The following is a 72,089-nucleotide window of genomic DNA, read 5'->3' as shown; positions in this document are numbered from 1 at the left end:
TTTATGTAATATGCTGCTGATTGTAACATTGGGGCAAAAAGTTTCTTGCACTAGATGCTGAAGAGCCAAGTTTTGAAGATTTTCTGAATGACCAGAAGTTGGGACTGTCCTTTTAGTGTCAGAGGGAGCAAGTTTCACAGTTCTACGATTAAAAAATAAAAGTTTTCATAATTACCCAACAATTAGATAAATATTAACAATACAAATTAAAAAGTATTCATATAAAATTATTTGTGATTTAATTGCCTTTCCTATATATTCCCATGAAAAACCAACACCCCACTACTTAAATATAAATTACTGACAAAAATATACAAGTTTAAATATACTGTAAAATGTAAAAATTAAATTAAATGGTTTAAAAATAAAATTATTTGTATAATTAATGATCAATCACAGTTAATTAACAATTAAAAATCAATTAACATAAATACATACCTTTTTATTTACCACCCTATTCTCCTACAAAACTTGCTAAAGCAATAATTATTTAAATTTAATAAAACAAACATACATTAAAACTACCTAATTATAATAAATAAACTAAGTATCTATTAAACTATGGACATCATTAATAAATAACATATTTCATTTACAATACAAAATTAGCATTGAAATTAGATTTATAATTTATGTTGGTTTCCGTCCATTTCCTCTACAAACCCAAAAGCCCTCTACTACATTTTAAGTACTAACTTAATTAAAAAACAATTACACTTTTTAAATTGCAAACTATTCATCTTCTAAAATTAATAGTTTAACTGATATATATGAAATGAAACAAAAATATATTTTATATAACATTTAAGTAAAGAATATTACATTAAACAATATTATTTTAAATTATATTATGCCGATAAGTAGATGGGGCAAGATCGCCGCTGACAGATCGTGGCGTTAAGTCGCAACTCTTCCTCCTCCCTCTCCGACATAGGATGATGATTTGACAGTGATGTGGTGAACCTTTGCTGACCTGGGACATCTAACTTCTGCTGGTCCAAAAGATCTTGAGGTTTCGCGATTGACAGGACACCCGGCAGTGATTTTCCTGACAAGTATTACATTTGGGCTCTTAAGGATTGCCGAACTGTTTTTTACAGTGGTGTACAGAATGCCTCCGAGCGCCACGAAGCAGCTCAAGGAGCAAAAGGAGCTGGGGAATCTCAGGAAGAGAGGCGAAGGCATGGACGTATCAGCCCTGAGCTTGGCGCAGCGCTCCACTAGTACGATATGGAGGGTGCAGATAAAGAAGCCGGGGGTTCAACGCAGGAGTACGAGTGATGCCGCAGTGGCATCTAATGCTCAGAATTCATCAATACAGAAACCCCCAAAGGAGAATGGCAAAAACAAAGAACCTACAATGCGCCAGCCTACCGTGACTGAAGCTTTTGCCGCCAAAGGTCCGGATCATAGATGCCGACACGGAGAGAGGCGAAAGTGGTAGCGGCGCCATACTCGTGGACCCTGAAACCCTGGTTGCTAAACAACGCCCAGAGACTGAGGCACAAGCTCCAGCCGGCTGCGAGCAGACGAGCAGGAATGCAGGAACTGAATGCTCTACCATGGGAAAGGATGGAGGCAGACAGAAGAAGCATACTAAATCGTATGGAGATCCTGCCATACCCTGTATAAGCAGTAATGCTGAGCTAGAGACTCAAACGGTGGGAGCTAATTTACACAGACCATGCATAACTGTGAGTACCTGGGTGAGTGACCCTCTCTTGGCATATCATGATAACGCCAATGGTATTCAGCAGCTAGGGGCCCAGGAGGGAGGGGGTGCTGGCTCACCTAAGGGGGACCGTTTCTTCTCTGTGAATGAGGACTCAAAGTCGGTTATGTCTAGTGAAGGGAGCTCGGACGTAGAAATGGATTATGGGAGCTGTTCTACAGCACAGAAAAATATGCAGAAGAAATGCAGGTCCAAAATAAAATACAATCCACCTGGGAGCCCTTCGAACCCCGCTAAAACACTGACTTGGAATTACTCAGCCACTTCGCAAATCAATCAGGATGGGGGCAATCCACTTAGCCAAGGAGGGGAGCAGGCCTCATACACCCCCCACAGCTTCAGCCTGCTTCATTGGAATTAATGTTTAAAATGTTAAAACAGATACAGAGTGAAGCAAGGATTGAGAGCCCTAGGGCCAGACAGGCAACAAAAAAGATACAAGGTTAATTGAGAAAAATGAATAAAATGTACGAAGAGGTGGTGGATAGAGTGAGCCATGTGGAAGAAAGGACAGGGAAGCTGGAGGACGATCTTGGCAGATTACAGACTTTTAAACAAGTACAACAAAAGATGTCCGAGGATGTTCAGTGGAAAACTGAAGATTTTGAAAACCGGCAACGGCGTGACAACATAAGACTGCTGGGGGTGGCGGAGGGGATTGAAGGACAGGATGTGAGGCTATTTGTTGTTAATGTACTAAAGGGTGCCTTTCCCGAGTCGCCTTCTTGGCAGTGGGAGAATGAAATGCAGAGAGTGCATTGGTTTCCTTTAACACTAAGGAAAGGGCATAGTGATGAGCAGGAGGGCAGGCCCAGGGTGATCTAGATATATGTGTGTAACTATTTGCTTAGGCAAGAAATTATTGATAAAGCAAAGCCAGAGTCTAAGCGCTCATTCAACAACGTTACATTCTTTGCCAGACCCGACTTCTGCCATGCCACTGTCGAGAGAAAGTGGAGGCTGAGACAGCTAATAGCTCCTTTCCAGGCCCTCGGCTCAGAGGCCTACCTACTCTACCCTGCTAAACTTAAGGTGGTCACAAAGGGACAGGTTAAAATGCTTTTTTCAGAAGTAAAAGCACAAGAATATATGGAGGAAATAAAAGGGCAGAAGGGTGGATGAGGTGTTCTAGATTAGGCATTGCTGGGTATACCTAGACAGGAAAATGTAGGGAGGAAATATACATTAAGGTATAATAAATGTGTAGAATAAGAAGGGGTGTAATGGACAGGGGTCCCGCACAATGAGGTATATTTTGACACAGGGGAGGGAGGAGGATGCGATAGCTGCAATCTAAGCAGCTACTCATAGGTCATGATTGACCTATTTGCCCGTGTGGGGGTAGGGGGGCTCTGGGAGGGAGGGACCCTGGGTGGTGAGGGGGGGCACATGCAGCACATACAGCACAGCTTAGCACACTTTTTAAGTCTTCTTTTTTTGTTTTTTGTTTTTTTGAAAAAAGACCTGGTATTGACAAAGAATAAATACATTTCATCCAATCATATATCTTGTCTTAAAAAACAATCGTGCTTTAGATACAAGTAGGCTTGAAACAGCAATTAAAACAGCACTAAAAAAATAGAGGAGAACACATAATTCATTATTAAGAATATACAGGGTTATATAAGGGGAGTGATACAGTCCATGATTGGTCTCCAAATAGCCTGCCCCCACTCCCTCATCACTCTACCGCTACGTAAATAGAGTGTGGGTTCGATGTGATAGATTCCCAAAAGCCTAGCCAACTACATCTGATAGGACGGGGGTGATATATCTTTCCAACCAGCAGCTAGCAACAGCTGGAGGACAGCTACAGATATAAATATAAAAGCTTAAATTTCCTTAATAAGGCCCAAATTGCTGTCAGCTCCTATTAGCAATAGGGTAGGGGATAGGTCGTTCTTAAAACCTAGCAGCCCCTCCCAAAAGTTTTCAATCTCCCCCTTAATTACAGTTAGCTTATCACAATAGTAAAACATATGTAAACGATTGGCTGGACCTTCCAAGCATCTTGGGCATTTATCGTCCTCTCTTGTCCCCCAATCAAACAGTTTGGCGAAATACAGATTGAAAAGTGTCTTATAGTATTGGGCTTTCAAGTTTGAGGACCTGAATACCCTGTTCGATAACTGCAAAGATGCATACAAATACACATCCGGATGGACCAATTTGACTGCCCAAGACCTTTCACTATTTTCCAGGTCGTCGTGCAGGCTAGAAACCAGATTACCATGGATCATTTTAATTTTAGATCCACCTTTTAACAGATAATCGATCATACTGATCTGACCTCCTGGAATGATCCGGGGTCTGATGTTCTTCAGTAGACCAGAAATTTGCAAGGACTTAAATTCCTGACTTGCTGGAATTCCACATTTTTGCTGTATCTCAAGGAAGCTCAGGAGATTATCCCCTTCATATAAGTCTCCCATTCTGTTAACCCCCTGTTGCTCCCACAGTGCCTCCATCCTATCATTGCTGATTTGTGGAAAGATAGAGTTCCAAAGGGTGTATAATAATTAATTTTAGGAATTTCTAACGTCTTTCGGATTCTTGTCCAAATTTCCCATACACTCTCAGAGACCTTATAGCGCATCTTCTTGTAATATCGCCTATTATTTTGGCGTAACAAGAGACCCAGGGCCTCTTTACCCAGCAAAAGTTCGTATCTCGATGGTATCTCTTGATTATCGTAGCGAGTGTCAGATATTTTCGTCGCTGGGTCGAATAATATCGCCATCTGACTCAACAAACAGGCCCATTGCTAAAATCTAATATTAGGCATTGCCAGCCCACCCCTTAGTTGAGGAAGTGACATGAATTTCCCCGATCGTCTAATTTTGCCATATTGCCAAAGTTTATAAAGACTGACTCAATTGTTTTTAACGTAATTTCATCAATCAGATAAGGAATTGAACGGAAAAGATACAATATCTCAGGGAGCATGGTCATTTTAAGTACATTTACTCTTCCTATATTAGAGAGGTGAAGGGCATCTATTCGCTTGAGCTCTGCATTTATTGTTTTTATCAATGGATTAAAATTAGTTCTTACAATGTCCGTGATCACAGAGCTAACCCTAACTCCCAGATAAACAGTTGAATCCTGGTATCTTTGATCTGCCCTTAAGATGTTGTTTGTACAAATTATCTGCATTTTACTTTCATTTAGAAGATACCCTGAACTCCGTCCAAAATCCTGTGCTGTACCGCAATCGCTACCATGGCTTTCTCTGGTTCTGGCGTGATGATAGCCAGATCATCTGCATAGGCTTGCAGCTTTGTTTCATAGCCCTTACAGACGGGAGAAGTGTGGCTCAATGATTAGAGCGGCAGACCCTGATGCAGAGGTCTAGCCCAGGACCAGGGTTCAATTCCCTGCCTCGGCGTGTCTTGGGCTCAAAATTCCACGGACTTGATAATTCTCGCCTCGGTGCCTATTCCATTCATGTAGTCCCACTCTGCAACTCTGGGCAATAGCTTGCTTAATCTCCACAACGGCCCCCACAACGCTAAGGATGCCTGGCCTCCACCTTGGGGGTGCCCAGGAGTGGACACCTCACAGGGGGAAAGCCAGGATGGGTTTCACAGCGGTATTCGTACAAGAGCCTTGAGACCCTTGCGGGTGAGTAGTGCGCTATACAAGTATCAATTTTTACAGACCGCTGGTTTAATTTCTAAGCAATCTAATAGGTATCGTACCAACGGATCAATATACATTGCAAAAAGAATGGGTGAACAGGGACACCCCTGACGAGTCCCTCTTGAAATACTAAATGGTTCAGAGGAGCCTCCCATTAATTGGATCCTTGCTTTTGGTTCGGAGTACATTGCCTTGATTGCTCCTATAATTTTGGGGCCAAAGCCCCGTCGGCCCAATATCCCCCACAAATAATTCCATGCAACACGATCAAAGGCCTTTTCGGCATTGAGGAGGATCATGGCCATCGGTCCCCCCGTGACAGCATGGACATCAAATAATGAAATGGCACGTCTAATACGGTCCGTAGTCCCACGACCCGGGGTGAACCCATGCTGCCACGGAGAAACCAGACGACCAATGACCCCCCCAACCTCTTGGCCAAGACCTTTGCATAGATCTTGGCGTCCAAATTTATGAGGTATATTGGGCGATAAGAGCTTGGTTTTTCTTTAGGTTGGCCCTTTTTATGGAATACTATGATATTTGTCTCTTCCCACGAGTGTGGCACCTTACCGGAAGAAACAATACCATTAAATAGGTCCAACAATATGGGAGCAATTTCAGTCTGCAGACTTTTGTATACTTCGAGGGGGATTTTATCTGGCCCTGAAGCCTTCCCTGGTGCCAGCTCCTGAAGTGCCTCTACCAGCTCTTTAATATCAATATCCTCATCTAGCCGCGTTCTATCTATCGCTGCCAACTGGGTACCATCATCCCTAAATTCAGAATCCGGGCAATCGGGTTGTATCTTCTCAGTGTATAACTTCTGATAGAAATTTCTACAAATCTTCAAAATATCTTCCGGCTCTGTATAAATCTGGGCGCCCTCTTCTATATCAGTTATTATATTCCTGTTAAAACCTTGTCTTATTCTCAGCGCTAAGAGTTTCCCTGCCTGTTCCCCTCTCATAGAGTCTACCCCTGTAGGTGTGATAATCATCTGCCGCTTTCTGTGCTATCCCCCTAGATAATTCTGCTTTTATAGCCAGGATCTTCTGCCAACTCTCAGTAGCGTCATTTCCCTGCATAATATCTTGGATGTGACGCTCTTCACTCTCCACCAGTTGAGCAGTTAATCTCTCATTATCCTGGCGCTCTTTTTTTCTAAGTCTTGCAGCATAACATATAGTTTCCCCTCTAAGGGCAGCTTTGAATGCATCCCATACACTGTTTCTGTTAGCACTATACCGATTCATATCAAAATACTCAGTTGTCCATTTCCTTAGATGTTCTATAAATAATGCATTAGCCAACAGATTTTTCTCAAAAGTACAATTACAATAAGCCCTGGGAGAGATGCCTATAACATACTGCCGAATAAGTGGGTTGTGATCAAATATAAGCTTAGGTAGTTTTTTAATCCCCACCCTATTTAATTCTGTAGAGGTTATAAAAAAGTAATCCAGTTTAGTATATTTTTTATATGGGTATGAGAAATAGGTATAACCCTCCTTATTAGGCTCCTTATTCCCCCAGACAACTACCTGCCCATGTGATGTCATCAACGAGCTCAGAGCCCGAAACACCTTGGGTTTGCGGCCACCATTAATCGTTTTGTTCGTCCAGTCAGCAGAGATATTGAGATCTCCACATAGAATTATTGGCTTTGGCCAGTTTACTAATTCTATCTCCAATGAATTAAAAACATCCGGGTCATCTTACTTTGAGCCATAAATTGTACAAACTGTGCCTCCCATTTCCAGTTCCACCAAAGCCCATCTCCCTAACCTATCCGTCAACTGGTGTCTAGCTTTAACCCCATTAGATTTTGCCAGAATTGCTGCGCCTCTGATCATTGAAGTCTGTGAAGAACAGGTCAAGAGATCGTACCCTCTAAGTCCGACTAGATGTTTTTTAGACTAGGGAAGATGGGTCTCTTGCAGGCATATCAAATCCATCTGATTTGACCTGACAAAATACCCCAGGTTTTGCCTCTTCCTCCAGTCATTCAAACCCCCTATATTTATTGTGCAGATTTTAAGCATCTTCCAATTCTAGTTAATTTCCTGCTGTTTTGCTCAACCATATCGTAATTACATCCAAACCATAGACATGGATAAAAGCATCTCTATATGACAAGCATACCAATAATTTTACTTTTTTTTGTTTTTGTTTTCCATACCCTCCCCTTTCCCCCAAGCCCCCTCCCCTCTCCATCCCCTCAACCCACCCTCCCAACCCCCTACAACCCTTTCTCTACTGAGGCGCTCAGATCTTGGTCTGGGCATGTGATGCCCACAGCAGCAGCAAGCTAAGACCACATATATTCCTTCTCTTTGATTCTCGAGCCCCTAAATCCCAATATAACCATTCCTTCATGGTACACAAGTCAACCAACACCCGTGCCCACCTGCTCAAACCCTACTCCTTGTCCCTCCCATCACTATGGCCGATAATACCCTAAAAAAAGAAAAATAGAAAGTGGAAATAAGGAATGCAGTATAACATATCAGCAAGTCAGCAAGGACCCCTAATCCCATCCGCCCCTAAAAACTCAATATTCTTTCGATGCGTCCCATTTCAAAATTAGACTTTTCCTATTTATTAAAGTCTCTAAATAGTCTTTAGCTTTAATTTCCGACAAGAAGTAACGTGTCTGTCCATTATGGACCACCTTATGATGTTTCCTAACTATCCCTTGAATCTTCCTCATCGCCACCTGGGCTTTCCTGCTATCCTGACGCTTTTCTCCCTATGGGAGAGGATAGCCTGATGTATCACTTCAAGTGTCAGTGTAGCACTGCTTGATTGTGGCTGGGAGTTATCCAATCCTTGAACTGACATAGGGGTGGTTGATGAATAGTCCCATTTAAAGTCTCTCTTTCAATGCCCCTGGTCAACGATTGCATTATATTTTTGGGCCGTCATGGGAGGGACCCTTTCATTTTCTTCCTCAAAATCAGAATCTAAGTTGCTGGTGCCTGGAGAAGAGCTGTGATCTGACCATTCCTGTCCATCTGAGAGTGAGAAAAAGCAATCGCTGGGCTCCTTATCTCCCTCAAGTATATCTTTATCAGCAACTACTACATCTGTAGCCTGAATCGTATCGCTTTTTTCTTTTTCCGTGACCAGCAGATGGGTTCCATCACTATCAACGGTTTCATTTAGCCCCAGCATTTCTTTGTCCATACTTTTCTCCACAGTCTGAGCACTTAGTTGGGTGGCCTGTGGGAGAGCCACTTCCTCTAAATTAACCCCTGAGCTATCCCCGCCATTACTGTTAGTCACTGTAATTTGGGCGCACCCCCCATCTGATGCCTGTACGTCTGTACTTGGGGCTATTTGTGTTACTGTAGTCGGGGTCCCTGGGGAATCAGGCACACTTACGCTCACCTGGTTATCCTTTCTTCTAGGTGTCCCTTTCTCTGTCTGGTTCTGCATTCACGGGTCTTTCCCACGTGTAAGCATTTCTGCTATGGATGCGGGCGGCGCTCGGCTCTTCAACGAGATCCTGCCCTTCACTCGTCTCGCCACACCAGGTGAGGGAGTCTGTCCCAGGCCGCTCGTCACCTGCTCCTGCTGCTCTGGGACCGGAGCTGCCGGGGCTGTCTTTGCTTTCCCACGAATCTTCTGTACCACGGCGGCGCCCTTCAAACCGGCAGATTTTGCAGCATTCTTCTGCGCCATTATATCTTCGAAGCGGGAGCTCTCAGCAACCAGGTGAGTCAGCTGCCACAGGTAGCGTAGGACCGCCCTCTCATTCTAGCGTCGTCCGCCACTCCACCTGCACAGCCAGGGCGTACTGCAATAACTTTGTGACCCCAGCATGGGACAGGGGGGGGATTTTTATTCATCTCAATCCGTTCAGGGATGGCTCACGACGGTTGACATTAGAGATCTCTCTCTCTCTGCTCGTTTACCAGCCCATAGCTCACTGCTGCCGCTATCGACCTTTACGTGGCCACCATCTTGCCCCCTAGAAAGGTCAGATTGACATTATTTTTAAGTCTTCTTAATGTATTGGTAGGTAAGGCAGGACAGCTCTATGATGTGTTTTAATGACTCTGCAGATTGCCTCAATTAACGTTTGTGGGCTCAATGATTGCACAAAAAGGCCACGTGTGGCTGCACTTCTGAGGTCAATGTGGTTAGATTTTGTCTGTTTACAGGAGACACACATTAAAGGGACAAAGGGATATCTCTTGGAACAGTTGAGGTTTTCGCTGCTAACACATACAAGGCAATGCTCAAAGACCCGAGGTGTGGCCATACTAGCTAAAGCAAGGAATATAATAGTTAATAGAAAGAAGGAGGTGAGATGGGTTATTTTAGATGTGACTACTAGGAGTGAGACATTCACCATAGCGTCAGTATATGGCTCGATGGAAGATGACCCAGATATTTTTGAGTTCTTGGATTTAGAATTAGCCCCATGGTCTGAACCTATCATCTGCTGTGGGGACTTTAATATCAATGGGGTTTCTGGTTTGGGGACTGAGGCTGGCCAGGTATATACTGTTCTTAAAAAATAAGATGTGCCACGCAATAGTCGATATGGCGCATCATAACTCACTAACAGACCTCTGGGCAAGGTTGTATCCTGAGGGCACTGGCAATACATTCTACTCAGCACCACATAAGATCTCTGTGAGATTGGACTACTTTTCAGTGTCAAATTCCCTAACTGCTAGATCCCAGTTGGAAAAACATCCACGTATAATTTCTGACCATAACCCTCTGGTAATTACTAATAAAATCGGGAGTGGTGCCAGCAGGGAAAATAATTGGACTTTTGAGAGGGCACTACTTAAGGACGAGGAATATATTAAATATATGAACTAATGCATTAGAGTTTTTTGGTAGATCAACAGAGGAAGCACCTTCTCTGGAATTGCATGGGATGCATTTAAATCTGGAGTACGAGGGGAGACCTTGAGCTATACGCTACATAAGCAAAAACAGGAAAAGTCGAGAGTGGAAAAAATTAATAAAAAGTTAGCTGAGGCAGAGAAAGATTTGAATGTAGCAATTGAGCAGAAAGTACCCCTGGAGCCATTCCTACTTAAAATTATTGTTGGTAAAGCCAAAGCTCTAGAGGGCATCGCAAGTAAACCAGCAGCTACCTATATGGTTGGGAAAGAAAGGTGCTACGAATTAAGCAAAAGGGTGGGGCACATCCTAGCAATCCGCACCAGGCAGAAATTGTTGACAGTGGAGAGAAAGGAGATTGTAGATGATAAAGGTAATGCTGTAACAGATCCCTGGGCAATACGGGAGGTTTTAAGACTCTTCTACTCTAGATTATATAATCAAGATCAGATAAGTGATGTTGCAGCTATACAGGGATACCTAATGGATACATCAGCTCCGGCTCTTCCTGAGGAGGAGAAGTTGGCTCTTGATTCCCTATAACTTTCGATTAGTTTGCTGCTGCACTGAAGAATCTCCCCCTGGGTAAAGCGGCTGGCCCGAACCAGATCCCGGCCGAGTTTTACTAGGTTTTCCAAGGGGTTTTAAGCAAGGACATGCAGGATACAATAGTGCAGGCACAACAGGGAGATCTTGGGGGTGCTGACATTGTAGTAATTTTGAAAAAGGGTAAGACACCTTCTGAACCTGGATCTTATAGGCCTATAACTTTGATGAACGTTGACGCAAAGATTTTCTCTAAAATTCTTTCTATGAGGTTATCCAGGGTGATTGAAGGCATTGTTAGTTCTACGTAGCATCGCTTCAAACCAGGAAAGGGCACTACACAACATGTAAGGCAAGTCTTTACCCTCTTTGATGCTGCAGAGGTCCCAGGGGACCCTATGGCCATCTTGCTACTCGACGCAGAGAAGGCGTTTGGTAGGGTTTTCTGGGACTATCTCTGGATGGTTATGAGGTGGAGTGGTATAGTTGAGGGATATATTAAAGCCATTCCGGCTTTGTATATAGATCCTACAGCCCGGTTGAGAACTAACAAAGGATTTACTGCCCGCTGTAGATAAGGAGAGGGACTAGACAAGGGTGCCCATCCTCACCGCTTTTGTTGAGCTATATATGGACCCACTACTACGCAGATTAGAATGTAACGAGAGGATCCTTCTGGTAATAATCTATGGCGGGAGTTCACGACGCTGGCCTATGCAGACGACGTTGAGATCGTCACCTCAGCCCCTGCTTTCGCTATCAAAGAGGTTGAAGCAGAAGCCCAGATATTTGGGCAGGTCTCAGGGTACAGACTTAATAGGGCTAAAACTCAGATAGTTAAAAATACTAGTGCGAGTGGTTAGTCAGCCGTTTACTTGGGGATGAATATCTCGGCAGATCTGGACAGCACTGTAGAACGGAATCTTGAGCCCTTGATCACCAAAGTGAAACGAGATCTTGATAGGATTCATAAACTTCAGCTGTCATTAGTGGGATGCACGAATGTCATAAAGATAATCATCTTGCCCAAATTTCTTTATTTGTTTAGGGCGATACCACTTTTTTTGTAGGCTAAATGGTTTTTGGCATTAGAACTAATCTTGAATAGATTTTTATGGGCACACGGCAGAACAAGAAGGGCATATCGATACATCACTCTCCCCAGGGATAGAGGAGGATGGGTGCCCCGGATTTCAGAATGTATTACTGGGCGGCGGCAATTCAGTATATGCAGGGGCTGCTGGGGGGGGGGGAGAGAGATCCCAATGTTATCTCTAGCTCTACCAATGTATATGCGACGGTACTGGGGGCAGAAGCAGGGAACTGTTTTCTTAACTGCACAGATTTCAGTTGTTACAAAAGAAAGAGGTTCAAGACAGTACAGGCTGTTTATAAAATATTGGCAGCCTTCTCAAAAAAATGTGGTCTTGGAAGATTTAATAGATATACTTGCATGTTTAAAAATACATCCCTCCCAGGGGAGATATTCGCGGACTCAGTCCTGGCTGACTGGGCGAAACAGGGGATCCTGAAAATAGGAGACATTATTGGTCCTAATGGGGTATTGCAGTTTATGGAACTACAGGCTGTTTATTTATTTATTTAAAGAGTTTTATATAGCGCTGGCAAGACCCGAAGGTATCAGAGCGCTTTACATGAGATTCAACAATGTAACAGAAAAAGATCAACAATTACAGATTACATCAAAAAATAGGCAATATATTAGGAGAGGAGAGAAAGGAGAGAGAAAAGTAGTGGAGGGGGCAGGGGAGGTGAGAAAGGGAGGATAAATGAAGAGACAGCAAGTAGAGATGAAAGGAAGTCTGTCTAAAGACCGAACGAGTAGGTGACGACCAAGGAGGGAATCCACGACCCATCCCCCCTATAGCTAAACCAGGTAGCTCCATCGGGCATCCGACAAATTAGTTCAGTCTCAAGTGGCGAGGGAAGAAGTTTCCATAAAAACAAACAGGGTGGGGACAAAGGGCAAGGACAGGTGAGGGCAAAGGACAAATGTTGGAAAGAGTAGGAGTGAAAGGGGACAAGACCGGGAGGAAGCAAGAATGAGAGACGGGGGAGGGGGGGAGACAGCCCAGAAACCGAGTGGGTAGACGATGGCACGAGGAGGTAATCAACTGCCAGTCTCCCCTAAAGCTCACCAAGTATCTCCAACGGTCGTCGGGCAGAGGGATAAACAGAGAGGATAAAAAGAAAATTGCAGAAAAACAAAGAGGAAGGGTGTGTGTGAGACAGGAAGAGAGAGAGAAACGGTCAGGGGGTAAACTAAGGCCAATCTCCTCTTTAGCTGAGCAGAGCAGCTTCACCCGGTGTTGGGCATGGTGCTCTGACTCCGCAGTCAAGATAGAGCTAAAGTGCACTCGGGACTCAGGGTTAGTCACCTTCGTTCGTGGGGGAGCCATGGTCCAGAGAATTACGGGCATCATCTTGAGGTCAGGCGTAGTCCTGCTAAGGGTTATGTCAGGAAGAACATCAGGAGGGGGAAAAACAGAGTCATCACTGGCGGCCATGTTAGGGTCCGGCATCATGGGACCCTTTTCAAACCATGAGCGTGCAGCAGTACTTTGCAGGGGGGGAGTGCTAGTCTCTCATTAGTTATTAAAAGGCAGCGCAGAAGAAGCCGCCATCCAGCTTCGCGCTGGGAAAATCACAACATGCCAGGATCGAACCGGGTGCAGGTCTGATGGACAGGACTCCATCTAATACGGTGTTTGGCATTGATAGGAAGAGCTTTTTCAAATACTTGCAGATACAGACTTTTATTCGTAATAAACATGGGGGATCGGCAGGGTTTAGTAACAACAAAGTTCTGGATGTTATTGAAAAAGGGGGGGATTGTACGATTCAAAGATTCTACTCAGAACTGGTAGCAACTAAGCCCGATGATTCGGAGAGGTTTGGTACTAAATGGTATGAGAAATTATGTATTGAGCAGAACTGGTTTCAGGACTCACTAGAATTGGGTAGGACGATTTTATGCTCGGCTGCTCTACAGGCCCAGCATTACAAAATGCTATTGAGGATAGCTCAATGGGGGGGGCGCTTCTGGTATTACTTGCCTACCCTGTGACTCTTCGGAGGCAGATATAATCCATAAATTTGCTACTTGTCCACATCTCCATACACTTAATAGAGCTATTGAATAATTTCTCGACAGTTCTCTAGGGATAAAAACTACCCTTTCACCAATTTGCATCATACTCTGGGTTAACCCAGATTTTCATGGGCCCCATGAGGAATGTTTATTTATAGCCATGTCGGTTCTCCGACTTTGTATTGCTAAGGCGTGGCTAGATAAGGCACCCCCCACGCTACAGCATTGGCTCGCCAGGCTAGAGTCTGTTGATAATTTGGAGAAGGGAATATACACTAGAAAAGTGAAAAAGGGTAGACTGCTTGGGAGACATTTTTGGGAACCTATCCAGCGGTGGAAATAGGGTCTTTGAATATGTATGTTCTTTTTTTATGATTATATGTTGACCTTCCAAATTTTTCTGTAGGAATTGAAATGTTTACTCTGTGATGGCTAAATGGGTGGGGGAAAATTGCTCACAAGGAATTGATTTTCTCTTTTTCTTTTTGTTTGTTTTTGCTGTGCTGTAACACAAACTTTTTTTATAAAAGTATTAAAAACAAAAACAAAATGTATTATATTATGCCATTAAACAATATTTTTGACTAGAATATTCTGTGACACAATATTTTTGTACCAACTGTATTCTTAACACAGTATTAATCTATCACAGTATTAAAATTACGATATTTTGTCCAAGTACTGGTGGGAATTGGCTCCTGCCTTTCTTCTTGTGCATTGACAAAGCTCCTGCCTTGCCATGTTGATCCCCGCGCCTATATATTACTTGGTACGTGAATTATTTAAAAAATAAAGCCCATCCAGTATGTCTTGAATTCAGACACTTTATAGATTAAAAATACAACAGATTTTTTAGATCTGTCCCAATCATCATCTCGGGTTTACTCCATGGCAAATAGTGCCTCCATTGTAAAAAAGCATATTTAAATGCTAACAGCTGCAAATAGTAAATTGTATAATTTCTCTCAGAGACTGAAACCGGTCTTGACAAATTGGCCAGAGGATGGAATGCTAATGTCTCTGGGCCTGTTTGAGACAAGGAGCCAGATGGCAAATGCTGAAGCGTCTGTTTCCACAATGAGGGGTAGATTAATATTTGCATGTCTCTAGATGGGAGCCTTGATTATTACTCTTTTCGGAAACTATAAGGACTCCACTTGTTCTTTTCTCCAGACTAAAGATTGCCCTTGTCTGTGGTAAAGGTGTATGGGTTAACGTCGTGTAGACATGCTTGATGCAATGACGATGATATGGCAATAGCCGTTTGCAAACCCTAAAAATATCAAATGTCTTACTAGGGGTTGGCGTGCTTTCACCTTCTTGTGATCCATAATAAAGACTTCTTTTGATATGTTAAATATCAGAAACATGACCCGATCAGTCACAAAAATATTTTTTTTCTGTTCATAGGATTCCTCTGCCATGAATGTGATGTTGATTTGAGATACTTGGCGTCGAAGAGAAGAATATCATTTAAATAAGTAATTATGAATATTTTCAGTAAGACCATAAAGATGCAATTAACTAAATGCTAAAACACTGCATTGGTGTAACCCAATCCTAATGGCATCACCGGGCATTTGTAATAGTCCTAACAAGTACTGAATGATGTTTTCAGTCCTTTCACGAACTTGAACCAGATTGTAGCCTCATATGTAGTCTAACTACCTGAAGACCCTGGCACTTTTAACCTGATCTTAAAAGAAAGAAATGAAGGCCAGAGGATAACGATTATTGATGGTAATAGCGTTCAATTCATGAAAGTTAATACATATTCCCATTTTGGCTTCTGTATAAAAAAAAGTCAGAACCACCGCAGATGATGTTGAATTTCTGATGAAATCTTTGCCTAAGTTTTCCTCTAAGTACTTCTTCAATACTTCATACTTCATCCTCCTTTACAGTTAAGCGTTAATATTTCCGTGAGAAATATGTGCAGCCTGTACCAGATCAATGGCAGTCTTATAGTTAAAGCAGATGTAAAGAGTCTGCTCACTTGTGATTGAAGACATCTATGAATTCTCCGAGCGCTCCAGGATATTTCTTTCTCCGACCATTGTATTTCTTCAGGTCGACCCCTCTTTTGACTCTCTGTATGATGACAGAAAGTATGCTGTGTGGCATTGATGGCTTTTTCGCAACACGCAATCTTCCTTGGGGTAATCAGTCATAAAACTGATGGCCGGAAGCTCACAGTTAGGCTTGCAGTTATTTTTTTCAACTATAACATTCCAAAGATAATTGTAAACTCTTGTCCACCAATTATGTCAAATATGGTTGATTGTACATATTCAGATTGAGTGGACACATATATGGTGTGAGTTTCCTTAGAAATAGCTTTTGACTTTAGTTCAGTTCCATCAACGCCTTGAATTTCTTCAGGTTGTTTCTTGGATCTTATTAGAATGTCATTCCATACGTGTAACTTAGTGCCGATAAAGCACCCTGTGATGGACAGGACCATATCCAGTTTTAAAAATGTGCCTTTATATGGATAGATGTTAGCGATCTTCGAGTTCGACTTCCACCTGTCAATTATGGACAAGATGTCATATTCCCGTCAAACCAGGATATTTCATCACTAAATGTGAAGCTCAGCTGCAGTACAATGATAGTCACTTTTTCATCTATGTTCTTTCTCCTGCCCAGGTAAAGAGCTCATGACTCCTGTTAGTTGCCTAAGTTCAGTTTCAGCTTTGGGTCTTATGGTAATATTGGACCCAAAATTCAATTGAAGTCTTGGACAACATCTTCTTCTTTCCTTATTATTAACTTTCTTGTTGGGTACCTATTTGTTTGTAGGGTTAATTCAGTCAATGCATTGGTAGTTACAGGGCAATGATAGTGTGGTCTTTGACTCATCATGTAATCCCTGCTAAAAGGGCACCACGGATGCCTCACCTTTAGACAATTCTTCAATATAGATTTGCTGGAACCGACTTTGTAAATTAATCATAATTACATTGGCATTGATAGTAGGTAGTTGATCAAGAACTCTTGTTCAAAATGAGTGATGTTAATCTATACTACTATTATAAAGGAAGAACTTTGAACCTTTGAGGCGGGTAAACTCGGGAACCACAGCGCCAATCCAAACACCTGATACATTGTTGGAATTGGCAGGGTCTGTAGATGGACATAGGCTATATAAAATAAAAAAATATACGTTATTTAAAATATTTACCTTAAAAAAAAAAGTCGTCCCTTGGAAGTAGCGCCGGCCGGCTGCGATGTGCGTGCCGACATCAGGAGCCAGGGAGGAACGGCGGACATCAGCGCGGGGAGGAGCGGCAGACAGGTGGGGAGGAGCGGCGGACAGGTGGTGAGGAGCAGCGAGGAGCAGCGGACAGGCGGGGAGGAGCGGTGAGCGGCGGCTGAGGTAGGTGAAATACAAAAGCTACCGGCGGGGAGGAGCGGTGAGCGTAGGTGAAATACAGGCAGGGAGGAGCGGTCAGCATACGTGAAATACAGGCGGGGAGGAGCGGTGAGCGTAGGTGAAATACAGTTGGGGAGGAGCGGTGAGCGTAGGTGAAATACAGGCGGGGAGGAGCGGTGAGCGTAGGTGAAATACAGGCGGGGAGGAGCGGTGAGCGTAGGTGAAATACAGGCGGGCAGGAGAGGTGAGCGTAGGTGAAATACAGGCGGGGAGGAGCGGTCGGCATAGGTGAAATACAGGTGGGGAGGAGCGGTGAGCGTAGGTGAAATACAGGCGGGGAGGAACGGTCAGCATTAAATGAAGCAAAAGAGGTAGCAAACCGTGCATTACAAAAGTGAGAATCGTGAGCCAATAACATACAAGAGCTAGCAAACGGTGCATTACATGAGGAAAAAGTGACACGTGCAGGTTACAAAAGCGTACAAACGAAACATAGAGGTATAATACTGAAATATATGAAGGAAGGCTTGGGGGGACCCACGGACATTACAAAAGTGAGTGCATTACAAAAGTGAGAATCGTACAAAAGTTAGAATCGTGAGCCAACAACATCCAAGAGGTAACAAACGGTGCATTACATGAGGAAAAAGTGGCGGGGAGGAGCGGTGAGCGTAAGTGAAATACAGACGGGGAGGAGCAGTGAGCATTAAATGAAGCAAAAGTGGTAGCAAACCGTGCATTACAAAAGTGAGTGCATTACAAAAGTGAGAATCGTGAGCCAACAAAATACAACAGCTAGCAAACGGTGCATTACATGAGCAAAATGTGACATGTGCAGGTTTCAAAAGCGTACAAAGGAAACATAGAGGTATAATACTGCAATATATAAAGGAAGGATCCGGGGGACCCACGGACAACGCCGGGGTGGGCGGGGGTCCTTAAGCATGATTGCTACCGGACAAGGTCGGGTCGGGCTGCTAGTTACCCATATAAAATCATATTTTGTTACATGGAATAACATTCATGTGCCCTCGACACAAATGTTTTTGATTGTGCTAGGAATGTTTAGAACTGGTGAAACTCCCAGGAGACCTTACCAGGTTGAGCGAGAGTGATTACTACTCCACTGCCCAAGCTCAATTCTTTACAGGGACTCTGGGAAGACCCTGCTGAATTTGGTATTCCTTGATAGGAAAACTAGTGTCCACATGGCCTATGGTGGCATTCTTAAAAGTGGTAGATATCATTTCAAAGTTCAAAGGAAAAGCTTGAGATTGTTTCTGCTGAGCAGTCTCAAGTTGGGGTTGAGTCTTTGAAATGGCTTGTGCCTTAAGACATTGTCAACTGAATCCATGGTATGAAGGATAAGTGGTCTAGTACGTGGTCAAAGTTATAGGGATACCAATGCAATGTCCACCATAATATAGCCAACAATCCTAATTCTCCACCTTTTCTAACCAGCGGCAAAAAAAAGGATATGAACCTGGAGAAAAATGGGGGAAAGGGGAAGGCATTGGAGGCATTGGTTTCAAATGGCACATAATGCAACACAGTCTTCTCAGAACCATTACTCAGATACTTTTAGAAAGACAGAGGCGCAAAATATACTGTAAGACATTTGCAATGCCAATAGATATGCCAGAATGTTATGTACTGTCACTAGCATTGTGACTTCCCTCTTGCTGAGAAAGACTGTAAGTACCCTCAGTCCACCCAGGTATCAAGCCTGGAGCCAAATCGTTTAGAGGCTACTTGACTGCAGATAGGGAGAAGGCTGCTTCCCAGAGAAGCAAACTGGATGGAGGTGAGGTTTACAATGTATGGGAAAACAGCAATAGAGTGGTACCTGATGGCTGAGCTGGAACACCTGCAGCAGTTAGTAGACACACGTGTAAGAGATGATTCTAGACAGAGAGAGGAACCAAATGGTAAGCAGGAGCAATAGGATGTAGAAGATCTAGGGAAGATGGGGGTGGGAACTGAGCGATAGTACAAAACAAACGTGGGAATACACAACCGCCAAGTGATGATCTATTTAGAGACAAAACAAAAGACATTGCCAGGCTATCACCCAAGGTATGCCTTAAATCTTTATAAGTCCTGACAACAAAGCCACTCCCACACATTAAAAGCAAGGTACACCTAGTGGCCAGGTCCAGTTCTGCATATTCTGCTATGATGCAGTCTACTATGCTTGAAGAGTGGTCTAAACCTGGCATGCCAGGAATACATAGCAGAATTATATTCTTCTATGTCCTGACCCTAACAAAGCCTGACACCCAGAGCACTGCCTGACACTTCTTTCTATATCCTGTCCTCATGAATAAGAGGACAAAATAGACCTAAACTTGACTAAACAGCCTTTGATTGAATTCAAGTAAACATTGTGTATAGATAATGTGCACTAGTCCCTGCATCCACTGCAGGGACCTATGTTTAATCTCATGGTCACAGGTTCAAATACTAGAAGGTCCACTCAACCTTTCATGCTTTTGAGCTCAATAAAATGAGTACCACTGAGATGTGCAAAAATAATCACATGTTTATCTGTGATAGATAGATAGATAGATAGATAGATAGATAGATAGCTAGATAGATAGATAGATAGATAGATAGATAGATAGATAGATAGATAGATAGATAGATAGATAGATAGATAGATAGATAGATAGATAGATAGATAGATAGATAGATAGATAGATAGATAGATAGATAGAATGAACGAACTAAGGAACCCAGCAAAACATGAACATTTCATCACCTGAGGCTTTGGATACTTATATGTTAGAAATGGGATTCCTGGTTGGCAGACGTGCGCACCCAGGCCAGGCAGTAACCACCACTCAAGTCAGGGTGAGCTAGATGCAAACGGAAAGATAAGCTGTGCTCACCCTCTGGTAGCTTGCCACAGAGCAGCCAGGCTTATATAAAGAGGCAATGTTTAAAGTAATTGTGCAATACACAGTAACACAATTACTACACTACCAAAAAGACTCCACACAGAATTCTAAATGCTAGCTTATGAGAGGGGTAGGCCTCACAGTAGTGAATAACAAATTAGGCTGTTTGTCACTACCAGGACATGCAAAACAGAAAGGTACAGGTTCTATCTTTTACTTGCATAGCACCCTGCCATTGGTGTTGCTTAGGCCTACCTTATGGTGACCTATATGTAATAAAAGGGGAGTTTAACTCTTGGAAAGTAGTTTTAAATGTCTAGTCAAAGTGGCAGTACACTGCACACACAGCCACTGTAGAGGCAAGCCTGAGAGAGGTGTAAAAGGCTACTTCTGTAGGTGGCACAATCAGTGCTGCAACCCACTATTAGCATTTGAAGTACAGGCTCAGGGTACATGGTATACCAATTTACAAGGGACTTACAGGTTGTCAGAATTAGAGGGATTCATATGCACTTACATCTGTAGTATAGGAATATTCTAGTTTATTTTTTTCTTCTCTCTTTTTTCTTTTTGTTATTCTTTTAATAGTTCTATAAATTAAATTGTAATACAGTGTTTTCTTGGTGTTCACTCTCTTCTTCTCCTTTTTAGATTTTCTCTTCTTCCTGGCTACATGGCCCGTCTCAAGATAGCCTCAAAAGAAGAAGAGCCACAAGGGGTAAGTCACTTTTATTTCTTCCCCTTGTCATAGAAAAGTTTTTGTTTCCTTTGACTTTTCTACAACTGAGTGTGAGCTAAGTCTCTCAGTTTATCAATATGTCATCTTAATTATTGGACACAACCCAGCAGGTCTTGTGCTTCTGCCCCTCCAACCTTTTCCCAGGCTTCCCTAGTCATCACGATTAAGGTTCTAATCTGTCGACCATAAAGAAGTTCAAACGAACAACCTAAACTGCTTTGACCCGGTCCTCGGATAACAAAGAGAGCCAAGGGAAGGATGAGGTCCCAGTTTTTCTCCTCTCCTAGGAGCATTTTTGGATTGTTAGTTTGAGGTTCCCATTATAGCATTACACTAAGCCATCTGTTTGGGGGCGGTATACGGATGTTTTGAGGTGACTGAGATCCTGTGTAGTACATATTTCTTGCATTAGTTTCGAGACAAAAGGTGTACCCTGGTCAGTAAAGATCTCCTTAGGGAAGACTACCAGGGAGAATATCTCAATGAAAACATGAGCTATATTCTTTTTAGCGGCCAAGTTAAGGGGAACCCTCTTCAAGATAGCGGTAGCGTAATCAAGAACTACTCGGACATAAGTGTTTCCACTCTTACATTTTTGGAAGGGACCAATCAAATCCAATCCAATACTCTCAAATGGTTTTCCCAATATAGGCAAGGGCTGGAGAGGAACTTAGGGAGCTCTATTAGTGTTTTTTCATTGACAGATCTCACATTGCTGACAATTTTTTTTAACTGAACATGAATACCTGGCCATTAAAAATATCTCAATATTATTTGGGATGTCTTTTTTGCCCTGTATGACCAGCTTGTAAATGTGAATGAGCGAAATGTGTTCCCTATACTTTTTTGGGACGAGAAGTTGAAGATCTGACCCAGGTTTTCCCATTCTACATAAGAGATGAAACTGGGGAAAATGAGTCTGGGCATTCTTTTTATTCTCTGTAGTATCGTTCCATGCAGTTTGCAAGGTTCTATCATTTCTTTGACCATGATGAAAGTCTCAGTCTAATTGGCATGGCTCGGCGGTAAGTAAGGCATTTTGATATTGAAAGGTAGGGTTACTTTTATTTCTGCGGTAGAAAAGAAAGCAATTGTGCTTGGAGCATGGAGAAGAATTCTGTATTGTCCGTACCTAGTATCACCTCTTCCAGAAGATTTGGTACTACCCCTACTTCTACTTTTTAGTCCCTGCCTGCTTTTCTAGTTACCACTACCTCAGCTACCGGATAAGTATTTTCATTCCCATGAATGCACCTGGCCTTCTCAAAGGGGCTCAACTGCCCTATATCCCAAATGTCAGGGCGGCGGACAATGCAGCAGAATCCAACTCCGCAATTGAGCTGGGACAGAGGAGTGTATCTCACTACTATCTCATTCAAAAAATGCCCCCAAAGAACTGTTGGTCTAAACGTAGCAGCTGGTGCTAATTGCCGTGCAGCAGTGAAATTCACATGTGGGGCACTGGCACTGACTGTGCCCTGAGAACAAATATGCCCCAAACGTTGCAGCTGCCCATGCTGGTGCAGTGCAACTGGGAATCCCTAATCAGCCCTGGAACAACTGTGCCCTCGGGGTCTTCACTGGGGATCTGTAAATCTCAATTGCCCTCTTTGCTGCAGTTGCCTACTGTCAAGCGGGGCAACTGTGAATCACATAGCCAATCAGGGGGGGAGAGCACGGGCCCCTCTGGGCCCTTAGACAACAAACAGGTCCCCTCGTTGGAGCGGCCCGCTCTGAATACCCCCATTCACCAGTAATGTGCCTCGAAAGGCACATCCGACAGTTAGGCAGCTGCCCCCACTCACTAGGCTGCTTGGAGCATCTTGCTGCTGAGATCGGCACCGACGGATCACAAAGGGGAGCCTCTCTTCTCCTCTGGTGACATGAGGGCCCCAACAGCGCAAGGGGGCCCCGCTCAGTGTGACAACAACTTTGAGACTTCTTTGGACTTCCTCTGGCTGGCACCAGGGGCTCTCCCAAGCTCACTGAAGCCCTGTTCCGGCCCTCAGGGACTTCCAGTTGGCCGCACTACCATTGGTGGCTGCGGCAGCTTCCGTCAGATGACCCTGCCCTGAGTTAGGCATCTTGCCTGTCTTCCTCCTTTTGCAGCGATAATGCTTCTCTGCAGAGCACGGGGGAATCCCTTGAAGTGCGCACCACAGCGGGTTGGCTCCCGATCATTAATTACGTTCAAATGTGGGGTGAGCTCCTGCTCCTCTCCACCAGCTCAGGGAAGCCCCTCACACCGGGGTTCCCTCCAGGAAATGGCTCGCACCACAGGGCTGCACAGTAGTCATGTGGGGTGGGCTCCTACTTCAAATCAGCAGTGCAGGGGGTATCCCACATGCTGGGATTCCCTCTTGGCCTCATGCTGCAGGTGAACCAGTTACTCCCTTGTGGCAAATAAGGTACAGTGCTCACAAGGTGCTAGATGCAGAAAAGGTCCTGCAGTCAAAAAGCAGGAGTCCAAACAAGAGTTCCTCCAGGTCCATTAGGCATAGCTGGGCCCGGGGAGGCTAGCACACAGGGCCCTCCATCAGGGAGGTAAGCTCCCATGGCGTTTCCTCCATGGCCCCATCAGCAGCAAGCCCCCGGCGAGTCAGGAACAGCACACCAGACAGCACAAGAACCACTTCATGGGGTCACAGCCCCTATACTTTACTCAGGATCCCTTTGTCTGCAGTACAGGGCATAGAGGAACCAGATGCAACTGGTTCAGGGTGATTTGGAGCACTTTGTTTTCTAAGCTCGTCTTCCCCTATGTCAGGTGGGGGCTAGGTGATTAGACACACAACAGGGGGCGGAGCCAACATTGTACAGGCTGGGCCCAGTTCTTTTCAAAGTCAGGAGATTACCCCTCCCACTACTCCCAGCACAGATGTCCCATTCAGCCTAGTGCTGACTCACCCTGCCCCTCCTGGACCGACACAAACCTCCCAGCCCCTGTCACTCATAAGCCAGACATGCAATTCACATCAGGCAGGGAGACACATATCACACAGAAATGGCAAATTCTAAAAGTGGCTTTTTAAAAATAATCACAATAAATCTGCGCACACCAGTGCACAGCATTTATTATTCCAAAATTCAAATATAGTAAACTTGAACATGCTGCTCCTCCCATACCATGAATTAACACTGAGACACACTGATCAGGGAATCCCCAATGCATTCCTATGGGAGGGCAGGCCAATCTCACCAATGTAACACAGAGAGTGCTTTCACTTTATACTGAACCACAGTGCTAAAGTGCCCAGAGGCCTAAAACCACCAACACCAGGTCACAGAAAATGGCTCGGAGAATGCAAAAAGTTTAGGGGTGAACCTGCCAAAAGGGCCAAGTCCAACAATGATTGACACTCAGACTACTTGTGCTAAAAGCATACTGGTGACTAAACAGCGATTCAGACCCCGCATGTAGACTGTGTAGAATAGCGCCTGCATCTTCAAACCACTTATTATGCATCAGTAAAAAACTGATAACAATGAAAAAATATGGGTCCACTCAATTTTTAGAATCTCAAATATCCCTTCTTTTGCAACAAAGCAGTAAAGTAGTAAACTACTTTACTGCTTTGTTGCAAGAAGGGGGTGTTGTAAGAAAACGGGGTGTTGTAAGAAATTGGGATTTTGATTAAGTGAGGTGAAAGCCCTGCTCAAGCAACAGCCAAAATTCTTGTCACGGTGAACCATAAAAGTCACTAAATTAACCTGTGCTTAACCCTCTGGTAGCTTGGCACAAAAACAGTCGGGGTTAACCGAAAGGCACTCTGGTATGTATTTATGCAACACTCAAACAGTAATAAAGTGAAAACACATCATAAGAAAAATCCTACTCCAATTCAGTAAAACAGAGAACATTTTAATAAATAAAATACCACAAAAATGAATTAAATTCAATCAGTACAACCAGAGTTATGAATTTGTAAATGTGTTGCTGAAAAATAGAATTTTAAAGATCAAAGCACCAATCGTGGGTATCTGGTCGTGTGAGATCAGGGCAAAGTAAAAGGTTTAGACCAACTGAGATAGAGTGTTGTTCGGCTACATGAGGTGGATTGGGCCCTGGCAACCATAGCTTACCTTTGGACTTAGAAGACATTTCGAGGAAAAGTCCAGGAGAAGGGAGAGTTCAGTGAGGCAAGGCAGCAGGCTGTGTCCAAGGAGAAGTTTTCCTCACCAGGAGCACTGGATGCAGTGTCAGTGAATCTGTCAACAATGGTAGGAAAAAGCCTTGAGTAGGAGAAACCAGATTTCCAGGTCAAGGAGGTCTCAGTAATTGACGAGGAGCCTGTCACCATCAAGCCCGTTAAGATTTTTACCTTCAGACTTAGCCAACTTTTTGGAAGTTAAAAACCTCCAGTCTGATGAAGCTGCAAGCTGCATACTGTTGCTCAGGTGTCTTGCTAAATAGGATTTGCTGCTCAGAAAACAATGTAGCGGGAGCTACTGTAAAGTCTGACTGACCGGTGATACACCTAGATTAGGAGGCAGGTAGGTCCTGGTCTTCCGTTAGTTCTTCTGGCACTTTTTGGTGAACATTTTTCCAAGATTCATTTTTTAGGGTTAGGCACATTTAACACCCCTTCTAAGGATCTAGGTCCTGGGTGGCCCTATTTGGGGCACAGGACTCACTCCAGCAGAGGCCAGGTGCAGAGTTCAAGGTCTCCGGATCTTTTGTCCCTGTAGCTCACATAGGAGGCCAGCCAACTAGCCCTTGGTGTAACTCTGGTAGTCCTGGGTTTCGAGGAGATAGTCCTGTCTCTTTAAAGATGCTTGGGTGTGTGTATGCACCATTTTGTAAGAAGGAGCTGATCTTGTAGCAACATCCTGAATAATTTTAAAAACTGGTAGGCAACTTACATTGGCTCAGCCTGCACAGCTTGCATAATGGTATTAAAAACAGTTTTGTAAAGGTAACAGAAAACGTAAACGTGAAGTGGGATTGCTCACAATGCAGTCACAAGGGCAGATTCCCAGTGAAGTAACATTACTAGAGCTAGCCCAGAGGAAAATGTACCAATTAATGGACAGTGCCTGCCCTAAAAAGAAAGAGTTAAGACTTTTCCCACCTCCACATGACCTATGACAAAAAAATGCTCCATTACAACTGTATCTCTAATTTTAGAGGATGTGTTGCACTCCCTTTTAGCACACCTGTTCCCCTCAAAAAGGGCTTTTCTGCCATTTTATCCTCTTTGCACATAGGAGGTGAGGGGCTGAAAAGGCACTGGATGCCCTAAGGGGCATATTATCAAGGAGAGCGATGGGCAATTTTCGCTGCTTTAGCAGCCGTTTTTGGCCACTTAGCGGCGAAAATACTATCGCCCTATTAGCAAGCTGTCGCTAACAGCAGTTAGCGACGGCTTGTAGGTGATAGCGAGCGGTTTGGGGCACGCTTTGCATGTCAGTGATATTTATCGCTAATGACATGCAAAGTGGGCGTACCCAACCTGTTAGCAACTGAAAGCAGTCGCTAACATCGCTATCGCCTATTAGCAACACAGGTGTAGCGATGGAAATATTCGCGCTAATCGCGAATATCTCAAAAAACTAACACCTGTTCAGATCAGTTCTTAGCCATTATATCCAATGGGAAGTGAATATAATGGCTAAGACCCTGTTAGCGATAATGCCTGAATATCACTGTATTCTCACTGATATTCACGGATTTTGCCGCTATCGCCGGGAATTTTATCGCTTTTGAGATAAACTTTGCTAATAGCACGTTATCTCAGCGATAAAATCCCGTGATGCGCGGCGATACAAAAATTGCTGCTAACCCTACTTAGCGATAAATATCGCTACTTGTTGATAATATGCCCCACAATCTTTTGAAGTAGCAGCAACATAGGCAATATAATGGGTGGTAAAGCTCTTGTCTTGCAAAAAACAGTCCTCTGTGATGGCCCTGGTTAGAGAAGGCACAGGGTTGGTCCAACTAGATAAACCTTGTAAACCTGGGCCTAGTTTGATAAAATCTATCTTTCAAATCGTGGAGACCTGGTTTATCATGGCAAATCAAATATTAACTAGAAAGCAGGAGTTGCTAAAGTGCCTGAAAAAGTGGTTTTCCTCCATTTGCAGGGAATGGCTACTCGAGTAACCCCAAATGCCCACACCATAGCTTGCTATGGAGACAGATTGGGACCAATACATTGTCAAAAGAGGAGTCTTTACCATATGCCCAGAGGGCCAAGCAGGTTAAGAAATCCACCAATAACCTTAAACATTTGAAAAGAGGCTGTTGAAATTTGCACGTCCTATAACCCCGAGGAATCAAACATGTCTCCCAGGTGTGAAAAATTATGAACACCCATCAGGTGTTAATTTCCACAGGCTAAATAATTAACTTTGCACCTTTTTAGGCCACATCTGCGATTTACTAAAATGTGCCTTTAAGCCCAGGCTAGTCATAAATCTGAATCAACTAACTTACGCACAGCAAAGGGCCATTAACCCTGCATCATCAGCATATAATATTGCATAAATTGTTGTCACCAATGTGAGGAATGTCCTCATTTAGTGTACTTAAAAATTGACTCAGATCATTGATATAAAGGATAACAAACATAGGGGCCAGCAAACAAACTTGCTGCACCGCTCTAATAAGGGACAATATTAGGCATGGGCGAATTTTGCGAATTCGCAATTCACGAATTTTGCGAATTTGCGAATTCGCGATCCGCAAAATCCGTGAATTTGCGGATTCGTGGATTTTGCGGATTGTGTGGGGAATGGCCGGGCGGGAAAACAGTGCACATCACTAGTGTGAGGGGCAGGGCCAAACGGGCGAGGCTTATATGCGAGTTCACATGCCTCTTGTGTGCATAAAAGGACAGGCACGGATCAGAGAAGCTCGTGGTCACAGGAACTGCACAGGGATTGAGCTCGTGAAAGTCAATAATGCAAAGGCCTCCATCAAGAATCATAGCTAATTTTCGACGATAGATATGGGGAGAACCCACACCTACCCAGCCTCGACAAAACACACATCATCCTAACTAAGTATTTTAGGATGGCGCCGGCAAGCTGCCAGCGCCATCCTAAAATAGTTACTAAATTATCTTCATCAGGAAGCACTAATAGATAAAATAAAGCAGGTGCTCAAGCACCTGCTTTATTTGATCTATTAGTGCTTCCTGTTGAAGCTAACTTAGTAACTATTTTAGGATGGCGCTGGCAGCTTGCCGGCGCCATCCTAAAATAGTTAAAAGTTCAACAGGCTTGAACTTTTGCCCCTGAAATCCGCCGCTCGTGGATCTCGCAGATTTTCAGTAAATTCGCGGGAGTTCGCGGATCGCGGATTTACCGGAAATCCGCGAAATCCGCGAAATCCGCGAGCGGAACGGATTTTCCGCTCATGATTAGACAATATTCAGTCTACTCTCCATTCAAACCAGTCACTAGATTTTCAGTCAGGATATACAAAAAAAAGGACCATTGCCTCATCCAGAGGTCTGTGAAGGCCACGTACAATGGGCAGCCCCTGACAATGGTGTATTTCCCTAGAATAAGATGCAGTTTCAGGACCTGCTCTACCATACCCAGCTGCTCCCTGAACCCATATTGACTAGGATGTTAAATGGTATGGTCCTGGCCCCATTCACACATAATACAACTTCTTCTTCAGATGTTCTTAACTGTAGTGCCAGAAGGATTGGTCAATAACATTTGGGTTCCAACCTGTTGCCCTTCTTGAAGATCAGCACCACTATTGACCTTGGCCATGGGCTTGGGAGCTATAAAAAGTTTGGTAAAAAACGTTCGTGAGAAGTGGAGCCCAAAGCTCAGTGTTGCATTTTACCAAAATTATAGGTAACCCATACAGACCCAGGACTTTAAAACAAGAGCAAATCGAAACAGGCTCGTGGGGTTATCAGCTGTGTTCCGGTGAATTTCCACAAAGTGCTTAATCCATTCACATGGCTTTATATTACTACAAAATGAATTCCCTTGGGTACCACTTAACCTACATTGCTTATGCATCAACCAGAAAGCCTTTTTATCTTTTTTTGCTTGGAAACATCAATAATCTGCTCCCAATCTTCATCATTAAGTTGTTTCATACTCCTATGAAACTGCTGCTGATATTGAAAAAGATTCCAAGCAAACCTGTGGCTCCAGAAGAGACTCCCTGATATTGGTACATAGCTCCTCAAAATCATGTTAAATGCAGGATATATCTTTTGGTCCATGAAGGCAATTTTGAAGGGCACTAATGTTTCGATGTATCAAAGACACTATTCGCACTTTAGTGTTGTGCATACACCAGTGTAGTCTTAACTCATTGTTGTGCGATGAAAGTAGGGGACAGACATTCTGCTGTGCTTTAATCCTATGTATGGGCAAGGATACCAGTATTGTTAATGCTTTGTGATGACTAAAGCTGGTTTCACATACATATCCCTCAGTTACAAACTAAAAGAAATAGTGTGAAGCAAAAATATAATCTATTATCGTTGCACACCCCCCCGTAAAAAAACTGTAGGTTCAAGTCACCATTTCCTGTACAGATATTACAAACCGGGATAGTACCCTCATTCATGGCCGGATCTATTCCTGATGGAAGGCAGTCAATTAAACTCAAGTCAGTGAGAGGTCCAAAATGATTTTAAATGGGAAGCAGGCCATGAGTGCTGCCATAGTAAGTAGGGTGGGGGATGATCGAGGAGCCATGGAAGCACCAAACTGTACACTAGGTGCAGAACCCGATGTGCAAAAGCAACCAGTGGTTTATAAAAATCAACCAAGGGTAAAGTAATAATCCTTCTTCACAGCTGCATCTAATTTGCAGCATTTAAAAGTATGTTTCTTCTATAAACTGCATTACTAAAATTGACAAATTTATGAGGTATTGTTGAATGTCTTTTTGGAATTACCAATCCCGCCCACTCTTCTCACGATCAGGATTTAGCCCCTGTGGTTAACCAGTCATCAATCAATCAGGATTGGTAAAGCGCAACTACTCACCCATGAGGATCCCAAGGTGCTCCGTTGAGTGCTGGGGGTCACTCAAAAAGCCAGGTCTTGAGGTCCTTCCTGAACAGGGGTGGTGTTGGAGCTTGCCGGGGGGTAAAGGGGGAGGTTGTTCCAGCCCTTGGCTTCAAGGTAGGAGAAAGACTTTCCTCCTGTCCGGGTCTTGTACATGCGTGGGACAGTGGCCAACAAAAGGGCTGGCTGATCGGAGGTGTCTTTTGGGTGCATAGAAGGAGAGGCAGTTGTTCAGATAGCTCAGTCTGGTGTTGTGAAGGGCCTAGAATGCATGGGTGAGGAGTTTTAGGGTTTTTCGTCTTTCGACTGGGATTGAGTGGAGATCACAGAGGTGTTGGGTGATGTGACTGCGATGGGGGATATTGAGGATCAATCTGGCTATGGGGTTCTGGACGGTCTGGAGTTTGCAAACGAGTTTCTTGTTGATTCCGACTTAGAGAGCATTGCTGTAATCCAGTCTCCTGCTGGTGAGGGTGCCCGTGACAGTTTTTCTGGAATCAGGTGGGATTCATATGAACGTCTATGGAAGCATGTGTAAGGTTGAAGCAGGTCAAGGATATGGCATTGATATGGCAGTTCATTGAGACCAAAGAGTCTGGTGTGATGCTGCGGTTCCATGCAAGGTCATCAGGTAGGGAGATTTTTGAGGGTGAGGGACCACCAGGAGTAATTTGCTGTGGAGGGTGTGGGGGCAAAAATGAGGATTTTTGTTTTCTCTGAGTTGATTTTCAGGCAGCTGTTCTTCATCCAGGTAGTGATATCTTTCATCCTGTCTTGGAAATTGTGTTTGGTGATATTGGATTCGTTGGTGAGGGAGAGGATAAGCTGGGTTTTGTTAGTGTAGGAGACTATTTAGAGCCCGTGGTTCCTGACAATGGTTACGAGGGGGGCCATGTAGATGCTGAAGGGGGTGGGGTTAAAGGAGAAGCCCTGGGGCATTCTACAGTTGGGCTTGTCGGTTTCGAGAGGTAGGGAGGGAGTCTGACCCGATGAGTTCTGCTGGAGAGGAATGAGCATATCCAGTTGATGGCCTTGCCACGGATGCCTGTGTCATGGTGTTTGGTGGCGAGGGTGCTGTGGGAGATGGTGTCGAAGTCAGCTGATAGGTCGAGGAAGATGTGGGCTGCCATTTTGCCATGGTCGAGGTGGGAGCAGAGTTCGTTTGTGGCGTCAAGTAGCGCGGTCTCAGTGCTGTAGTTGCTGCGGAATCCAGGATGTTGTTGGCTTTGATGAAGTTTGCTAGCTGGGTGTTGATGGCCTTTTCGATGACCTTTGCGGCAAATGGAAACAGGGAGATGGGCTTCAAGTTTTTTAGGTCAGTCGGGTCTGCTGAGGGTTTCTTCAAGATGGGGTTGACTTCAGCATGTTTCCAGTTGTCTGGGAAGTTGGCGGTCATGAAGGAGCAGTTGATCGCCAACTTAGTTTGAGTACGATGGCTAAGGCGGCTCTGTGGAAGATGTGGTGTGGGCAGGGGTCTGAGGGTGCTTCGAAGGAGATGTTTTTCATGGTCTTCAAGGTGTCTTCAGTTGTGAGTGTGGTCCATTTGAGCAAGATCTGTTAGGTGGCATTGGCTGGTGGGAAAGCTGAAGTGGTGTTGAGGTCTTGGTTGTCGAAGTTGTTGTAGAGCATCTTAATCTTGAGGTGGAAGGAGAAGAGTTCCTTGGTATTGTGAGCATTGGGGAGGATTCTCTCTTGAAGGGATTTCTTCCTTGTGGATTTAATGAGATGGTTGCATGCGGTGGTGGCTGCTTTGTAGGCGGTGCATATTTTCAGGGTTCTGTTCTACCTCCATGTCTTTTCGAGACATCTGCAGGATCCTCTGGATTCTGGGAGTGCAGGGGTGAACCAGTTTGCCTTCTTGATGTGTCTTCCTGTGGCTTTCTTGAGGGGGGTGAGTGTGTTGGCGCAGTTCATGATCCAGCAGTGGAGGTTGCGAGCTGAGGTGTTTGCTTCTGGCATATTTGGTGGTGTGGGGATGTTGAGGGCTGAGGTGAGCTGGTTTTCTTTGACTTTGTTCCAGCTTCTGCAGAGGTGTGCTTGTTTATGGTGGCTTTTTTAAAGGAGAAGAGGATACAGTGGTGATCTGTCCAGAGGACTTCTGTGGTGTGGTGGTGGGAGACGCTGTTTCTTTCAGCAAAGACATGGTACGGTAAATAGTTGCTTCAGTCCTATGTTGGTGAGGTTCTCTAGGAGGGAGGCGGTGTTTGAGTCATTGGTTTTCCAGGTGGATGTTTAGGTCTCTCAGTAGGATGTAGTCTATGGAGGCAAGGGTGTGGGGTGTGAGGACTTCAGTGATTGTGTTGGTAAAGGGAGAGTGTAGCTGGCCGACCTGTAAATGAGGGTTCCATGTAGAGTCGTTTTAGGGCTGGTCTGGAAATGGAAGTGGAGATACTCCAAGAGGGTCATTGAGTCGTCCGGGATAGTGGTCATAATGTGAAGGGTACTTTTGTGAAGGTTGGCGATGCCTCTTCCAGATGGGCGGTCATTACGCAGGATCTTGTATCCAGTGGGTATGGCAGTGGCAATTTTGGGTGCAGAGTTAGCGTTGGTCCAGGTTTCCTTGAGGAAGCTGACATCAGGCGAGTAGGTGTTGAGGAGGTCCCAGATTTCTATGGCGTGCTTGTGTAGGGAACAAACTTTGGGAAGGATGCAGATGAAGTCCTGACAGCTGGGGGATACTCTGGGGTATGGAAATGGGAGATGGTGCAGCAGCAGTGAAGGCATAGTTTTCAAACTTTGCGCTACTTCGCACCGTGCGAACTGCTCGTAGCAACATCAAGTTGCTGATCACGAGCATGGAAAATAAACCTTCCGGCAAGATTCTCAATGCGGGGATGTCAGGTTTCTCATTGCAAGTAGTCGCGTATGCTTGCGATGAGAAACTACCAGTCCGCATTGAGAAAGCTGCCGCTCGAGTAAAAATCTACTCGAGCGGCAGAAAACTACAGCTTGCACTGTGCAAGATGCCATTTTCAATGATAAATGAATCATTTGTCCCACTCGGGGTGACAAATGCTAAAACAACAGTTGATGGACAGAATGCAGAACAATGTCATACATTCACCCCAGTACAGAGATCTGGGCCTAAATCCATCGTTTTTTTGCTCACCACACCAACCCAGTTCAGACATGGCCATATGCAAATCAGCCTTGACCCTGTGCCTCATGGGAACAGTCCAGCCCGAATTGCTAAGCCATGTCTTCCCTGGACCGGAATCAAGCTTCCTAGGACCGGTTTCTGGCTATCAGTCGTCATCAGCCAGGATAGCTTGACTCCAGTGGTGTGGAGAGCACGGGACTCACCTATGAGCATCCCCGTCCCACTGGGGTGAATGTTGTTTTTGCATTTGTCAACCCGAGTGGGACGGGTATGCTCAGACGTGAGTCAGACGTCAGACTTGCACAGTGAGAATAGGATACTGCGCAGTTTGCGTTTTGCTATATGCTACGTGTAGCTTGCGTAGCGCTACTTCGCAAACTACACCCAGCCCTAGTTGACAGAATGTAGGGTGCTGTCTTCATGGTGGAGGCAGGTCAGGGGACCAGGGTCCCTGCCGCTGGCTGCAGTCGTGTAGCGGATGAGCACAGATGGCTTGCCTTTGTTGTGCCTTCAGTGGCTGCCATTAGGTTGAGATCGGGGAGAGAGGGGGTCAGTAGGGCGGCAGGAAGGTCACACTGGAGGAGGGAGGGGCCGCAGGGCAGCAGCGGCAGAAGAAAAAATGTGGCAAAAGAAAAAACATGGTCAAAAGATAGCGAGAGAAAAGAGGGCACAGAGGAAAAGAGGCAGGAGGGGGAAAAAGGAATCAAGAGAGGAATGGACAGAACAGCAAAAGAGCAGTGTGCTTTACCACCGGACCACCAGGAATGAGGCGCAGGCAGGAGCCTGTGGATTGAGGAGGTCCTTCAATACCCTGCAACAGGAAGTTCAGGGAACAACACTCAGCGGTGGAGCTGGGTGAGGAGAGCTGTCACTCTGACCAGGTCAGTGGTCTTGCTTTTCTTGCCCCACAGAGGCACCTTTAAATAGGGGTCAGGGGTAGGGTGGGTCCATTGGGAGTTTTGAAGGACACACTGGAGGGGGAGGCGCCGCAGGGCAGCAGTGGCAGGGTAACACGCAACAAAGACTTCACATCATGGGACAAACTCCTGAGGCTGTCATATGGTTACTGAGTTTCTATATATTGTGTTAAGTTAGCATGAGTTTATTAAATGTTTAAACGACATATTTTCCTTCGGCTTCAGTTTGCACACGACACCTAGTTGTTATTGTAGCTTTCAACCTAGACGAAAGATGTGATTTATTTGAGAATAATATGTTATTGCTCTGATATCAGTCGTGCTTGGTACAACTGTCTGCACACTGAGAACTGCACCCTCTAAGAATAACCTAACACAAGGTTGCGGAAAGCCTGATCCTCGCACCACATTAGACATAACACAAATAATGTTGCTGTCAACATTGGGCTCTACGCGGGTTTAAGATAGAGTTACAGGGAATGAATCAACACACTTGATGCTTCGCATGCAGAGAGCTGGTAGCTGTTGATGTGATCTGCTCCTACTGACCATTAGGGGTATGGGCCCGCCCTGCTAAAAACCCAAATGAGACCTTCTTAGATATAATATAATATGCTAAATAGGGTGCGCGAAATATAGGTGATACAAACTTCATATAGATTTTGCATTATAATATGCTATCACCATTCGCTTACTATGGATTAGTGACTATGCTGTTAACTCTAGTTTTTATAATATGTATGTTGATATTATATAAGATACTGTGTTTGAGAACATTGCATTGAGAAATAAATATTTCAAACTTGCACGTGTGTTCTTTGACTCCCAGTTTTTGTTTGAAATGATTATATAACGAAAGAGTGTTCATGTGTTCCACGATACCTGAGGTACCCTAAGTTCATGTTCTGGATTGTCTAAGTCATTGGGAGTTTGTTATTACCAATGAGACACTGTAGCTAGCTAGGTAAGGGGATTTCTGATACTAAGGTGAGTTTTGGGTCACCCTAACTCACCCAGGTTCTAGATCTCTGTGCACAGTTCTGTGGGAGAACGGAAACCCTGCTACATGGCGCCCATACGTTGTTGGCCTTATATCATGACACTCGAGTAGTATATCATTCAAACATTAACCCCTTCATTCCCGTTTCCGGAAAACGGTGGTGTCGGCCAACCTACCTATTTTTGAAAGTAGGTCTTTTTCAAGCTTGAATTTATCTAAAACGGTTTCTTTGAATTACTACCCAGTTGTGCTACAAAGTAATCTTTCTTTTTTTGATCTTCCTGTGCTATCATGGCACAAGCCGTGGACATCCCGCAGCATAGTCGAATTGCGGTGCGGGACCACTTGCGGGCTTATAATGTCCCTGTGGAAGGCTTGGCTGTTGTTCTAGTGGTGAGTGCGGAACATGCTTACCCGTACAAACTATTTTATTCGTGGGTGACATTTCCGCCGGTGAACGCTAATTCTGGTGTTTTCCATTCCTACACTGCTACTGCTGTACCGGCTGCGTATGCTCCGTACAGAGTGCTGGAGGTTCCTATTGATGCTTGGCAGCATGGAGTTTGGTTTGGTGGCACCCTACCACACGCTTTAACCGCTCCGAGGTTGGGTCCTTTGTCCATTCCGGGTACACCTTGGCCCGCTTTGGCTGGATTCACTCCTCACCCTAATCGCGCCACTTGTGGCGTGGCAGATCTGCGGCAACTTCATGAGGTCGCAGTGTCTGTGATTAGAGCGCTTGTTCATTACACTAGCCGTAATGTTCAGGACGCAGCCCCTAGGGGTGCGCAGCTTCGTGCAGAACAGGCTGGTTTGAAGATCAATCCTGTCATGGTGAATTCCGTGATGGGCAAAAAGCCCCTGGACAAGGATGATTTTCCGTTCTGGCTTGCAGAGAAATTCGGCCAGCTGGAAGCTGTGTTTCCTAATAGGAATCCCGGTGATAAGCACCGGATTCTTACACTAAGTTTACCAAAAGATTTGGCTCCTGAACTTGTTGACTGTGAGACCTGGGGTAAGACTTTTGCAGCGGTCTATTCGAAGTGCTATGGCACCCCGTCCGTGACCAATCTGGGTGCGGTCCTTAAACGTGTTCAAGATGAACACGGACCGGAGTCTGCGGTTGAGTTGGGTATGCGCCTGTGTGGCACCTTTGATGTAGTTTGCGATCTGATCCTTGCGAATGTCAAGGGGGATGCAGTGAACTTTCAGGTAGCTAACGCTTTAGCGTTAATTCCCGAGGCCGAGAAACCCCGGCAGTTGGCAAGGATAATTGTGGCGGCTTATGAAAGGGTTGGCCGCAATGCGAAGGGACTTAAAGCTTTTACTGATAAAGAGAAAAAGCAGCCCCAGAGTAAGTTTTCGGAAACTAGTGGTCAACAAAAGTCCAAGAAACAAAATTGGCCAAAAAAGCAGACTCAGGGTAAGCAACAACAACCACGAACACAGGTTTCTGCTCCTGCGTCTCCGTTGCCTGCGCAGTCAGATCAGGTTTATGATTTGCGCGATCGCGCGATGATTAAGTCACCTGAAAGGTTTCAGGCTTCTGACCAACGCTCTCCTCGTTCCTTTCAGGAGGGGGCGGCAGGGGCCGGGGTGGCCAGCAAGGACGTGGTCAGCCCCGCCCACGTAACGGTGGAGATCAGCAGGAAGGCGCTACGCCCAAGAGACCACAGTTTGCCACGAAGAAAGTCGCCGCCCTGACAGCGCATCGATATGCCCCAGATAGTGAGAACGCGGCTTCGGAATCTGACGTGGGCTCTGACCTTGCTGGACAGCGCGGCAGAGATTACCATAGTGAGAGAGGCCCTCCGTCCACTGTTGAAGGTGACAGCGACTGACACTTATGTTGTAATTGAAACTGCTGACACGCATGTTGCTCCCCCTGAACGACTTTTTGAAATTGTCCTGTTAATAGAAGGTGACATGCAGCGAACTGTAAAAGGGGTATTTTGGGAAAATCTTTCGTCTACGTATGACATTTTGCTTTCGGAGGCTGACTGGCCCCCACCTTTTGTTCTCGCAGCTCCGCGAGGGGAAGAGGTGATCCTCCCCAGTTTCGCGCACACTGTATCGAGAGTGGAAGCGCTGCATTTTGCAGAAGAGTGGGCTCTGGCGCTTGCGCCGGCGGTGTACCGCAATCAGTGTGGCTGGGATAAATTGTCTCCATGCCACGAGATTCCGTTACGGTCTCAGCCGCAGCCTCAACCTCAATATCCAATACGGCGTGAAGCCAAAGCTTCAGTCGCGGCTATCCTTGAACAATTGGAATATCAAGGTGTAATTGAAACGTGTGTGTCACCGATGAATAACCCCCTTTTTACTGTAAACAAGCCGGACTGCTCATATCGTTTGGTTTTGGATTATAGGCATTTAAACTCGCATTGCCGTAACTGCGCAGTACAGAATACTCATGGCTCTGCTTTAGTGAATAGTCTTGAGCGTGAACGGTTCAAAACCACGCTTGACATTTCCAATGGTTTTTATGCCCATAGATTAGACGGTCTAAGTTCCCAATGGACCAGCTTCACATGCGGCGGTGTGCAAAAAATGTTTCGGCATCTCCCAATGGGCTATAAGAATAGTCCTGGAGTATTCTCCGCCCGCATAGTCTCTCTTTTGGAGGGCTTCGACCCAGTTGCTTGTTTGTATGTGGATGACATTTATCTCACTGACGACGACCTTTGGGAGCATCTGTGTCGAGTGAATAGCATAATTTGTAACTTTGCAGACATTGGTTACAAGTTTAACTTTGCAAAGTCGCACATTGCAGAGTACACGGTGTTGTTTCTCGGCTACGAGCTAAACAACGAGGGAAAGGGGTTGGCACCTCATTTCCTGGAGAAATGCGCACAGCTGCGCTCTCCGACAACACTGAAAAAATTACAATCTTTACTGGGCTTTTTGAATTTCGGGAGAACTTACATTCCGGAATATGCCCAGCGTATCAAGCCTTTGTATGCTTTGATACAATCATCTTTTTCCAAATCATGCTGGCTGCCTGAGCATTCAGCCATTCTGCAGTCTTTGCAGGCTGATTTGCTCGCTTCTGAATATTTACAGACTCGTGATAACCAGACCAACCTGGTGATAAGAATTATCCCTGGGGCGGTGGGTTTCACGTACCTGACTTTTAATGAAGGAGATACAGTACCTATTGCTTACAAGTCACACTTGTACACTTCGGCTGAACTGCGTTTTTCCACTGTGGAGAAAGTTTTAACGGCTGTACAGATGGCAATTCTTAAGGAACGTGCCCTGTCACAAGGAAAACGCATGTTGGTTGTTACCCCGTGTCCTGCCTTAGAGGCAGTTACGAAAGCCAGTGTACCAAATTCCAAAGCTTTGCACCCTCGGTGGATTCAATGGGCTGCATCCTTGTCATCCCAGGATGTCACGTTTATATTTGACGCCACTTTACGGTCTCAGGAGTATTTACAGTATGAATTTGTTCATCCTGCTCCTTTAGCAATGCGGCCGTTGGAGGATTTCCATTGCATCATTTACACTGATGGTTCGGCGCAGGTTGCGCATGGCTCTAAACATGCCTACGTTTCCACATGCGCCATTGTGGTAGGTGCCATGGTGAACGATGAGTTCAAGTCCAGTATCGTGCACACGCAGACGCTTGGGGACTGCACCGCACAATTAGCAGAGCTTCGTGCTCTGATGCTTGCATTGGAGTACGCAGATCCTAGTGTGACGACTTTGATCGTAAGTGACTCTTACTACTGTGTCCAGTCTTACAATGAAAACTTGTTCTTTTGGATTCAGAATGAATTTCGTGATTCCAAAGGTAGCACAATAAAACATAAAATGATCTGGGTCCGAGTGGCGAAACTTAAAGAGAAGTTGCCACTCGTGTTTGTGATTCATACTCTCGGCCATCAGCGCGTGGGTGTCCACGCTGTTGGTAATTCGCTTGCTGATGAGGCAGCGAAGTCAGCGGTATCAAAATACTTAGTTGCAGCAGTCACGAGGTCCCAAAGCAAAATAGATGATGACATCTTGGCAGCTGTTGCTGCGACCGAGAAGGGAGGTAAATATCCTGCGGGATTCCCTTCTAAATACACATACCACTTAAGTCCCGATAAGGTTCCTTATGTGAAAATTCCTGATGTTGGCGAACGTCTAGTTCCCAACTCGGATCGCAGGGCTGCTTTGATTACAGCGGCTCATGAAGGTGTGGCGTCTGCGCATGCAGGCGTCTCAGCCACTGTAACTCAGCTACAACAAAGGTTCTGGTGGCGGGGACTGTACAATAAGACGCGCGATTATGTCCTTCAATGTGACATTTGCCAGCAGATTAAACCTTCAACTGCTGCGCGTCCGCCGCAGACACAGTTGTACATCTCTAATAAACCGCTTGGATGCGTTTATTTGGATCACTGCGGTCCATTTTCTTTTGATACTGCAAACAAGTACATCTTAGTAGCAGTTGATTCATGCACACTCTTTGTGTGGGTATGGCCACATCGGAGCGCTGATTCAAGGACTGTCATCAAGGATTTGCGAGTCTTTATAGGGATTTTTGCCTGTGGTACCTTCCATTCGGATCAGGGTGCGGCTTTCGCCTCTAAGGCGTATAAGGATGCTATGGTTTCGTTGGGGGTCCAAGTCAAGTTTTCAAGTCCGTACAGACCCGAGGGTAACAGTGTAGTGGAACGAATGAACCGTGACTTAAAGCAATCTTGGACAGCCGAGTTATAGGCACTGGCGGAAACTGGTTAGCCCACCTCAATGGCATGCAGCGTGCGCTTAATAATCTCCCTAGAAGGTCTCTGGGTGGGCGGACCCCGTACGAAATGCTCTTTGGTATCAAGATGTACGTCCCTGACCTCGACGGTCTAGACTGCAAGGCCCAGGCCACGGCCTTTGACGTAGATGAACATTGCAATGTTTTACAGGATCTACAAAAGACCAGAGACAGTCTTGCAAAGGAACATTTGCCCTCCACATCGGATGATGCGTTGCAGATCCCGGTAGTTGGCTGGCTACCCCAAGTTGGAGAACTGGTTCGAGAGAAGATCGATAACAAGAAAGAGTTTGGTCCCTCATATCGTGCACCGGTTCGAGTTCTTGGAGTGAAGGGCACAAGAACAGTCATTTTACCACCACTTCCTGGTCGTAAGGAAAACAGATTTATTTCTATTGACAGTGTCAAGACACACAGGGTGGCCGATTCTTCATAGCATGACACCGACTGTTTCCTGTCCTACCATGGTGAGGCATTCTGTGCTGGCAATAACCTCTGGTGCAGAACAGGAGGTGTCCCTCGAGATGCCTGCCATATCCAGTCCTTTATTGAATACTATTCCTGCTACTAACATTGATGAGCTAAACTACACCTTTCCTGCTGACTTATCTATGCCAGATTTGCAGACTCGCTTGGCCAACCAGTCAAAATTCTCTTTTGACTCTGTTTCGGAACTTTTAAAGAAAACCTCAACCATTGCAAAATATGCCACCTTATTTAAAAAACATTTTTTAATTCCCCCTTGGACATACATTTGGTTACTTCTATTTTCATTTCACCTTTTTATGTCAATTGGTTTTGTGTTTTATTTTTTCCGCCTGATCGATGGTCACTATGTTATGGAAAGAACAGGAATTCGGTACCTTAATGGAACATTGGCCCCTCTTTCCTCTTCACATTTAGCACACAGACTGAAACGAAACTTGAATACAGTCAACATTACTGCTTGGCCTGTCCTTGATGGGATTGTGTGGGATGCGGTTAGATTTCAAATACATGGGCCCACTGAAGTGATTAATGTTCCAAATGTGCTTAGAGTAAACATGGGGGATGTGATTAAACAAAATATACGTTCTGATGATTGGGATATTCAGGCCGTAGAAGCATTATTCTCTGATTTGAAATACTATGCTGCCTTCGATGCTGAGGATCTGTATTTAGATTCAATTAATTATGGTGATTTGTTTTGTTTTCAGCATTATGGTAATCATTTTTTGCATAAAACAAATTCCAGGAGGGTTGCTGTAAATTATACACAATGGGAACATTGCCCTGCTCCATTGGGAGGCAGCTCCAATAAGTTTCTGAAAAAATACACTTATTTCACAGATTTTAATCAATCAAATCCTGAGTCATTTTATTTCAAAATGACACAAAAGTCCATGTCCATAGTTACACCGATACAAAATTGCTGTATTCGAAGTCCTTTCTAGACAGATTAGCTGTAGATGGCTACGAGTTTTGGAAAGGAACAATTGACCTTAAATCGGTTTGGGGTACCAAAGATTGGCAGGTAAAAGGCACTGAGGCTTTGCACCGTGCATGTCTCATCCCGAATCACATGTTGTTTCTAAATTCGTCCATTTTCCAAACAACATGCTTTGGATTGGCTACTTCTAAAAAATTAAATACACCAATCATCCCAGATTTACAAGAATATTCAGGTTGGGGTAATTATACTGAATTGTCCATTCATGAGTTGCAAGCTCTATTGCACAATTCATCCTTTAACATTTCCAGTTTGGATTCCAAGGGTTGGCTGATGTGGCATAGGAGTGCTGATTCTTGCCAACGTCGTTTTCTGGGTTTGGCTGAAGGGTTCACAGAAGTCAGACCTGATCCCTGTTTTGAAGAAGATTATACTGTCACAACTTATTCTGTGGGAAAGCTGTGTCAGACTTGGTTACAACATTCCACATTAGCTGCAGTTAAAATACATCTGTCTCAATTAACTGAAAATGTGGATTTGAACAATTTTATAAAAGGCCCAGCTAAAGGTAGATCAAAACGATGGATTTATGCAATTTACAATGAAATTTGGAAAGTTTCTCAAATTGAGGCTGCTAAGCACCTGAGGGCAATTGATCAAGCGAATTTAGAAAAAGTGCTTGCAGTTGTAGATAACAGTATTAACACGCTTTCTTCCCGAATTTACACATTGAACAATATTGTGTCTTCTGTGGTTGACATTGTACATGATGAAGTGTCCGTATTGTATCATGGTCAAAATCAATTGCGTTCTGTAATGCAGTTTGCTTGGACACTACAGACTCTGAAGGCTGGTCGAGTGCCTTGGAGTTATATGAACGTCACATCACTATTTGCCCCATTTAATTTGACTGACAAGCAGCGCATGCTTTCCATGCGAGATGCATCATTTTCTATGTTACACATTGAAAAATTAGAGTCCTTACCATTTTCTGTGGCTGAGGTTACTGCTGCTACATGGCTTATCCATGGTATTATTACCTTAACTTTTGCTCTGTATACATTTACAAATTGTATGCGATATATTGCTATAGGGCGATATGAACCATTAGGCAGTGCTTTCCTCCATGAGACATGGTCTTTACCATACGCATATAGATGTCTTAAGGAGGGGAATGAAGTGAATCTGAATGGTGAAGAATGTACACAGTCGCCTGACCGCTCACTAATATGCAGACACATCCAGTTGCATGGTTCTTGTAATCAGGACAAGCCTAATTTAGCCTGTGTTTTGAAAGGCACACCGGTTCCTGCAATAGTTCCCACCTTCACTTTATTGTCTAACGGTAGTTATTTACTTTTGAATAACGAAATGTGTTGTGGGTTAATGGTCGGTATCGCCTATGTGGTTACTGTATCAGAACGTGTGGTGTGTTGCAAGAACGTGTTATATCCACCCACGCATGGGAATTCAGATGTTTCCATTTGGCCACGAATACCAACCTTGAGAGCGGAGTTCAATGGTTTGAGCCGAATAAGAGCTCTTTCGTCTCAGAAAGAAGTGGCCCTGAGCTCGGCCCGTGAAACTTATGTCTTTCACATAGCTAACACACGCACAGAGGTGCAGGCACTTTTAAATACTGACTTGCCGTTTCATTTCTGCGAGCTGGTTCATCAAATCTTTAATGCCTCCTCCACGTCTGGGATCGCACATTTTTTTAAAGTGGTTAGCAGTGGTCTCGTGACTACGTTTGAAAAAGTATTTGGTATTATCCCTGTATTTTTTCATTCTATATTCACAAGTTTGTTTGGCGGATTCCCTGTGTTGCTGGCTTTGGCTGCAGGCGTTTTGTTGATATTTTGCTTTATAAAACATGGATGCCCTTCCTGCGCAAGGAGCCGCTCAGCCCCTTCTAACACTGTTTCGCAACCGGATGCTTGAATACTATGGCACCTTACCCCTTGCGACTTTGAGCACGGCTTTTGGATTATCGTTTCGATTTTCCTATTTCACATGTGTCCAGCCTGTGTTTCATTGCCTGAGCTGCGATTTCGACTGGGCCATTGATTTGTGTCTCTGCTTGACGACTTCTCCTGACGTCGATTTTGATCAGCTGATGAGCCCCGTAGTTGCTCACGAGTTGGCTTGTTCTGGCGAAAGGGTTATGGCCGTGGCAGCGATGCATGGACTAATGGGTCAGTGGGACGTACCCGCAGCGGCGCATGACTTTCTGGCACATAGCGTTCTCGAGAACCCACTGAGTTGTCCTCTGATGTTGCTAGAGGATTCGGTGCTGGAGGAGCAGGTATGTTCTTTCCCATTGCTTAATTGGATGGCTGAACTGTTTTCGGATGATGACAGTGATTTCATGTTGGAAGCTGTAGCTACCTATTTTGCATATTCAATCGACCCATGAGTGACTTTGAAGACTTTCATTATTATGGCACGTGACTTTTTAGTAATTCTGAATGGTGCCTTTTTTATTACGAACATTCGACTTTTATATGCTCTAGGCCTGTGGACTCGTAGTTGGCCTTAAGTTCGAATTTTTTGATTTTTGTGTGGCCAATATAGGCATTCATACTTATTTTTTATTAAAAACTTATATACATTTACATACATTTAGCTTGGCTCAGTATTGTTGAACTCTGCTTTCATGTTTTGCCTCTCATATAGTATTGGCTTATATTTTTTCCCTTTTTTAACCGTCCTCGGATCGTTGGGGGGGGTGTCATATGGTTACTGCGTTTCTATATATTGTGTTAAGTTAGCATGAGTTTATTAAATGTTTAAACGACATATTTTCCTTCGGCTTCAGTTTGCACATGACACCTAATTGTTATTGTAGCTTTCAACCTAGACGAAAGATGTGATTTATTTGAGATTAATATGTTATTGCTCTGATATCAGTTGTGCTTGGTACAACTGTCTGCACACTGAGAACTGCACCCTCTAAGAATAACCTAACACAAGGTTGCTGAAAGCCTGATCCTCGCACCACATTAGACATAACACAAATAATGTTGCTGCCAACATTGGGCTCTACGCGGGTTTAAGATAGAGTTACAGGGAATGAATCAACACACTTGATGCTTCGCATGCAGAGAGCTGGTAGCTGTTGATGTGATCTGCTCCTACTGACCATTAGAGGTATGGGCCCACCCTGCTAAAAACCCAAATGAGACCTTCTTAGATATAATATAATATGCTAAATAGGGTGCGCAAAATATAGGTGATACAAACTTCATATAGATTTTGCATTATAATATGCTATCACCATTCGCTTGCTATGGATTAGTGACTATGCTGTTAACTCTAGTTTTTATAATATGTATGTTGATATTATATAAGATACTGCGTTTGAGAACATTGCATTGAGAAATAAATATTTCAAACTTGCACGTGTGTTCTTTGACTCCCAGTTTTTGTTTGAAATGATTATATAACGAAAGAGTGTTCATGTGTTCCACGATACCTGAGGTACCCTAAGTTCATGTTCTGGATTGTCTAAGTCATTGGGAGTTTGTTATTACCAATGAGACACTGTAGCTAGCTAGGTAAGGGGATTTCTGATACTAAGGTGAGTTTTGGGTCACCCTAACTCACCCAGGTTCTAGATCTCTGTACACAGTTCTGTGGGAGAACGGAAACCCTGCTACAAGGCTAAAAATCTGTGCAAGCAGCAGGACTTAACAGACTCCACTGAAGGCGGAACTCCACAGAGTGCAGCAGATTGTTTCTGGCACTTTTCAGAGTTCTGCAGAGTAAAACTCCACAAACTCAACTCAGGCTTAGATACAAGCCTGTTTACTAAAATCCTTCTGAGCACTTTAACAACAGCATCTTTGAGCGATATTGCACAGTAGCACTGTTGATTATCCTTGTCTTCCTTTTTGAAAATCGGTACAATGATGGTGGATGACCATGAAAGATGAACACGATTCCTTATTGCTGCATTTTAAGAAAACAAGGTTAAGACAGGCCCCCAGACATCAATAATATGTTGAAATATACCAGGTTGTATACCATCAGGGCCTTGAGATTTATTACAGGATATGGCCAGGATACCTTGGGAAACATCATCCAGGGTAAAGGCCAGGGTAGCTCACCCCAGCGTGAAGTGTGTTTCATCTGTGTTAGAAATGGGGGTCTCTAGTTGGCAGAGGTAGGTACCTTTGTCCAAATAGGGACCCTTGCTTCTAGTCAGGGTAAGGGGGATGCACACTTTAGATAACCCCTGCTCACCCCCTGGGTAGCTTGGCACGAGCAGACAGTTTTATTCCAAAGACAATGTGTAAAGTATTTGACCTGAAAACACACAGTAATACAGTGACAACCACAAATGGAAACCACACCAGTTTAGAAAAATAAAGTTTATTCATCTAAACTCAACAAGACCAAAATGACAAAAATCCCACATACATATAATAAGAATATGAATTTAAAAAGGTTTCAAACAACTTGGTCCATAGAAAACTATGGATGCATGATTTCTTACAAAATACCTGCAGATGCATCAAACTTAACAAGGTCAAACAGTGGTAGAGATGGGAAGCATAAAAAAACAAAGAGATGCAACAGTTCCTGAGACCATGAGGAGGAGATGCAACAGTTCTACTGCACACAGGAGAAGTGATGCACGAATCCGCTCTGTAAGGCAAAGTGATGCGTCCATTCCAAGACGGTTTTGGTCTGCGCGTGATGCGTCAGGAAAACTTGCCGCACAGGTATGATGCGTGGAAATCATTGCAGCACCATTGTGTGGTGCTGTATCGGTTTGTTCAGCCACGATCCCTCTATGCATCCGTTTTTTTGCATCGGCAGCAGGTGCTGTGTCGGTTTCAGCAACGGCACAGCGATGAATGAAGACTCTTCTCGCACAGCGGTGCTGCGTCATAAAAACAGCTGCAAGAAGAGCGATGTGTCAATTTCTTCAACTCTTTGGGTTTCTTGCAGCAGCAAGCACAACCTCCAGAGGCCCAGAACTGGCACAGGCACCACCTTGCAGGTCAGTTCGTTCAGCAAGTGGCAGAATGAGGGCACTGTGTGTTTTTAAAATACCCCTCACACACTATGAACCCCATAGTGTCATTCTCCCATCATTGGGGTCTTCCCGGCCCTCTACGGGGCGGGCGTGCTTCAACCTACGAGTGACGCGGGAGCACTTATATTATTGACAATAGGCTATGTGATGTGATGAGGATAGTGATATGGTAGAGTAAAAAAGGGTAAAAATTCCCTGGCTAGTCAAAAAAATTAACTTTAATGGCTTCGCAAGCTGGGAACATTAAAAGGGGGTTAGTAAGTAGAATTACAAGTGTGGTCTACTTTGTCGACATGACATGTTTCATAGGCAAACTCCTCCTGCCTACTCATCAGGACCTCTATTGATCCCTACAAAAAAACTAAATTCTAAACTAAATGTTTAAATGCCTATGGTCCTAAAACTTAACAGCAAAAATCGGCTGCTAGGTTTAGCCTCGGGGCTTGAGTTGGCCCTTAGTGAGGCATTATCATGAAAAATGACCTAATATGGTCTATTTGAAGCGTGGTGATAGGGCCTCATGAGCCTGCGTCTTAGGGTGATTAGTTGACTGGTTAGTGACCGCATGCTTAATCTGGCTTTATTCCATACCCTTGGGGTATGGAATAAAGCCAGATTAGGCATTAAAACTCATTTTTTCAAGTTAAACCAGGACAATTTTTAACATTTATTTTTTTGCACCTACAGTCACAACTTGCTCCACTGTACTACAGGTGTCGAAGCACACCCTGGTGACGCTAGGCCACCAGGGTCGACCCCGATGATGAAGCATGTCACCACTAGGTGGTGAAGGGTTTCGTACAAAAGGATGAATCTTCCTTTTCATCATTCCAAAAAAAAAACCTTTAGGAAACCTTCAGCTTTATTTCGGGTGATTCGGGTGATATTTGTTTGACTAAAAAGAAAGTAACTATTCCTTTAAACCGGATCATTTAAGTTTACCTGGTCGTAACAATCCGATGTCATGTATCTTGTGTGTCCATTCAACCTGCTTGGCTGAGAACTGCCTGCTGGTTGTTGATGCTATATCGAGCACATATTTGTACAAGGCTGACCATATCAGGGTAATAGTAAAAGTTATAGTTAGCGATGTTATCATGTGGTGTCAATATCTCTCATCAACTGACATACAGAGCTGTTAATATCGTGCATGTGAATAGGGATTATCGTCTCATTGCAATACTATGCTTGTATGCGAACTAATATACTAGGTGTCAGATCGATAATCACGAGAGTAAAGGTTGTTATGGCCCGACTACTCACTCCGGGAGAAAGGAAACTAGTTGTGATCTTAACTGTCGGCCGCTCATGAGTGAGAACACAGAAAAAATCCCCCTTCAGATAGCGATGCCTCAGCGCGGATAAACATGCCTGATCTCTTTGTTTCACCATCACAGCTGCTGCAGCGGCACAGCTCATTGCGGACCCTTCAGCCCACCGACCTACCTCTCCGTCGGTACTCCCAGCTGGCATCCAAGCCGACTTGGGGAGGTGGTCGGTGGGAGACGTGCCTCTATTTTTGTGCACTGCATGGTCTTCTGCTCACGTGATCGCGTAGGATAGTACTACGCGAGATCATGGGAAAGCAAGTCCCATGTTTGTGCGCAGATGATAGAAGGATAACGAACCCCAAAGAACCAATGGTACATTAAACTTGTAAAGCTCTGGTTTAGTTAAGTTGTATTTAGTCAAATTCCAATCTAAATTAATACTGGAACAAGACAAACAAAATCGGCACTTGTTTTAAATTCAGCGCTAGCAGGAATGAAATTGTCCTGCTAGTTGAAATAAATTCAAACTATGTCAAGGTCTTAAAGCAGGGGTTCTTTGCACATCAACGCTATTAGCTTAGATGACAAGTGATGTGATCACGGAGCAGAATGCCCCGAATCGTCATGAGAAAAGACGTCCTCTTAAATGGTTAATGTTGTGATGAGCGGAGCAAAAGTGTGTGGTGCGGTCTACATGGTGGTAGAAATGGCTACATACTACAGATATAAATAAAAAAGTATAGTTAGCCAAAGGTGGAATCCTATGTTATAAGAGTTATATGCTCATATCATATAGTATCAATGTTACTGCATGTGTTGTTCGAAAGGTCTTTAATGTTAGCGTACAACAATAAACCCAAAAGAATCTGAATTGGTGTACAAAAGAGGTGCCTACATGATATATCATAAGTGTGAGGGATGAACCTTAGCTCATAGAGGTCTGAGATAGGCCTTATTCTAACAAACAGTTATGTACATAGCTAGAAGTACCGAAAATATGTTGGTAAACTATATGTAGTTAGTGACGATATTAGAAGTTACCAACAAATGTTAAATCTTGAGTAGCCAATCAGAGTGACATCCAAGGTATGTCCTCATTCAGGCCGTTCTTGTCTGTGCCAAGCTCATACACCCACTTTTGCTCTTTTATCAGTAGGTATTAACTGATATCAGCTGTATGACTAATTGAGCTATTTGTTTTGACTTTATTGGGAAGTATTGTATAAGGCTGTCTATGCCAATGTCGACCCATTCAGGAAGGGTTGGGAGGAAGGGAGGGGGTTGCATGAGTGGCACATTGGACCAATTCATCACCCGCGCTTATTGAAAAAGAAATCACCATTACCAAACTGCGCCTTTCTCTGGAACAATTATATGGTAAACGTTCCTCGCTAGGGCCCCTACCAAGAGCTCTCTCCCGAGCTTTGATTCAAGGTGACCAGTTCTGCTGTACACCATCCAACTTGGGGAGTCCAGGGATGACTGTAGGTACGCCTGCTTCACAAGGATGTGCGGTAAGGCAAGACCCCCAGATAACACCACAGAGGGTTTCCCCACATATGGTGCTCACATCGGCCTTAAACTTACCGACATCTCCGGCCGTATCAGAGCAAGCTGAGCGCACATACAACCAAGGGCCTAGCTCGACAACTAACAAAAGGAAAAGAGCCCTTAGTGGCCGGATAGGGAGTCGTCTACCAACATCCAAAAAACTTAAAATCAAGAGGCATAACACAAGAGGAGGGAGAACTGGAAGTGGGGGGTTCTAGAACCATCATCTGTTCCACCAGTTGCCGGAACTCCTGCTGATAGTCCTGTTCCAAGCAGTGTATCTGTGCCACCAGCTATTTGTTCCAAAACATCTGCATCTACTCCTGTAGGTGTCACATTACAACCTCCCATCTTAGACCATCTAGAGCAGATCGTGAAGTCACTCACGCTGCCAATATTAGAAAGGGTCAAGGTGTTGACAGAGAGGCTTGACCGTTTTGAGCAGGCCACCCTTGACAACTTCTTTTCCCTTAAAACACTACTTAAATTGCAGTCGAAAAATCACCAGGGTGATAGTGCTCCCATGCAGAAACCCCAGATAGACCTCATGTCCCTCCCAGAGTCGGGTTGATCTAATACTGCTGCAGCTCCTAGACCTCCATCTGGAGCTAACTCCAAGGCAGCGGTACCCAAAGCCCATAACCCTATGACCAGTACTAAACACAATCCCCCAAGCTCCCAAAACAAGGCAAAAGAACCCCTTAGGGGCTCCCCCAGTCATTCCCAGGGCAAAGTGAGTGGCCCAACCAAAGCAGTAGGGCAGAGCTGTGATCAGCCTCTGCCAGACCAAAAGTCCGGGGCTCTACCGTCCGACATTCTGAATTTGGCCCACGTCAGTCCACCACCCGAATGTCAGCCATACGTAGTGGTGCTAACCGGAGTGCCACTGCTTAAGCCAGGGAAACTTGAATCTTATTATGAATTGAAAAACAGAACCACGCATTGGCTGAATGGCAATAGACCTCTCCCAGCCCATTTGGATGGTCAGATTCTTCATGTTAGAAGGGTAAACTGGGTTGGTAGCAGGGTTAAGGACATCCCCGGGACTGTATTGTTGTAAACTTCAGGGACACCCGCGTACCTGGGTTTATTTGTAATCAGCAGGTCAATTATAGCTGCAGTGGGATTGGTACCTACGAGTTGGGCCACTTCCACTTGCAGTTTGTTGATCGCCAATCCCACAAGTACCCCCACTATTTATCTGGAGGTGGAAGATATGGAGGGCCTGTTCTCACAAACCATCCTGCACACCGAACATCTGCATCAAACAGAAGTATAGTGCCCTACGGAAGGCATGGTAGATACTGACATGTAGATAATTGGTTGCTGCCTGTACCATCTATAGAGACTGAGGGGACCTTGACTACTGGTAGTAGGGTGCTGGTGGGGTAACAGGGGTCACCTGGAACTGTTCTTGACACTTCTGGCAAAAATCACGACTCCCGCAGCCCTAGATTGGCCCCAGAATTTCCAACTCCACCTAGTAGCAGCAGGGGCGATAGGGAAGGGAATAAAGTGAGGGAGATAGATGTTTGTACTGTACGTAGAGGCGTCCAGAGAAATGGTGCAGGTGATCCTGAGGAGTGCCTCTCCTTGCAAGTCCAATTGGCTGAGGTGGTGACTGTTCCTATTGAAGGAGAAACCATTTTACAACCCCAGCCAGATGATTCCAGCGCGGCAGGTACTAGCCATCCCTTAGCGCTTTCCCCCACTCCTCGGGGTATACTAGTAACGGACCATCCGATAAGGATGACTGCTCCTATTGCAAGAGAAACCATTCTTCAATCCCAGCAAGCTGATTCCAGTGTGGCAGGTAGTAGCTTTCCTTTGGCACTTCCCAAATTCCTGGGGGTATAATAACGACTGACCATCTGATAAAGATACTGTCCTGGAATATAGCGGGCATTTCAAGGAAACTTGATCTACCCGCTTGGAACGCCCTGGTTGAGCCCTATTCTATCTGCATCTTCCAGGAAACCTGGAGCTTGGTGCCCCATCACAAAGTAGGTTATACCACTTTCTATTTGCCGGCTATATCCCCTAGTACAGGGAGAGGTCACCCATCGGGCGGACTCTTAGTTTGGGTGAGCATATTACTAGGGTGTTCTTACTCACAAATACAGTGCAACTTGCCAGACATTCTAAGAATCTCAGTACGTGGTGGACGGAGAGAGAAAGCTTTGGAGGTACCCAAGGCGGTACCCCGTCCCCCACTGTTGCACTATTAGAAGATGAATTGAGGCGATGTAACCAGGGTGCTTATATCCTCGTTGCGGGGGAATTTAAATGTACTTTCAAGCCCCTGGCAGCCGAGGATATCCTTGACATAGCTGAAGATGATACTAGGAGGGGTATACCCGCTCTCTCAATTGATCCGATCATGAGATGGACGCAGCGGGCTATACAGATGAATACGCTTGCCCTGGAATTTGGTCTACTAGCAGCAAATGGCAGGACTATTTCTGACCCGTTTGGGGCATGCACTTATAATAGGGTAAACCACTCATCGAGGATATATTATATTCTCCTCGATTTAAACCTCTGGCGCTTCATGTTGGACATGGAAGTACGCCCAACAACTGATAGCAATCATAATCCCCTCTTACTGAGTCTTCACCCACTGTGGCAGGGAGCCGATGAACTTGTAACTGCACCGCCACTAATGTCAACCGAGGAAGTTAGCCCATCTAATTGTGGTAGGCGTTTAAAATAGTGTAAAGTCGCCCTGGATAAGGGGAACATTGAGAGCATAGGGACTATCCTTTCTGCTGTGCAGGCCAAATTTCATATAACACCTTCCGACCAATGTGGCCGACTTAGGGTCACAGAGGTATTCCAAGAGACCATTGAAGCACTAGGTAACATCTTCCTCATTCAAAGCAGAGGCTCTGTGCAGAGAGAGTCTCGTAGGCCAACTTTCAAGGAGGGGTGGTATACATCCAAATGTCGTCATACAAAATCGTTGGAAGTTAAGGAGATAGGTCCCGGGACGTGGGGTAGGCTGGACCGTATATATATTAGAAAAACAAGTGCCACCCCCACTACTATTCAGTGCTCTTTACTTCGAGCAAACAAATCAAGAAATGAATCACCGATCTGTTTGGTACATTTATTTATACCTGTTGTTTAGAAAGTTCAAAATTTAGGCTTAAACGAGTTGTCCGAGGAAGACACTCAACATATAACCAATACTAGACAAAAAAGAAGGAAAATATATTTGACAAAATTCACAAAAACAATTTCACACAAGGGAGAACACACAACTAGTGTGATACACATTTCATAATGAATGGTCATTTAGCAATATTCATTTAGCAACATTAATTTCATGCTATAACATTCATTATAGTAATCGGAACATTAGCTCATCCAAACAATATGTATTCAATGAAGGAGACACGTTCTAGGTAAACCATGGAAGAATGCAGACAAATTAATCAAACAACCAGTTGAAACAAGAAAACAATTATGTGTTCTCTGCGTATTCCTCCAATGATGCCGACGCGTTTCGAGACCGTGAAACAAGTTAACGGACTCTCATCAGGGCTCATTCAATGTGGATCTAGAAGTGTGTATTAGAAAACAGAAAAGAGAGCGACAAGTCACCAATGTGTTCAGTAACCGGGTGACTGCCCCCACTGCCCCTCTAGGCCCTATTAATACCTGAAAGTGGTTCCGGAGGCCTGATCTCGAGGATCTGAATGTGCCAACACTTGTGGCGGGACCTTGTTATCTGTAAGATAACATAGAGCTTAGAATGCCGTCCGGTCATTACAAGTTCGTTAAATATATGCGCGGGAAGACCCGCTAAACATCAAAAATGTAAACATCATATTCATACCTAGGACAGTACCGGGAAAAATCCCTGTCCCCTTCTTATTTCAACAGTCCCGTCATTCCTTCTTTAGACCTGTGGGAATGCGAGCCAAAAATAGCCTCATTAGGCTATTGTACCAACTCAAAAATTCAAAGTGTGCAAACGGTATTTCAAACGAGAGGCCGCCTACCTGGACACTCAGCATTTTGTCAGTGGTCTCAGGTAAATGGGCTTGCTGTTCGTTCTGGTGGGAACAAAAGAACGTACCATTGTAGTGCAAGGCTGTCAGTAATCATACTATTTGTGTTTTGAGCGGGGTGCGTTTTAAAATACTAATACTTAGTGCTAGTTTACCTTCGCTTCAGTTTCCGTGGATCTCAGCCCAATCAATGATACTTCTTACGTTACGATGAAGCCGGTAATAGCAACATGGCACTACACCCCAAATACGTGGTCTGCAGCCTGTCAAATCAAGGCACAAAGCCCGTCAAAAAACGTGTCCGTTTGCGCATATACAATGTACCAAGAGGTATTTTATCCGGAGCACTCACCAACTCAGTAGGCGCTCCGTTGTCAGACTTGCAGGTTCGATTCCGAATCAGTACTGCCATGTTTGGGGCGGAGTTATAAACCTTTATTTGCCGCATGGAATTATGGGACATGTAGTTTAGAGAGGTAAAAAGGATTAAAGTCTCGATACTTCAGACATTGTGTTGAGTCCAGTTTGGGCACTGTTGAATCGCATAATCAAATACGCCTCCTTACGCAGGAGGGTTTCCTCAATATCAACAAGACCTTTTGTAACGGGCATTGTATACAACACAGTCCAGGAGAAATCAGTCTCCGTGTGTGATTTGTCAATAAAGTGTTGGACCATTGGGGCACTGAGCACTTTATTTTTGATACGGGATCTATGCTGTGTTATCCTGGTGTTCACCTGCTGGTTGGTCTTCCCTATATACAATTTAGGGCACACGCAGGTGATGGCGTACACAACATTTTTGGTCCTACAATTGGAGAACCCTTTATTGGTCCATTTGACCTGCTTATGTTGAAATTCTGAACCTTCAAGGCAGGACCCACACGACACGCAATTCCCACATTTATGGTGCCCCTCAACTGGTTTGAGGCCCCATTTGGATAAGAGGTCTTGCTTGGGTTTGGGTGTGGCAATGTCGGCACGTACCAATTGTTGGCCGATACTTCTGTTTTTTCGATAGGCAAAGATTGGCCTAGGAAAGGGACACTCCAATTCTTCCAATAGGTGCCAATTCTTTAGGACCATTTGTCTGACACGATGTGTGTCAGGCCCAAAAGTTGTGACACAGACCATCTGTTCTAGATCATTTTTCATTTTGTTCTGCAGTAAACTTTCTCTTGGTGTATATCGAGCCCTTTTATATGAATGTTTGAGCATCTTTTTGGGGTACCCACGAGTGATCATTTCATCACAGAACTTCTCAGCGTGATGGTCAAAGTCCTCCAGACTTGAACAGTTCCTCCGTATGCGGAGTAGTTGTCCGTATGGAAGGTTACTTTTCAGATTGCGCGGGTGGGCACTCCGGTGATGGAGGATGGTATTTTTGTCCGTTTTTTTGCGATAGAGTGAGGATTTTAGGCGCCCATCTGGACAGGTGATTTGGACGTCCAAGAACGTCATGACAGTTTTGCTCTGTTCAAGAGAGAATTTTATATCCTGGTGTTTATTATTAAGCCAGTGGTGGAAGGACATCAACTCGGAGTGGCTCCCCTGCCACAGGAGCCACACGTCGTCGATGTACCGTAACCACTGCTTAATGTGTTTCTGGAAGGGATTATTATTTTCAATGAACATTTGTTCATATTGCGCCATGTACAGAATGGCTACCTCCGGCGCATACGGACAGCCCATGGCTGTCCCTTTGATTTGCATGTAGAATTGATCATTGAATCGGAAGTAATTCTTTTTCAATGTCAATTCAGCCAGTTTTACAATGAATTGGGTCGGTACTCTATGGGGTCGTTCTCTAGTGTCCAAATACATCTCTATCACCTCAAGCGCCTCGTCTTGAGGGATCTGTGTATATAAGGACGTCACGTCCATTGTGACCATAATTTCAGATTCAGAATCAAATTCCATGCCCTCAACTTTAGCTAGAAAATCCGTAGTATCCTTTAGATAGGACCTTACCCCACTGACAAAGGGTTTTAGGAAAAAGTCAATGTATTTGGAGATAGGCTCCAAACACGAATCACAGCCCGAGACGATCGGTCTTCCCGGGGGGTCAGTCAGGTTTTTATGGATCTTCGGGAGGAGGTACAAGACAGGGGTACGGGGGAACTTCTTGACAAGAAATTCACCTTCCTTAATACCTACGAACCCACTGTCTTTGCCCTCCTGGATAAGTTGCATTATCAATCCTTGGATTTCTTTAACAGGGTCTCCTTGCAATTTTCTGTACCATGTTGTATTATCAACCTGCAGTTGGCCTTCCATTAGGTATTTGTCTTTGGGCCACAATACCACGGCTCCGCCTTTGTCAGCAGGCTTAATCAGGACAGAGTGATCTTCTTGTAAATTCCTAATTGCTTGTCTTTGACCTTTACTGACATTTGAGGGGACATGCTTTTTTTGTTTCTCAAATTTGTTGATGGAGGACAATAATACTTGCTCATATGCAAGAACTTGCTTAGGGATGTTTTGATTTGGGATGAAATTTGATTTATTTCTCAACCCAGTCGTTTCAGTATTTACAGTGGGTGGTTGGTTGGCAAAAAAGGCCCGCAGGCGTATTTTGCGGCAGAAAGCAATCATCTCCATCTTAAGTTTAGTATAATCAGTCTGTTGGCTAGGAACAAATTTGAGCCCCAAATTAAGCACGGTTGCCTCGTCCTGAGTAAGTTGTTTAGTGGATAAATTGACAATATTATTTGGAGCCACTACGTCCTTATATACACAGATCCCTCAAGACGAGGCGCTTGAGGTGATAGAGATGTATTTGGACACTAGAGAACGACCCCATAGAGTACCGACCCAATTCATTGTAAAACTGGCTGAATTGACATTGAAAAAGAATTACTTCCGATTCAATGATCAATTCTACATGCAAATCAAAGGGACAGCCATGGGCTGTCCGTATGCGCCGGAGGTAGCCATTCTGTGCATGGCGCAATATGAACAAATGTTCATTGAAAATAATAATCCCTTCCAGAAACACATTAAGCAGTGGTTACGGTACATCGACGACGTGTGGCTCCTGTGGCAGGGGAGCCACTCCGAGTTGATGTCCTTCCACCACTGGCTTAATAATAAACACCAGGATATAAAATTCTCTCTTGAACAGAGCAAAACTGTCATGACGTTCTTGGACGTCCAAATCACCTGTCCAGATGGGCGCCTAAAATCCTCACTCTATCGCAAAAAAACGGACAAAAATACCATCCTCCATCACCGGAGTGCCCACCCGCGCAATCTGAAAAGTAACCTTCCATACGGACAACTACTCCGCATACGGAGGAACTGTTCAAGTCTGGAGGACTTTGACCATCACGCTGAGAAGTTCTGTGATGAAATGATCACTCGTGGGTACCCCAAAAAGATGCTCAAACATTCATATAAAAGGGCTCGATATACACCAAGAGAAAGTTTACTGCAGAACAAAATGAAAAATGATCTAGAACAGATGGTCTGTGTCACAACTTTTGGGCCTGACACACATCGTGTCAGACAAATGGTCCTAAAGAATTGGCACCTATTGGAAGAATTGGAGTGTCCCTCCAGACTGATTATACTAAACTTAAGATGGAGATGATTGCTTTCTGCCGCAAAATACGCCTGCGGGCCTTTTTTGCCAACCAACCACCCACTGTAAATACTGAAACGACTGGGTTGAGAAATAAATCAAATTTCATCCCAAATCAAAACATCCCTAAGCAAGTTCTTGCATATGAGCAAGTATTATTGTCCTCCATCAACAAATTTGAGAAACAAAAAAAAACAAAAAAAGCATGTCCCCTCAAATGTCAGTAAAGGTCAAAGACAAGCAATTAGGAATTTACAAGAAGATCACTCTGTCCTGATTAAGCCTGCTGACAAAGGCAGAGCCGTGGTATTGTGGCCCAAAGACAAATACCTAATGGAAGGCCAACTGCAGGTTGATAATACAACATGGTACAGAAAATTGCAAGGAGACCCTGTTAAAGAAATCCAAGGATTGATAATGCAACTTATCCAGGAGGGCAAAGACAGTGGGTTCGTAGGTATTAAGGAAGGTGAATTTCTTGTCAAGAAGTTCCCCCGTACCCCTGTCTTGTACCTCCTCCCGAAGATCCATAAAAACCTGACTGACCCCCCGGGAAGACCGATCGTCTCGGGCTGTGATTCGTGTTTGGAGCCTATCTCCAAATACATTGACTTTTTCCTAAAACCCTTTGTCAGTGGGGTAAGGTCCTATCTAAAGGATACTACGGATTTTCTAGCTAAAGTTGAGGGCATGGAATTTGATTCTGAATCTGAAATTATGGTCACAATGGACGTGACGTCCTTATATACACAGATCCCTCAAGACGAGGCGCTTGAGGTGATAGAGATGTTTTTGGACACTAGAGAACGACCCCATAGAGTACCGACCCAATTCATTGTAAAACTGGCTGAATTGACATTGAAAAAGAATTACTTCCGATTCAATGATCAATTCTACATGCAAATCAAAGGGACAGCCATGGGCTGTCCGTATGCGCCGGAGGTAGCCATTCTGTACATGGCGCAATATGAACAAATGTTCATTGAAAATAATAATCCCTTCCAGAAACACATTAAGCAGTGGTTACGGTACATCGACGACGTGTGGCTCCTGTGGCAGGGGAGCCACTCCGAGTTGATGTCCTTCCACCACTGGCTTAATAATAAACACCAGGATATAAAATTCTCTCTTGAACAGAGCAAAACTGTCATGACGTTCTTGGACGTCCAAATCACCTGTCCAGATGGGCGCCTAAAATCCTCACTCTATCGCAAAAAAACGGACAAAAATACCATCCTCCATCACCGGAGTGCCCACCCGCGCAATCTGAAAAGTAACCTTCCATACGGACAACTACTCCGCATACGGAGGAACTGTTCAAGTCTGGAGGACTTTGACCATCACGCTGAGAAGTTCTGTGATGAAATGATCACTCGTGGGTACCCCAAAAAGATGCTCAAACATTCATATAAAAGGGCTCGATATACACCAAGAGAAAGTTTACTGCAGAACAAAATGAAAAATGATCTAGAACAGATGGTCTGTGTCACAACTTTTGGGCCTGACACACATCGTGTCAGACAAATGGTCCTAAAGAATTGGCACCTATTGGAAGAATTGGAGTGTCCCTTTCCTAGGCCAATCTTTGCCTATCGAAAAAACAGAAGTATCGGCCAACAATTGGTACGTGCCGACATTGCCACACCCAAACCCAAGCAAGACCTCTTATCCAAATGGGGCCTCAAACCAGTTGAGGGGCACCATAAATGTGGGAATTGCGTGTCGTGTGGGTCCTGCCTTGAAGGTTCAGAATTTCAACATAAGCAGGTCAAATGGACCAATAAAGGGTTCTCCAATTGTAGGACCAAAAATGTTGTGTACGCCATCACCTGCGTGTGCCCTAAATTGTATATAGGGAAGACCAACCAGCAGGTGAACACCAGGATAACACAGCATAGATCCCGTATCAAAAATAAAGTGCTCAGTGCCCCAATGGTCCAACACTTTATTGACAAATCACACACGGAGACTGATTTCTCCTGGACTGTGTTGTATACAATGCCCGTTACAAAAGGTCTTGTTGATATTGAGGAAACCCTCCTGCGTAAGGAGGCGTATTTGATTATGCGATTCAACAGTGCCCAAACTGGACTCAACACAATGTCTGAAGTATCGAGACTTTAATCCTTTTTACCTCTCTAAACTACATGTCCCATAATTCCATGCGGCAAATAAAGGTTTATAACTCCGCCCCAAACATGGCAGTACTGATTCGGAATCGAACCTGCAAGTCTGACAACGGAGCGCCTACTGAGTTGGTGAGTGCTCCGGATAAAATACCTCTTGGTACATTGTATATGCGCAAACGGACACGTTTTTTGACGGGCTTTGTGCCTTGATTTGACAGGCTGCAGACCACGTATTTGGGGTGTAGTGCCATGTTGCTATTACCGGCTTCATCGTAACGTAAGAAGTATCATTGATTGGGCTGAGATCCACGGAAACTGAAGCGAAGGTAAACTAGCACTAAGTATTAGTATTTTAAAACGCACCCCGCTCAAAACACAAATAGTATGATTACTGACAGCCTTGCACTACAATGGTACGTTCTTTTGTTCCCACCAGAACGAACAGCAAGCCCATTTACCTGAGACCACTGACAAAATGCTGAGTGTCCAGGTAGGCGGCCTCTCGTTTGAAATACCGTTTGCACACTTTGAATTTTTGAGTTGGTACAATAGCCTAATGAGGCTATTTTTGGCTCGCATTCCCACAGGTCTAAAGAAGGAATGACGGGACTGTTGAAATAAGAAGGGGACAGGGATTTTTCCCGGTACTGTCCTAGGTATGAATATGATGTTTACATTTTTGATGTTTAGCGGGTCTTCCCGCGCATATATTTAACGAACTTGTAATGACCGGACGGCATTCTAAGCTCTATGTTATCTTACAGATAACAAGGTCCCGCCACAAGTGTTGGCACATTCAGATCCTCGAGATCAGGCCTCCGGAACCACTTTCAGGTATTAATAGGGCCTAGAGGGGCAGTGGGGGCAGTCACCCGGTTACTGAACACATTGGTGACTTGTCGCTCTCTTTTCTGTTTTCTAATACACACTTCTAGATCCACATTGAATGAGCCCTGATGAGAGTCCGTTAACTTGTTTCACGGTCTCGAAACGCGTCGGCATCATTGGAGGAATACGCAGAGAACACATAATTGTTTTCTTGTTTCAACTGGTTGTTTGATTAATTTGTCTGCATTCTTCCATGGTTTACCTAGAACGTGTCTCCTTCATTGAATACATATTGTTTGGATGAGCTAATGTTCCGATTACTATAATGAATGTTATAGCATGAAATTAATGTTGCTAAATGAATATTGCTAAATGACCATTCATTATGAAATGTGTATCACACTAGTTGTGTGTTCTCCCTTGTGTGAAATTGTTTTTGTGAATTTTGTCAAATATATTTTCCTTCTTTTTTGTCTAGTATTGGTTATATGTTGAGTGTCTTCCTCGGACAACTCGTTTAAGCCTAAATTTTGAACTTTCTAAACAACAGGTATAAATAAATGTACCAAACAGATCGGTGATTCATTTCTTGATTTGTTTGCTCGAAGTAAAGAGCACTGAATAGTAGTGGGGGTGGCACTTGTTTTTCTAATATATATACGGTCCAGCCTACCCCACGTCCCGGGACCTATCTCCTTAACTTCCAACAGTTTAGGGCGGGTGCAACCCGCGAGAGTACAAAGGGCATTCAAGTCACTTTGTTCTGTGATTTTTCTCCCATTAATAGGAGGAAGGACACACTGTCCTTCACTTGGGATGTCCGAGAAAGACACTCTTTCATTTTCTGAGAGCCATATTAAATCTTTATGCGAGTCAGACCCCTTCCCTGACGTCGCCCTAAGTACCTCGGCAGAACAACAGAATGAGTCCGACAAACTAACGAGACTTAGCAAAAAACATATTAGAACGGAATTACATGGGCATTTCTTGTTGAAGCACCTAAGGGGAGGCACCATCCCCTGGGGCCTTCAAGTAAAGAATGTCCCGGTAATATTTACGGATGACGCTGAATATAAGAAAGGATTCAGTTGCATCAACACGAAGTGTAGTCGGGACCTCATGGTCCATACCATTGAGACCCCACAACGCTTATGTCAGAAGGAACTGGAAGAAATTCAAGAACTCACAAAAAGTATTCTGGACAGTACTGTAGTCCCTGACGCAAAATCTCTAATTGAAAAAATTGAGAAAGACATTCTGGCTTTTCGGGATATCACAATTAACAATAAAACCTCACAATACGAAAAAGACTCTAAATCCTTCAGTTTGGAAAAAGCATACCCCTTCCTGAAGGACGACTATTACACTCAGTCTGACTCGCGCGGCGCACTCTATAAATTTCAGGGTCGGTCACGGAATCGTTTTAAGACCTTTTCAGAAACATCTTCCTCATCTGACTCTTCTGGGTCTGATCCGAAGGGTAATTCCAACAAAAAACAGGTGTGCTTTTTTAGACAAAAACCAACAGGGCAAAACAAGGTACAAAGTGCCGTGGGAAATGCGTACGCGCAGGAACCACTATCAATCATAGTGGCTCCAAATAATATTGTCAATTTATCCACTAAACAACTTACTCAGGACGAGGCAACCGTGCTTAATTTGGGGCTCAAATTTGTTCCTAGCCAACAGACTGATTATACTAAACTTAAGATGGAGATGATTGCTTTCTGCCGCAAAATACGCCTGCGGGCCTTTTTTGCCAACCAACCACCCACTGTAAATACTGAAACGACTGGGTTGAGAAATAAATCAAATTTCATCCCAAATCAAAACATCCCTAAGCAAGTTCTTGCATATGAGCAAGTATTATTGTCCTCCATCAACAAATTTGAGAAACAAAAAAAGCATGTCCCCTCAAATGTCAGTAAAGGTCAAAGACAAGCAATTAGGAATTTACAAGAAGATCACTCTGTCCTGATTAAGCCTGCTGACAAAGGCGGAGCCGTGGTATTGTGGCCCAAAGACAAATACCTAATGGAAGGCCAACTGCAGGTTGATAATACAACATGGTACAGAAAATTGCAAGGAGACCCTGTTAAAGAAATCCAAGGATTGATAATGCAACTTATCCAGGAGGGCAAAGACAGTGGGTTCGTAGGTATTAAGGAAGGTGAATTTCTTGTCAAGAAGTTCCCCCGTACCCCTGTCTTGTACCTCCTCCCGAAGATCCATAAAAACCTGACTGACCCCCCGGGAAGACCGATCGTCTCGGGCTGTGATTCGTGTTTGGAGCCTATCTCCAAATACATTGACTTTTTCCTAAAACCCTTTGTCAGTGGGGTAAGGTCCTATCTAAAGGATACTACGGATTTTCTAGCTAAAGTTGAGGGCATGGAATTTGATTCTGAATCTGAAATTATGGTCACAATGGACGTGACGTCCTTATATACACAGATCCCTCAAGACGAGGCGCTTGAGGTGATAGAGATGTATTTGGACACTAGAGAACGACCCCATAGAGTACCGACCCAATTCATTGTAAAACTGGCTGAATTGACATTGAAAAAGAATTACTTCCGATTCAATGATCAATTCTACATGCAAATCAAAGGGACAGCCATGGGCTGTCCGTATGCGCCGGAGGTAGCCATTCTGTACATGGCGCAATATGAACAAATGTTCATTGAAAATAATAATCCCTTCCAGAAACACATTAAGCAGTGGTTACGGTACATCGACGACGTGTGGCTCCTGTGGCAGGGGAGCCACTCCGAGTTGATGTCCTTCCACCACTGGCTTAATAATAAACACCAGGATATAAAATTCTCTCTTGAACAGAGCAAAACTGTCATGACGTTCTTGGACGTCCAAATCACCTGTCCAGATGGGCGCCTAAAATCCTCACTCTATCGCAAAAAAACGGACAAAAATACCATCCTCCATCACCGGAGTGCCCACCCGCGCAATCTGAAAAGTAACCTTCCATACGGACAACTACTCCGCATACGGAGGAACTGTTCAAGTCTGGAGGACTTTGACCATCACGCTGAGAAGTTCTGTGATGAAATGATCACTCGTGGGTACCCCAAAAAGATGCTCAAACATTCATATAAAAGGGCTCGATATACACCAAGAGAAAGTTTACTGCAGAACAAAATGAAAAATGATCTAGAACAGATGGTCTGTGTCACAACTTTTGGGCCTGACACACATCGTGTCAGACAAATGGTCCTAAAGAATTGGCACCTATTGGAAGAATTGGAGTGTCCCTTTCCTAGGCCAATCTTTGCCTATCGAAAAAACAGAAGTATCGGCCAACAATTGGTACGTGCCGACATTGCCACACCCAAACCCAAGCAAGACCTCTTATCCAAATGGGGCCTCAAACCAGTTGAGGGGCACCATAAATGTGGGAATTGCGTGTCGTGTGGGTCCTGCCTTGAAGGTTCAGAATTTCAACATAAGCAGGTCAAATGGACCAATAAAGGGTTCTCCAATTGTAGGACCAAAAATGTTGTGTACGCCATCACCTGCGTGTGCCCTAAATTGTATATAGGGAAGACCAACCAGCAGGTGAACACCAGGATAACACAGCATAGATCCCGTATCAAAAATAAAGTGCTCAGTGTCCCAATGGTCCAACACTTTATTGACAAATCACACACGGAGACTGATTTCTCCTGGACTGTGTTGTATACAATGCCCGTTACAAAAGGTCTTGTTGATATTGAGGAAACCCTCCTGCGTAAGGAGGCGTATTTGATTATGCGATTCAACAGTGCCCAAACTGGACTCAACACAATGTCTGAAGTATCGAGACTTTAATCCTTTTTACCTCTCTAAACTACATGTCCCATAATTCCATGCGGCAAATAAAGGTTTATAACTCCGCCCCAAACATGGCAGTACTGATTCGGAATCGAACCTGCAAGTCTGACAACGGAGCGCCTACTGAGTTGGTGAGTGCTCCGGATAAAATACCTCTTGGTACATTGTATATGCGCAAACGGACACGTTTTTTGACGGGCTTTGTGCCTTGATTTGACAGGCTGCAGACCACGTATTTGGGGTGTAGTGCCATGTTGCTATTACCGGCTTCATCGTAACGTAAGAAGTATCATTGATTGGGCTGAGATCCACGGAAACTGAAGCGAAGGTAAACTAGCACTAAGTATTAGTATTTTAAAACGCACCCCGCTCAAAACACAAATAGTATGATTACTGACAGCCTTGCACTACAATGGTACGTTCTTTTGTTCCCACCAGAACGAACAGCAAGCCCATTTACCTGAGACCACTGACAAAATGCTGAGTGTCCAGGTAGGCGGCCTCTCGTTTGAAATACCGTTTGCACACTTTGAATTTTTGAGTTGGTACAATAGCCTAATGAGGCTATTTTTGGCTCGCATTCCCACAGGTCTAAAGAAGGAATGACGGGACTGTTGAAATAAGAAGGGGACAGGGATTTTTCCCGGTACTGTCCTAGGTATGAATATGATGTTTACATTTTTGATGTTTAGCGGGTCTTCCCGCGCATATATTTAACGAACTTGTAATGACCGGACGGCATTCTAAGCTCTATGTTATCTTACAGATAACAAGGTCCCGCCACAAGTGTTGGCACATTCAGATCCTCGAGATCAGGCCTCCGGAACCACTTTCAGGTATTAATAGGGCCTAGAGGGGCAGTGGGGGCAGTCACCCGGTTACTGAACACATTGGTGACTTGTCGCTCTCTTTTCTGTTTTCTAATACACACTTCTAGATCCACATTGAATGAGCCCTGATGAGAGTCCGTTAACTTGTTTCACGGTCTCGAAACGCGTCGGCATCATTGGAGGAATACGCAGAGAACACATAATTGTTTTCTTGTTTCAACTGGTTGTTTGATTAATTTGTCTGCATTCTTCCATGGTTTACCTAGAACGTGTCTCCTTCATTGAATACATATTGTTTGGATGAGCTAATGTTCCGATTACTATAATGAATGTTATAGCATGAAATTAATGTTGCTAAATGAATATTGCTAAATGACCATTCATTATGAAATGTGTATCACACTAGTTGTGTGTTCTCCCTTGTGTGAAATTGTTTTTGTGAATTTTGTCAAATATATTTTCCTTCTTTTTTGTCTAGTATTGGTTATATGTTGAGTGTCTTCCTCGGACAACTCGTTTAAGCCTAAATGTTGAACTTTCTAAACAACAGGTATAAATAAATGTACCAAACAGATCGGTGATTCATTTCTTGATTTGTTTGCTCGTCATACAAAATCAGCATTAATAAAAGCTGTTAAGGGTAGGTCCCAAAGAAGTATACAGTTGGCTAGAAAGGAGTATAAGCGGGCTGTTGTAGAGGCCAAAAAAGATTGGGAAGACGAGTACTGGCGCTCACTTAAGGAGGCCAGCCTCGGGAGAGACTCCGGCCACTTTTGGAACATCATAAGAACTAAGAATAGACCCACTAATGAGTTGATAACCTGCAATATAGTAGGGGAAATCTGGTTCGAACATTTCCTCAAATTGTACTCTTGCTTGCAGAGTGGTCAGCCTGAGCCAACTACCCATAGCTGCTTGCCTATCTTGAGGGATTCGGACAGTCTCCCTTTCACAGACAAAGAAGTGGAGAATGCCATCAAGACCATTGTGCCACAGAAAGCAGCAGGGCCTGATGGCATTCCTGGTGACCTCCTCCGCCTTGATTGCCGCAAATGGGCAAAGATTATTTCCACTTTGCTTAATGCCATTGACAACGGGGCTCCTATTCCTGAATACTGGAAGGGGGCAGAGGTCGTCCAGATATTTAAAAAGGGAGACAGGAGCGACCCTGCAAATTACCGTCCAATTAGTCTAATTGATTCCACGCAGAAGGTTGTTGGGAAGGTGATCCTCAGGAGAATGTTGCAATGGGTTGATGACAGCAAAATTCTCTCGGACTATCGAGCAGGCTTTGGATCCGGAACAAGGACAATCGAACAGGCCTTCAGGCTCCTACTCATTTATTGGAAAACGGTGCTCATAGGGAATGGCAGCCTCTACTTGGCATTTATAGACCTCAAGACTTCCTTCGATCTGGTGCCCCGGGATCACCTTTGGGGAGTATGGTCTGAATTGGGAGTTCCTAACAACATCATGTCACTACTAGTGAGGCTCCATGATGGAAATTTTGCCCATGTGAGGTGGGGTACCCAGGGGCAAAAGACCAGCAGAATTCCGGTGAACAGGGGCTTCCGCCAGGGATGTGTCCTTGCTCCCACCCTGTTCTCCCTTTATGTGAACGGGGTGGTGGAGCACTTGCTGAACAGTCCATATGATGCACCTTCACTGGCGGGCGAGCATATTCCAGCTCTCCTGTTCGCCGACGATACCCTTCTCCTCTTTAAATCCCCGGTTGGACTCCAGAACCTCCTTGATAGTTTCCTGTCCTTCTGTACTTTGAGGGGGCTTGTGATAAACACCAACAAGACCAAATATTTGGTATTGAGCCCCCCAAAATAACTGGGTAGGCCCCCCGTTCTGAATTCTGAGCCCTTGGAGAGGGTAATGGAATTCGACTATCTTGGTATCCGTTTGTTGGATTCCATGAAGTGGAATTCCCATATGCAGAAAATGTTATTGGGTCACAAGAGGATCACGGGGGCCATACTTAAGAAACAGCGCTCTACTTCAACTAGGCCACTTGGCCCAGTAATTGACATATATAAGGCAAGGGGGTAAGTGCGGCCCTATACAGAGCCGAATTTTGGGGCTTTAGCAATGTGAACCCTTTGTCCAAATCTGAAAATAGATTTCTTAGAGAACTAGTGGCACCCCCGCTGAGCACGCCCATGGGGCCTCTGTTATTAGACCTAGGGTGCCATTCCTTTAATGACTTGGCAAAGCTCCGTCCACTCTTATTGTGGGCTCGGCTATGGCGGGTCCCCGAATTAGCTAAGTACGCAGACGGCTTGGCTGCAGTGATGTGTATGCTGGGCTGGTACAAAATCAAATGACTCAAAGATGTTAAATCCCTACTATGCGACTTGGGTCTTCGTGAGGCCTGGGAGAATAAATCAGCTCCACCAAAAGCAGTAATAAAGAATCTTTATTGGAATTGGATCTCAAGCAAACACAACGCTGATCCCAAACTATGAAGAGTCTGTTGGACTTGGCCCTTAAGGCAGGTTCACCCCTAATCTTTTTGCTTTTTAATCTGTGATATGTGTGGATGATTTTCTGGTCTGTGCGCACTTTTTCTCTGTGTCCCAGAGTAAAGTGTGTGCATGTAGTTAGGCTGGCCTGCTCTCCCATAGGGATGCATTGGGAATGTCTGTGTCCCTAGTAATTCCTGATGTGTGGGGAGTGCATGCTCGAATTTGGTATGTGCGTGTTCGTGGGAATGAATGCTTCGCAATGGTGTATGTGGCATGTGTGTGTCATGAGTAGAAATGCCATTTCTAGGACTTGGCATATTACTGTAAAATATGCCTGCAGTGTGATTGGCTGGAGCTGGCTGGTGAGCCTGGCTCCAGGAAGGCTGGATGGGTCTGCCCGGTGGTGAGTGCGAGATTAGCATGCTTGATGGCTTGGGAGGAGTGCCCCTGGTCCCTGATGGGCCTGGACTTTCCCCAGACAATGCTGGCTCCACCCCCTGTAGTGCGACTGATGGCCCTAGCCCTGCCAGTGAATAGAGAGGGTGGTTGAGGTAAACAGAGTACTTCAGAACCAGCTGCGACTGGTTTTCCCCCACCCTGCACCCTGAGACAAAGGGGTTTTTCTGTATAAGAAGGGGCTGTGTCCCCATACAATTTGTCCTGTCTTTGGTTTCCTTCCAGGATCCTGCCAGAGGGGGCTGCTGCTGCTGCAGGGGCCAAGAGGACCGCCACTTGGCTGTCTCCCTGCCTGGAGACCCAGTGTGCTGGCTCTGGCCCTGCCTTGCCCCTCTGCCTGCCTCCAGACCCTGCTGGAGCTTTTGCTGTGCCTGGAAGCGCTTTTCTTGGATTTCTAGCGCTAGGAGCGCTTTCCTGGTGCCCCAGCGCTCCATAGCGCTTTGCTTATCTTTTGAGCGCTGAGCGCACTTCTCCTTAGCTCCTGAGCGCTTGGGAGCGCTTGATTTGCATTGCCGGTGCCCACCCGGCATTGGAGCCGACTTTGCCGATTTTCGACATAGCGAGTGCCACCTCGCTTTATATTTTAATTGAAGGCCGGTGCCACCCGGCATTGCCCCGTGGTATTTTATTCATTTTCGAGCCGGTGCCCACCCGGCATTGCCAAGAGATCACCGCCGCAGCCCAGGAGTGTGTGTTGCCCCGGCTGGGCCGCCGCGCTGCCTGCAGCGACCCGGAAGTCCCGCCTCCTGACCCCCAGGGCCGCGCTGCCATTGGCGGCCCCGGCGGAAGTCAGGCGGCGTGCAGGAGAGACAGGCCAGGCGGGAGGCGAGAGGAGCAGCCGGCTCAGTCCACGAGGCTCCCGAGTGGAGGGGAGCCCGCCCGCAGTCCCAGCCGAGCCGCCCTGCCACCCAGAGACCCGGTGAGTGCCTGAAAGGGGAGAGGGGCGTCGGGACACATTGTCGGTGTCGCCCCTCCCCCATAGCGCGACCTCGCACCCGTAGTTGTTTAGTGCCACGAGGCTCTTGGGGCATTGCTTGATCCTGAGTCCCCCGTGTGGGACTCCAACGAAGCCTGCATTTCAGATTGGAGCCCCGAGGCTCCTAGGGGTAAATTGTTGATTTAGAGCCCGCGAGGCTCGAGTGCCAGTTATTTGATTTACGAGCCTGAGAGAGGCTCCACCTGCCCGCATTGGTCCTTTTCGAGCCCCGAGAGGCTCCAGAGGCCACAGTTGTTGCCGAGCCCGGCGAGGCTCATTGCCCTACCTGCATTTACGAGCCCCGAGGCTCTGGGGCATTTTGATTATTTTTAGAGCGCTGAGCTCTATTTGCACATTTGCTTTGTGAGCCCCTGAGAGGCTCCTTGCCCACTTTGTTCTTGAGCCCTCCTGGCTCCAACGTTGCCCAGTCCTGTTTACCAACTGTCCAGCACTTAGTGGACAGTTGCCACGTTTAGGCTTTGTGTTTTGTGCTGCCTGCGCAGAACCTCCCGGACACTGAGACTCAGGACATTTCGCCCCTTTTCGAGGCCAGTTGGCCTGAGAGTCATTTGTGAGTGTTGTGCTATGTGCACCCCGCGCATTGTAATTTCTTGCTATGTAATTCTTGCGCATGTGTTCTAATCTGCACCTCTGTGTTTAATGCCTCATGTGCAATTGTTTATGTCCGCTTACCTTTTCTGAAAGTGACCTGATTAGGTATTTCATGTTTATCCACTTTGCTAAATGTGACCTACATAGTGGATTGTTGATGTCCCATTTTATGTTTAGGTTTCCTTCCCTTTGCTAAGAGTGAATTGCTTAGGTGTTGGTATTCCTTCCCTAGGTCCTGATGAGAAGGTCCTAGTTACCTGCGTAATTGCCTACAGTGTTTTAGGGTTGCGTAGGAGGTCTTGACTCTGTTCCAGTGATCACTGGATGTGTGTTGCATTTATAATTTTGGTGCTACTCATTCTATGTTTACGACATAAGTGTATATCTACCAGTATTATTTTCTGACAAGTGCCTACCCCTGACAGTGGTCCATGTGGCCCTGTCCTGTACATAATTCCCCTTGTAAATTCTGCCCTTGCCCCTGGCACATTGTACAGTTTGCGTGTGTTATCTAATGTATTTTGTTTATTATAATACAAAGGCTATTTTTTATATATCCTTGTGTGGAGTCTTCCTTTGTGGCGGGCCTTGGGTGTTGTTGCTGGGGTGCGTGCGCAAATACTTAACTCATACCGCCTCCAAGTTTAGCCTAGACTGCTCGCGCCACGTTACCTAGAGGGCGAGTGGGGGTTACCTTGGTGTGTGACTCCCTTGCCCTGACCTTAGAAATGGCGATCCCTGACTGACCTCGACGCGAGTCTTGGCCGGCCAGGGTCCCGTTTCTAACATTGGTGGCAAGCGGTGAGGATAAGGATTTGTGTTTGCGCTGTACCACAGTGGCGACAGGCCACACTTCAAAGCTCTACATTTTAGATAACCGCATTTTGGGGATTATTGTTTTTTAGGGAAGTTCAGTTTTGCTTCTCCTGAAAGGTGGCATTTTGTATTTTGTCCAGTACCTTGTTCCCCGCCCTGCTCCCAGAGTTTGGTACCTGTGTCGCTAGTGGTCAGGTTGAGAAAATCAGGGGTGGTAGAAACTGCCTTACCAGTCCGAGGGGAGGGTTGTGTGTGAATGAGTGTGTGTTACGCTGGACTGTGGAGTGCAAGTTCTCTGATAGGAATCTTGCTGAATTTTGTGATTGTATTCTCCTGTTTAGCTCAGACCCCCAGGTTCCCTGTGTCAAACTTTTCCAGAGAACGTCCGCCAAAATGGAGCCAGTTTTTGATCTCTGTAGTCTGTTTAGGTACAGTAGATTAGAGCTGGTCAGATTCTGCGAAAAGGGAGGCATAGAGGTGAGTGAGTTGGTTACTCAGTCCCAGCTTAGGGACAGCCTGATCATGTGGCAAAAGGGTCAGTGGGAGCTCGAGCACAGTGAGAGAGATAGGGCCCGGGCCGCACGCCATGAGGGATGTGAGTCTGTGGTGAGCCCTGATGAATGTGAGTTGGATGGTGATGACAGTGGATGGATGTCAGCAGAGAGTGATGACCCCATAGATAGGGAGTCCCTTGCTGGGTCCAGTGTCAGTACCAGCGCCCCATCCCTTTCCCTGTCCCCAGAGGAGTGGTTGGATAGGAAGGAAGGGAGGGAGTATCAGCTAGCGTTGGAACAGCTCAGGTTGGAGCATGCCAAGCTAGAGGCTGAGAGGGCCTTGTTCAGGGAGAAGGTAGCCCAAGAGAGTAGGTTACCCCCTGAGTGTGTTTGTAATTGTCTGGATTCCCCAGGGAGGGTGGAGTCCAGTGGTGGCAGCTTTTTAAATGTTGGTGTTGACAGTCCCACTCCCAGTTCCCCGAGTATGGTTCCTGTTTCTCCAGAGGAGGAGAATAGGTTGAGGTTTAGGACCCTTAGGAAACAGTCTCATCAGTCTTGGGAAGATTTTGAAGATGACTGTTGTGGGGCACTGTCTGATTGGGTACTGGGTCCCACAAAATGTGATTGGGGCGAATTGTTCAGCATGTTTGTCAAAGAGCACCTGCTCAATTGTTGTTCAGCAGAGTTGCGCCAACACCAGTTGGGGTGTGGATTGCTTTTACCATGTGAACTTGCGGAAGAAGCGGAGCGCTGGGAGAGTGCAATAGGTTCCTTAGCGCCGCTAGTGAGTGATTCCAATAATAGTGGGTCAGGTTTTCTCCAACCCCGCGTGGTGGAGGAGGGTGAGAGTAGCCCAGCTAGGTCTCAGTATAGTGAGGAGGGTGTAGGGGCTTGCTGTCTGTCTCAGTGGAGCGGAAGTGAGTGTGAGACCGAGAGTCCCCAGATGCCCGAAGCCCTGCCTCAGAGCCTGGATGGTTTCTTTAGGGAACACCAGGGTGGGGACCTATGCTTACCTGTTAGTCCACTTGAGGGAGATCTCCTAGTGTGTGGGGGACCTGGAGCATCTGTGAGCGGAGCTTCTGTAGTTGTGGAGTCTGGCAGTACTGCTCCAGGAGGGAGAGTACAGAAGTCCAGTGAGATGAGTAATTTGGGAGTGACCTGTGAGTCCTCAGAAGTCCTGGAGTGCCAGGCAGTGATTCCACCAAAGGTCCTAGACCGGAGGTTGGAGGTCCAGGTTCAGGGTTTGCCTGACCTGAAGGGTGGGAGTACTGTAACCAGTATCCTGACCAGTTCTTTCTCCAGAGGTACCGCCCCGGTTGGGAGGGAGCAGGACTCTGGAAGGGGGTGCAGAGGGTGGGAAAGCCCACCTCTGACCCCAGTACCACCTGAGGGGTTAAACCCTAGGTTGGGAGAATGGTGTTTAGAGGGTACCCCTCGCAGGAGGAGGAGGAACCCTAGGAGAAGAGGTAAGGGGAGGAGAGCCTTCCCTGAGACTCCTGGTCCACCTAAGGTTGTAGACCCTAGGCTGGTGAACCAGTGGCAGTCTAGCCCTGTCTTGCAGACAGGAAGAGTGGAGCATGGCTGTTATGTGCCAGGGGTTACTACCCCCCACTTGGTGAGTTGGCAGGAACCAGTGGCACCTGGGTGGCCTAGGGCCTGGTCCTGGCCGAGGGCAGCTGGAGAGTACCAGTGGGGTAGTCCAGTTAGTCCCTACCATAGTTTTAGAAAGAACCCCAGGGGTTCGCCGTGGCGTAAAACAGGAGGGTGTCCCTGCAGTTGCGGGCCCGCGTCCGTGTTTTATCGCCCCAAGCAGGGAAGCCCATCACGGTGGTGATTGGTCTGCCCTGCGTTTTGGCTGGAAGGGGGTTGTGTTGGACTTGGCCCTTAAGGCAGGTTCACCCCTAATCTTTTTGCTTTTTAATCTGTGATATGTGTGGATGATTTTCTGGTCTGTGCGCACTTTTTCTCTGTGTCCCAGAGTAAAGTGTGTGCATGTAGTTAGGCTGGCCTGCTCTCCCATAGGTATGCATGGGGAATGTCTGTGTCCCTAGTAATTCCTGATGTGTGGG

This window comes from Lissotriton vulgaris, chromosome 1_1 (assembly GCF_964263255.1).
Source record: "Lissotriton vulgaris chromosome 1_1, aLisVul1.2, whole genome shotgun sequence".
Taxonomy (NCBI): Eukaryota; Metazoa; Chordata; class Amphibia; order Caudata; family Salamandridae; genus Lissotriton; species Lissotriton vulgaris.
This window is presented reverse-complemented; position numbering follows the sequence as displayed.